This window comes from Apium graveolens, chromosome 10, assembly GCF_009905375.1.
Source record: "Apium graveolens cultivar Ventura chromosome 10, ASM990537v1, whole genome shotgun sequence".
NCBI classification, from domain to species: Eukaryota; Viridiplantae; Streptophyta; class Magnoliopsida; order Apiales; family Apiaceae; genus Apium; species Apium graveolens.
This window is the reverse complement of record NC_133656.1, coordinates 164,006,982-164,079,070: the sequence shown is the minus strand read 5'-3', so window position 1 is coordinate 164,079,070 and position 72,089 is coordinate 164,006,982. Positions and strand designations below refer to the sequence as shown.

General features: G+C 37.0%; 4 protein-coding genes and 1 non-coding gene across 5 annotated transcripts; 4 read left to right on the top strand and 1 right to left on the bottom strand.

Moving 5' to 3' along the window:
- Positions 1–7,820: 7,820 nt before the first annotated feature.
- Positions 7,821–9,347, top strand: LOC141691259 (uncharacterized). Its single transcript, XM_074495996.1, has one exon. It carries the CDS (start codon positions 7,821–7,823, stop codon positions 9,345–9,347), a length of 1,527 nt encoding a protein of 508 aa, XP_074352097.1.
- A 3,270-nt stretch (positions 9,348–12,617) lies between these two features.
- LOC141691258 (uncharacterized) lies at positions 12,618–13,022 on the top strand. The gene has a single exon (XM_074495995.1). The coding sequence runs from the start codon at positions 12,618–12,620 to the stop codon at positions 13,020–13,022; it is 405 nt and encodes a 134-aa protein (XP_074352096.1).
- Positions 13,023–23,541: 10,519 nt separating this feature from the next.
- On the top strand, positions 23,542–23,648 carry LOC141694234 (small nucleolar RNA R71). Its single transcript, XR_012563556.1, has one exon. It is a non-coding gene; the product is annotated as a small nucleolar RNA R71 (small nucleolar RNA).
- A 31,101-nt stretch (positions 23,649–54,749) lies between these two features.
- LOC141688853 (16 kDa phloem protein 1-like) lies at positions 54,750–57,671 on the top strand. Its single transcript, XM_074492977.1, has 5 exons — positions 54,750–55,048; positions 55,606–55,674; positions 56,461–56,599; positions 57,145–57,280; positions 57,402–57,671. Exons 1-5 carry the CDS (start codon positions 54,979–54,981, stop codon positions 57,456–57,458), a joined length of 471 nt encoding a protein of 156 aa, XP_074349078.1. The 5' UTR covers positions 54,750–54,978; the 3' UTR covers positions 57,459–57,671.
- A 1,242-nt stretch (positions 57,672–58,913) lies between these two features.
- Positions 58,914–64,533, bottom strand: LOC141688791 (ribosome production factor 2 homolog). Its single transcript, XM_074492905.1, has 7 exons — positions 64,411–64,533; positions 61,386–61,464; positions 61,063–61,266; positions 59,884–60,129; positions 59,557–59,799; positions 59,378–59,443; positions 58,914–59,253 (listed from the first exon to the last, which is right to left on the bottom strand). Exons 2-7 carry the CDS (start codon positions 61,452–61,454, stop codon positions 59,134–59,136), a joined length of 948 nt encoding a protein of 315 aa, XP_074349006.1. The 5' UTR covers positions 61,455–61,464; positions 64,411–64,533; the 3' UTR covers positions 58,914–59,133.
- Between the last annotated feature and the right edge of the window lie 7,556 nt (positions 64,534–72,089).

The window sequence follows — 72,089 nt, the reverse complement described above, 5'->3', positions numbered from 1 at the left end:
CTAAAATATATCAATCAGATATCTTTTCTTCCAAGTATTCTATTTTTAAGAATTCTTTCTCCCTGCATATCTCTTCTTGCGTTTGTCTTGATCTTCTTTCCTTTCAATCAGCCGCCTTCCTTATCTTAAAGTCTTCTTAAGTCCTGATATTATCTCCTGATAAATATCTCATGAACCTTAAGTTCTGATAACTTAAGTTATGACTTCAGTATAAGTGTTGATTTCCAGTTAAGTACTGATTTGTCCTGTTTAAGTAAGATCTGAAAACTAAACACAAATCATATTAGACATGACATTATCAAATATATCTAACATAATCTATCAATATCTCTTTTGATGATAAGAAGATTACTGGACTTGAAGATTTCGATGATCATGATCAGCTGAGATTTGAGAATGAAGATTTAAATTCTGATTCTGAAAATTTCGATCCTGTAAGTTCCGATGGATTAAGTTCTGATGTCGTTGAAACTGTGGTAACAACTCCAAAGGAAAATGCACATGTCCAGGGGGAGCAAGCTGAAGATCCTACGACATCTCAGGACTCTCGAGAAGCATCAGAACCTATCACTGGCTCTTCAAGTTCTGATTCTTCTAGTTCTGATGAGCCAAAGTCTGGTAATTCTGGAAGCTCTGATTCTTCAACTCCTGAAAAATCAAATTCAAATTCTGAAGTCTCAGAGAGCATAACTGCAAGGGGAGCATCAGAAGATGCTGATGGAGACAACATGGATCATGGGGGAGGATTCAGTCACAGAGATCAACTTCCATCTGCAAGGAAGTGGACTAAAGCACATACACATGATTTAATCATTGGAGATCCTGAAGCATATGTCAAAACTAGAACTGCAACTTCAAATGAATGTCTCTATCATTCTTTTCTATCTCGGACTGAACCAAAAAAAGTGGAAGAGGCTCTTCAAGATGTTGATTAGGTGCAAGCAATGCAGGAAGAGTTAAATGAATTTGAAAGAAATAAAGTCTGGACCCTAGTGCCAGGACCAAAGAACAGATCAATTGTTGGTACAAAATGGGTGTTCAGAAACAAAACTGACAGTGATGGCATAATTACAGGGAATAAAGTAAGACTGGTTGCTAAAGGCTACTCTCAACAAGAGGGTATTGATTATGATGAAACATTTGCACCAGTTGCTAGATTAGAAGCCATAAGGATCTTTTTGGCTTATGCTGCTCACAAGAAGTTTAAAGTCTTTTAAATGGATGTGAAAAGTGTTTTTCTCAATAGAGAATTGGAAGAAGAGGTATATGTTGAACAACCTCTAGGCTTTATAGATCCTAAATTTCCCAATCATGTCTACAGGCTTGACAAAGCACTTTATGGCCTTAAGCAAGCTTCAAGAGCATGGTATGAGACTTTAGCTCAATTCCTTCTGGAAAGTGTATTTCACAGAGACACAATTGACAAGACTTTATTCTACATCAACCATGGAAAGGACTTACTTTTGGTATAAATATATGTTGATGATATCATATTTGGTTCTACTAATTCCAAACTGTGTGAGAAGTTTGCAAAGCTAATACAGTCAAGATATCAAATGAGTATGATGGGAGAACTCAGCTATTTTTTGGGCCTTCAAGTCAAGCAAACTGAAGAAGGCACTTTTAACTGTCAATCCAAGTATACCAGAAATTTACTGAAGAAATTTGGAATGCAAGATTGTTCAACTGCATCCACTCCCAATGGCCACTGCAACCAAGTTAGATAAGGATAGTAAATCAGTAGATATCACTAACTACAGATGTATGATTGGCTCATTACTCTATCTAACTGCAAGTAGACCTGATATCATGTATGCTACCTGTCTTTGTGCAAGATTTCAGGCTGATCCAAGAGAACCACACTTATTAGATGTGAAAAGAATTTTCAAGTACCTTAAGGGTACAACTGATCTAGGATTGTGGTATCCTAGGGAATCAGATTAAGCTAATTGGTTACTCAGATGCAGATTTTGCAGGATGCAAAATAGACAGGAAAAGCACTAATGGAAGCTGCCAATTTCTTGGAGGCAGATTGGTTTCTTGGTTTAACAAGAAATAGAAGTCAATTTCCACATCAACTGCAGAAGCAGAATATATTGCTGCAGGAAGCTGTTGTGCACAGATTCTTTGGATGAAGAATCAGTTACTGGATTATGGGTTAGAATTTTCTAAAATCCCTATTTATTGTGATAATCAAAGTGCTATTGCTATGACAGGTAATCCAGTTCAACACTCAATGACAAAGCACATCAGCATTAGGTACCATTTCATAGGGGAACATGTGGATGAAGGTACAGTGGAATTGCATTTTGTTCCAACAGATCAACAGCTAGCAGATATCTTCACAAAATCACTATATGAAGCTACTTTTATAAGATTGGTAAATGAACTTGGAATGGTCTCAGGTTCTTTCTCTAAATCTGCTTAGTTTTTATTCTCATGCATTAGACTTTATGATCAGTGTTTACAGATTGTATTATCAATATGTAATCTGTGCTTAATTTGAAAATTCATTAAATACTGATTGTTACCTGATATGGATTTATATACTCTGATAAGTGTTTTGAATGTTCTGTGACTATTCAATCAAATGAGGATAACTGTGCTAGATGCTGACCTAGTAGTCTTTAACATACTAGAAATCCCATGTTTGAATTAGTTGTTTATGTGGAAACTCATTAACACAAGCAGATTCTGATATTGAGCTTAGTCAAGTTTACTTTTTGTATCTTATAACTAAGTCACAAACTAGATTCTTGTTTTTTATCTGTCAAATTCTGATGTCAGTAAATCTTAAGAATGAACTAAGTGCTGATAAGCCTCACTTATCAAAAGAAAAGAAAAGAAAAGAAAAGAATAAAAGTCAGGTACTCCTTTGAGATCTAGAGCAAAAATGTGTAAGGGAAGACCCAAGTGCATTGCTGGTATTAAGTAATATGCATTAGAAAAACAAAAAAATTTCTTGGTGACTTTTCACACTCTATGATTACTGGAGAAATACTCTGATAACAGCATAAATTCTGATAAGCAGTCGTGACTCACTTACACTGAGAAGCCACTGTAAAAAGGAATTTTAAAAGATGCATAAAATGTGCACAAACAGTTGAGGTGGACTCTTGCACAAATTTGTTCTAAGTAGACATCATGACTGATGACAGATTTTAAGCATTTTTCTGAGTTATGCAGATGTACTGAAGTTGATCAGACTTAATCTTTATCTGATATTTTGCTGAATGCACACACTTTCACTCCATATGAATGATGAAAATTACTGTGGTGATTAAGTTGTTTTTGACAAACAGCTAAGTGTCATTTGCATAAATTCTGAGGACAAGTTCTGATGGAAGTTCTGATGATTAAACTCTGAAGAAAACAAGTCAGTATTTGTATGAAGAATCACAGAAAAAGATATTCATTTTTTAAGTACAGAAGCCATGTTCTGATGACTGTTAAAATCTGATATAAGTTAAGTTCTGATATTAAATCTTGATGGAGTCTTTGATGCTTATGTGGCATTTTTCTTTACTTGACTTATATGTGGCAAAATCTGAAGCAGTCATATTTAAATCAGAATAAATTTGGGTGAAATAAGAACAGTCATAATCATTATGGGTTAGTGGTTAACGTGTATGTCCTGAAAAATTGCATGTGCACGGTAATTATTGCTTATTTTACGTGCCCATTAACTCCTGCTCTAACCGCTCATTGACTGTTCACACAGTGTCAGGTGTAAAGTCTATATCATGCTTCAAAAATATAACTGTTGAGTGGAGAGAGTATATATATAGGAGTTAACAGATTTTCTAATCTTTTACTTACTTTTCTATTTTTCATCTCTCTTATTCTCTCTCTCTCTAATATTCTCTGAAGCATTTTCTTTCAGGACTTTTAACAAACACTTTGCAAACACTCTCTTTCTCACTTAATTTCTTACAGAGATGGCACCAAAAGACATAATTTTCAATGGAGCTAGGTTTGTTCCTAACAACTACTCCGCCATTCTTAGCAAGGCTGAAGCTCCATCGAAATTTCACTTTATTCAGGATTTTCTCGCTAATTCTGATATTGGGTATGCTTTAAACCAACCTGAAGTAATCTCTGGAACCCAAGTGCTGGAGTTTTGGAGAAGTGGAGTATATGATAATGGTGGTGCTCAAGGGTCCCCAAGTATTATCTTTTCATCATGGGAGGATGAGCATATCGTGACATTGGCCACGGTTCGAAAAGTACTGCATCTGCTTGAAAACTGCGTTTACTCTACTGTTGAGGAGCCAGTTCTTCAAAATATGATGGCCAGTCTGGGGTATGAAAAGACATTGGCTAAGCTGGATCAATTGAAGATACCTTACATAAGGAGGGAATGTAGTTTCTTCTTTGACTGCATTACCAAGGCTTTTGCAAACAAATGTTCTAACTTCGATGCAATCCCCATATTCAGTCAACAAATCGGGTATGCTCTCATTTATCAAACTGATTTTGATTATGCAAGTGCTGTTTTAGGCTTTATTGGGGACAGGATGACAAAATATAGGAATACTGTATATTTTGCTAGATTCTGTCAGCTTATTTATAGTACTTGTTGTTCTGATAAGCCCCAATTAGCTAGTAAATCACTTTCACCATTTAGACTAGCTAAAAGAGCTTTTAATGAATTATTATCTACTAATAATAAGAAGGCTATGTTAAGACCCCTCCGAATTCCGTTATCTGTCAAACAAGCCTTAATAATCTATGATCCAGTTAAATACACTGCACTATATCCTGATGTCCAACCATCAGAACCTCAACCATTAGCACCTACCACCTCTACACAAACACCTCAGACTTCTCAACCATCAGCACAAACAACCAGACCTTCATCTTCCAAACCTTCTAAGAGGACAAAGTCTGTTCCTCAACCTCCATAAAAGAGAAGGAAGATGATTCTCAGAGATGAGTCTGAGAGTGAAGAGGAAACAATTGAAGCACGGGTTCATGCATATGAACCTGTGATAATTGAAGCTGAGAATGTTACTTCTCAGAAAGAAACAGCAGCTCAAAGTTCTGATACTTTGAAAAGGAAATCTGTAAATTCTGATGCTGCTGAAGCAACTCCTTCATTGGCAAGAAGATTGTAGAAAATGAAGGCAAGGAGGTATTTGGCTAAGGCTATATCAGAAGATACTGAAGAAGCTGAGGAAGGGGATCAGGAATCTCTGATCTCACAAGAACTAATTATCATTGAAGCCCTTCCAGCTCAAGCCAAAGACACTGCTAATGACACAGTTGTTACCCCTCCTGTCACTCATATTAAAGCTACAGATGATGCTAAAGAACAAATTATTAATTCTGAAATAGATATTCATAATTTGAATGTACCTGAAGTTCTTTATCTGGAAGCTCCATCTACATCAAAGACACAACTCTGGAGATAAATTCTACTGATCAGGAATTAGATGATGTTATTCCTGAATCTCCAGTTGCTTCACACACTGTTGAGCTATCAGAACAGAATAAGTCTTCCTCAAGTTCTGATGACAGTGTTTCTGTTGAGACACCAGTACCTACTCTGGGCAAGGAAGAATTGGTGAAGAAATTTGTTGAAAAGGAAGCACCTATTCCTTGGGAGGATACTCACAGAGGTGTTGAGTGGACCAAGAAGTGGAATGAATCAGATTTTATTCCATGTTCTAAAATTGTGACAGAGCATATTGCAAAAGCTGATGAGTTGCTCACAAATGTTGATTTCAAGATACAACTCAAGATCACAGCTCTGTCTACAAAATATCTTCAAGGTCTACATACTTCTACTCATGAAAAGATTGATACACTCAGGGAACAAGCTGATAAGTTCAATATACAGATTAAGCTTGACAAGATCAGGTATATCGACCTATTTCTGAAAAAGTTGCAGCCATTGAGAAAACTCAAGAGAAGCAACATGCCCAAATTGCTGAGGTTCTGGCTAATCAAGCTTCTCAGAAAACTCAATTGGATGAAATCCAATCTTCAGTTGAACTTTTTCTTTCTCTCTTACTTCCTGATGATGCCAAAAAGGGGGAGAAGGTAGTTAAGTCCAAATGCTCATCTACTGAACTGAAGAAAAAGGATGATAAAGGTGATGACCAGGGAAACTCTGAAAAGAGCAGAGGTCAAAGAAAAGTTCAAGGAAAATCTTCTATTTAGAACAAGTCAAGAATTGATGCTGTGAATGCTCAAAGACTGAAGTTAAGTGGTGATAAACAAAGTCTGATGTCAAGTTCAGATATTCTGATTCAGTCAGGATCTGAAGACTCTCAGAGGTTTTTGCGAACTCTGAAATTAAAGAGGAAGCAGACTACTATTTATTATAAAGATCCTAAAATACAGACACTTGATGAGGAGATAGCAAGAAGATTATTTCTGAAACACAATCCAGGAATGGATTTAGAAACTCTCAAGGAGGAAGAAGCTAGATTTGCTGCCGAGAAGACAAATCCTAAGTCTAAAGCTTCTGATGCAAAGAAACCTTCAAGGCCTAAGGAAAAAGGCATTATGATCAAGGAAAAGTCAAATTCTGAAACTTCAAAGTTCAAGACTAGATCACAAACTGAGAGTAATCCCAAAGACAAAGGGAAACGAAAAATTTATGAACCAACCAAGTCACTGGACTTGAAAATTTCTTAATTTGATCGTGTATATATATTGGTTTATATCTCTATGGAGAGTAGATTTTAGTTTGAGAATGTTGAATTATTACGCAGTTACAAAAGTGCAGAACTATCTAATACCGAACATGTGGAACATGACAGCTGTTCACCGTTTTTACATAAACCTCTTCTCCACAGATCAGGATTTTATACATTTTATGGAAATACTTTTTTGCTTATTTCTACTTTTATCAAATTCGATATTTAACTGTACAAGTTGTTTGTGGGGTTCAAGTCTCAGATGACACGAATGAGTTACCACACTACTTATAGAAATTAATGGCATAGGTGTGCTTACATGTTTAGACATTTTTTTAATGTTTGATCATAAGTTACCACCCTTATATGGCTAACGCTGAATTTGAAGAAAATCAGGGAATTCACTTTCTGCTGATGCTTGTGATTAGAACAGAGATGGTTAGTGTTGGGCCTCATAACAGGGAAAGAAGTAAAGATATAGATAGGACTAGAAGATAAGAGTTTCTAAATAAATAGCCCAATAAGGGCCAATTTGTAAGGTAAAAGGCCCAATTAGGGATCCCTATAAATAGAGCATATTTGTCATACTTGTAAGGGGTTGGAAAAATAGTATCAATAAAAGAGTGTTGTTCCTCATTTAAATATGATTCAATATTAGGATCATCATTCGGCGCTAGAAGGCGCTCTGAAATTTGATACTCCAACATGATAATTGAGGAAGAAGATCCAGAGAAATGCGGAAACACGGCAGAAATTCAAATTGTCCAAAAATCAGAGCAAATCAATCCAGCAGGAAAAGAAAATGAATCATCGACCCTCAGGCCAAGAAGGCTGTTTCCGGTGGAGGATAATCCCCCACCTGAAGGTTCTCAGATGCAGAAACCACCTGTTAAGCATAAAAGGAGGATCATTAAAGACACCCGTTCCCGTGTTTTAACAGAGAAAGGAAAGCAAGTCCTCTCCAGTGATGCTAGGTTGCATTTGCAGAAATTGACACGGAAAAAACTTTTACGGGAGCAGGAAATAGAGGGCACGGAAGGTTCAGATGAAGAGCTTAAGTTGTTAGAAGCTGAAACTAAAAGACTAGAAGCAAAGTTAGAGAAAATAAAAGAAATCCATCGTTTATAACAGGAGTTGAAGCAGACATCAATTAAAGAAGGGGGTGATGAAGAGATGGGATATGTAGAGCTGTCAGAGGACGATGAATATTACTACTATGATGAGGAGGAAGTATCCACAGAATCTATATATTCCAGGCCTCGACGCCCAAGGACACTTTCCTCAGGCGGTACCCCACAAGGATTGATGTCGACAGACTCGATATCACAAGAGGAGTTTCTTAAGATGCAGGAAGATATGGCTCAACTTCGTGACCTAGTTAAAACGCAATCGAGATTTGAAGCCCCGGTGGAAAGCCCCTTATCTCGAAGCATCGAAAAAGCTAAGATACACAGGACTTTAAAAACCCCGGCGCTCGACCAATTCGATGGATCAACAGACCCATCAGGCTTTCTCAATACTTTCGACGGTCGAATGGCATTCTACGGACACTCAGAAGTCGCCCGTTGCCAATTCTTCTCCGCATGTCTACAGGGAACAGCCTTACGTTGGTATAACAATCTCCCGTCTAGGTCAATCGACTCCTGGACTACGTTAAAAACAAAATTTCAGACGAGGTTTTCAAGCAACTACAAAGGGGGAAAGATCACAGCATCTTTGATTACGATGTGTCAAAGACCTAGCGAATCCTTGAGAAGCTATTTAGGACACTTTCGTCAAGCTATATCTGAAATAACAGACCTGGAGGAACCTTTGGCAGTAAACTATTTAGCAGCAGGCATTGATGGAAGCAGACATGGCATTCTGCTAGAAGAGCTCATAGAAAAACATCCTCAACATCTCCACGCAGCTTTCCAGATTGTCGAGCATCGGATGATACTCCAAGAAGTGGTGGGAAGCATAAGATCTCCTCGACGCTCTAGCTACAAGTATGACAGGACAAGAACTCATAGCCCTCGGACTCCGAGGTCTCGAAGATATGACTCCAAATCTCCTCGACGTTCATCGCCGAGAAGGGATACTGGAAAAGAGAAATATCAAAGCCTGAGAGGTCGAGAATACCCGCGACAGCCCGTATCAGATAGAAGATGGCAGCCCCATGACAAAAAAGACAAAGAGTTTACTAAGCTTACAGTCGACAAAGCAACAATCTTGGCAATTCTAAAGACAGAACCTGACTTTCGACCCCCGAGGCCGATGAAGCCGGGTCGTCCTCCAAGCCCTCGGTATTGCGACTACCACGAAGATACGGGACACACCACAGAACAATGCTATCAGTTAAGCAATCTCATCGAGTCCAAAATCAGAAGAGGCCATTTCGTCCATTACATCGAAGGACAGGTCCAAAATCAACAAAGACAAGACGACATAATAGTCGATGTGATCTTCGGCGGTTACGCCGCTGGAGGTATGTCAAATAATTCTCGTAAGTCCTATGCCCGAGAGGTGTGTAGTGTTAACCCTTCATATCTCAAGAGATGTAAGCCATCCCCATCTCTTGTCATATCCTTCTCAGATGAAGATTACTCTCCAAATATCATAAGAGGACATCAAGATGCGCTGGTTATTACAGTAAAAATTGGCACCAATACAGTAAAAAAAATCCTTGTCGATAATGGCAGTTCTGTCGACATTCTGTAAAATCACGCCTTGGTGCAAATGGATACAGGGGAACGGAAATTAGAAAATACCCATTCGCCTCTCTATGGCTTCACGGGTAATGAGGTAAAGGTTGTTGGAACAATTGATCTCCCGGTTCTTTTCGGCACAATGCCTTGTCAAGTATGGAAGATAGTTAAATTTCATGTAATTAGTGCAAACTCAAGTCACAATGCCATTCTAGGCTGAACGACCATTTCGGCACTGGAAGCCATCACGTCAATACCCCATTTGAAGATGAAATTTCCAACTGAGTTTGGAGTGGGGGAGATGTGCGGTGACCAAGCGGTCTCGAGACAATGTTACTTTACTACCGTGGTACCCAAAAAGCAAGATTGTGATTCTCAAACGGTCAACGAGGTTGTCCAGATAGACCCTGATAACATCTTCGATATCCCGAGGGAGCCCTCTTTCTCTCCCGTCGGTGAGACTGTCGAGGTGTCGATAATGGAAAATTCACCGGATAAAATAGTTAAAGTGGGAAAAGATCTAGACATCGAGACAAAAGATGAATTAACAAGGTTGCTTCAGGAATTTGCAGATATATTCACATGGTCGCCTTCCGACATGCCGGGAATTCCCGTCGAAGTAGCGAGACACTCTCTACATGTCGACCGCCTGAAAAACCCAGTCAAGCAAAAGAGGCGCACATTCTCAGAAGAAAAACGACGAGCTATCGAGGAGGAGCTCGATCGACTCTTACTTGCCCATTTCATCGAGCCGGTAAAATTCCCGACTTGGATTGCTAATGTCGTTCTTGTGAAAAAAAAGTAATAGGAAATGGCGAATGTGTGTTGATTATTCAGACCTTAACAGAGCATGTCTGGAGGATTATTATCCTTTGCCAAATATAGATCAACTTATTGATGCTACGGCGGGTCATGAATTATTATCTTTCATGGACGCGTTCTCGGGATATAATCAAATCAGGATGGATGATCAAGACTGGGAGCAAACAGCGTTTATCACACATCGCGGGGTCTTTGCATACCGAAACATGCCTTTCGGTTTAATCAATGTTGGTGCAACATTTCAGCGCATGATGGATGAAATATTTAAGAAGCAATTGGGACGGAACCTCGAGGTGTATGTTGATGATATGATAACCAAATCAAAATCCTCAAATAATCATTGCAGCGACCTTCGAGAGACTTTTGAGAACGTCAGGCGCAATAACATGAGGTTGAACCCGTTAAAGTGCTCTTTTGGCTTAACATCTGGGAAATTCCTAGGATTTCTTGTTTCCCAACGAGGGATTGAAGCCGACCCCTCACAGATAAAAGCCATATCTGAAATGAAAGACCCGTCGACCATCAAAGAGGTTCAACGTCTTACTGGTTGCATAGCAGTCCTTCGGCGCTTTATACCACAAGCCTCCAAAAAATGTAGTCCCTTCTTCAAGGTCATCAAAGAAGCATCAAGGAACAAAAAGTTGATATGGGACGATCAATGTAAAGAAAGCTTAGAAGCTATAAAAGCATTTTTGACAAGCCCCCAATTTTAACAAGAGCATTGCCTCGTGAGATTTTGAAAGTGTACATCTCGGCCTCCGATGGGTTAGTAGCCTCTGTGTTGGTCAAAGATGTCGAGGGGCGAGAAGCCCCAGTCTACTACGTCAGTCACACGCTAAAAGACACCGAAACTCGTTATCCACATGTGGAAAAATTAGTTTATGCTCTCGTGGTAGCAAGCAGAAAGCTCCGTCACTATTTTCAAGGCCATCTGATAAAGATCATGACTGACCAGCCCCTGAAACGTATCTTGCACAAGCCCGACATGATAGGGTGTCTCTCCGCTTGGAAGGTCGATCTCAGCCAATTCCACATCGAGTGTCTACCACGGAATGCAGTAAAGTCTCAAGTCTTATCAGACTTTATTGTAGAATGCAAATTTGACAGTCCTGTACTCGAAGAAACATTATTTCCACAAAAGGCCTGGGTTCTTTACATCGACGGATCATCAACATTATCGTCAGGGGGTGCAGGGGTCATTTTAATCAGTCCAGAGGGATTCAAAATACAATAGGCCTTAAAATTCTCATTTCCAGTAACAAACAATGTTGCTGAGTATGAGGCTTTGTTAGCAGGTCTTCGCCTAGAAATTAAGCTAGAGGTAAAGATATTAGAAATATTTGGGGATTCACAGCTTGTAGCAAAACAGTTACAGGGAGAGTTCAAAGCGCACGACGCTCGAATGTCAACATATTTGAAACTGGCCATGTCTTTGTTGGAGAAAGTCCAGTCATGGACAATTAAAAATATTTGCAGGGAAGATAACCAGTGGGCCGACGCACTGTCTAAATTGGCCTCATCCGTTGTGACAACATCTGAGGCAATTTATGCCGAGGAAAGAAAGGTTCCTTCCATTGACTTAAGCCCTCTATTCCCCGACATACTGAAGATCAATGAGATATCTTCTATGGCAGATTGGCACCAACCTTTTTTGGAATATATCTTGCAGAACAAGCTGCCACAAGATAAGAATGAAGCTAGATCTATATCATACAAGGCAAAAAATTATTGTGTGCTAGAAAACAAGCTATACCGTCAGGGACTTGTAGAGCCTCTACTTCGATGCTTAGGTCCAGAAGATGCTAACCTATCGATGGTGGAAGTCCACACCGGCATCTGTGGGGATCATTTAGGAGGCAAGAACCTATCCTTTAAGATAGTGAGGCAAGGTCTTTTTGGCCTACAATGCGAAGTGACTGTGAAAATTTTGTGCGAAGGTGTAAGTCATGTCAGCTTTACGGGACTGTTTCACATCAACCCTTGGTAGAAATGATTCCAGTCATCAACCCATGCCCTTTCTTTCAGTGGGGTATAGATATCGTGGGCCCTTTCCCGAAGTCTAAGAATCAAGCCCAATACATTGTTGTGGTTGTTGATTACGCAACAAAATAGGTCGAAGCCCGACCTTTGGCTAAGATTCGCGAGAAGGAGATGGTAGAATTTTTTATGGCATACATTGTGTTTAGGTTTGGAGTGTCGAGAATCGTTGTGACTGACAACGGAACTCAATTCGTGGGAGATAAGTTTACAAAAACACTTTCCCAGCTCAAGATAAAACACATCAAGTCATCGGTAGCTTACCCCCAGGCTAACGGACAGGTTGAAGTTTCTAATCGGATCATCTTACAGGGTCTCAAGAAAAGGGTTGACGAACTACCAAGACCATGGGTCGATAAATTACCGAATGTTCTCTGGTCTTATAGAATGACACCTAGGAGTTCAATAGTTATCCCCTTTTAAAATGACCTTTGGTTTGGGAGCAGTCTCGCCTGTCGAAATCTCCCTTAATTCCCCAAGGGTCGAATGCTTTGACGTTGAAGCGTCGCGAGAAGGAATTCAACTCCACAATGTCCTTATAGAAGAAGTCAGAGACGAAGCGTCAAGAAGAGTTCTCCAACAACAAGCTCGCACAGCAGCCTACTTTAATAAGAAAGTGAAGGTCAAAAAGTTCTTGGTTGGGGACTTAGTCCTTCGAGAGTCGGCAGCCTCCCAACCGGCTATAACAGGTAAATTCAAGGCTCCGTGGGAAGGACCATATCAGGTGACAGAAGTCGTTGTACCGGGGACCTATCGTCTTTCGACCCTCGACGGAACTCCTCTCAAGAATGCTTGGAATTCCATTCACTTGAAGAAATTTTATCAGTAGTTAAATTGATTGGAATGTATGAATCAAAACTATCTTTAATTATGAAAAATTAGTCTTAACGAAAAGGGGTTGATATGAGATCCCCGTTAAGACAATCACATTAAATTATCAGTGCAATTTGTTACTCTTAGACATCTTATAATTCATAAACATATATTTTTGTTACATTAATTAACTTATCCCATCAAATCAGGGCTCTCTAGAAAATACTTGTATAAAGGCAAAAAATTAAGCAGTTCCCGAAAGGAATCTAGTCCCACGAGATTCGAAAAACCTTACTAACGTAACAGGATTCGATGCACCAGAAAGCAATAGTGTATCGAGACTTGAGAAAACACCAATCAAGAATATCCCAAGAGTTATCTACTCGAAAAATATTTTTAGGAGATTAAGGTCCTTAAGATGTGCAAATCCGAAAATCAAAATGTTACATTAACTTCAAATCAAATAACAATATAAAGAAAGAGGGGAAAAGAAGGCTTAACAAGGGTATTAACCCTATAACACTTACACAAAAGGCGTGGATTAACGAAGATCAAAACAAAGTATAGTAAACACTACACCAACATAGAATAAAAAATCACGAAATCAAGGGAGACGAATATGAGAGATAATGTGTTATGCAAAACTTAAATATTGAAATATAAAAAAAAACAATAAATGTACTTGGTCAAATTAAAATATCATCCAAACATTACATCAGATAACGAGACATTCCTCGTCTTCAAGGGTTGAGATCTGCTTCCTTACGCTCTTGGGCGTAATCCCAAATGTAATCCTCGAAGCCATGGCCATTAACATCAAAGCCGACTTTCTTCATCCTAGTAAGGCAACGCCCATACCCTTCACCAAGGGCACCAGTTATATCCTCAACACCCTTCTCCACCTCCAGCTTCAAGTTCAAGTTATCTGTCCCTAGAGTCTCACTCTTCTCACGAAGGTCCGTGACCTCGGTCTCCAAAGCCTCGCGTTTCTTAGTCTCCTCAGAAAGCGAGACTTCAACACTTTTCAATCGAGAGCCGACACCCTCCGACTCCTTTTTCAGGCTATCGTTGGCCAACTCTAATTCGCTTATCTGTGTATAACAAAACCAATAATTTAAACACATGTGTGAAACTGAGAACACTGAATAAAGTGAAAGGGAGCTTTAATGGACCTTGGACCGGAAACTTGAATTTGCCTTTGATATCTCGGTAATTCGACCCCTGGCTTCAGCCAAATCATTCTCAAGCTTTTTCTTCTCATCTCTCAAGATGTCCCTTTCCTCTTCAATCCTCGAAGGTGAACTTTTACCTTCATCATCCCTATATTCCTCAAGAAGATGAATTACATCGGATAAAAACTGTCAAAACACGAAAATGAAAGGTATTATGTCGGGTATAGTAAAGAAGGAAACTCATAAATATAGAACATAAAACGTAAATAAAATGAACATCTAGGAAAAGTCATGTATACCCTGCCAGCCCTCCCCAAGCATCGATCAACGAGTTCCGACCGGGACCGCTTAGCATAAGTGCTAGAGTCCTGAGGAAGATTGAAGACATGAAAAGCCCGAAGGGGAGCCGGAGCAGTCGACCCACTAACCCATCTCTCTGTAGGCCGAATCTCAACCCAATGTATGACTACTTCTCAATGTTAAGATAATAACACTTAAAATTGTTGATTAAATATTAACTATAATTAACTACTTAATTAACCACTTAACTAACACTTCAATTTATCAATAATAAAACACTCATGAGATCACAACTTCATTATTACTTCCTTTTATAGCCATAGTTATTACCTGTAGCATGTGACAGTGATGATATTAATCGAATAACACGAAACTGATAAAAGCCAACTTTCATTATACTAATACCATTCTACCAAGCATCCACAATTAAGATAGAAGTTGAATAGTCATCAATTATGTTGAGTTCCTATATGTCTACAGAAATTGACAACACAACGATTTAAGCACAAGTTATTCCTTTTTGATTACATAGGGCAAATAAAACTGTTAGAGTTACCCACTAATCATGCACAACGTACATGAACCTATGCTAGCATGGCAAGTTCTAAATCTCAAGATCCACCGTCGCTTCACAAGAGATTAACACCCTATCTTATATGTTCGCGACGCACATAAGACGAATACGCACAACCAATACTAGATATCATGCAATCATCACACACTAAAGTATTAAACAATTAACTAAAGAATTCCATAATAAATCCGTTGCAACCCCATGATCACGATTAGCCCATAATAGAACTTATCGCCATCATGGGTTCATATGAAATCATGATAAACAAACACAAGAAAATAACAACTAAACTAATTATATTAAAACAGAGTACGTCACAAGAGTAAATAAGTCAAAGCAAGAAAACTAGCATCCAACGTTACAACAAAACAAGAATCACAAGAATATATGCTTCCTCTTCGTTGCTGTGTGCTAAATCGGTCTTCTTCCTTATCTCCTTCGCTTGCAAAACACAATCTAAAACATAATCTCCTCTTAATACTCTGTGAAAAACGTCTCAAATCTACCTATATAATAGTCCCATAAAACTCAGATTACATAGAAGTTGGAAGCCAAACAGAAGTAGAAGTCTAAAATAATATATCTTTTTCCCCGACCCTGCGCGGCCGCTCAGCATTTCTGCGCGGGCGCGCAAGGCTGCTGCGCGGCCGCTCAGCATTGCTGCGCGGGCGCGCAGGACCCTACTGGAAAATTTCCAGGTTTGCTCCGTTTCTTCGCCGTAATCTGCCCGTTCTTTTCCTCTCGCAATGGTGAACACACGCCAAGGCTTATTCTTGATGATTCCTTCTCCGAAATGCAACTAATACCCTGAAATGCATGAACACTAGAAAAACGCATCAAATACACAAAATACTTGATTTCAAGACACCAATTTAAGCCATTTTAAGACGTTCTAAGTGGTATAAAATGCCACTTATCACACCCCCAAACTTAAATCGATGCTTGTCCTCAAGCGTCACAGACTCAAAAACAAATAAAAATATGCATGAATGCAATCTATATGAAAATGCAACGATCCCCCTTACTACAATTAACCAACCAAATTGTCACGTCTCAACGAATGCAGTTAGACACTAAAGATCAATAAACTCATGCAAACGGACATACAGCCAGAAACGTGGTGTGTGCAAATGCTTAACAGATATGCTTTGGAACTAGACCAATTACTATGACTAGACTATCCTCAAGGCAATCCTACGATTATACAAAGAATAAAAATTCTAGGCGCAAAGTGATATACAACACTACAAGAACTCTGGAGCTTACTATGGAATCGTGCTTTTTATTTACAACTCAAATGCTTATTTGACCGTGCAATGAGTGAGGTCCACAAAAGACTTATATAATGGTATCCATGTAACGAGCGTTAGGTTAGCGGATCCCAGACTCTAAAAGCCTTAGGTCACTAGGCACAAAGTCCCCTAAGAACTTAATAACTCGAATACCAAAGAGCCCACTCTTGATCAATTTTGCAAAATTTTTTTTTTTTTAATAACTCTGAGCAAGTGCGTTTCGCTTCATCTTGCTCAACCCTAGACTACTCGCATAACATGCGAGCCGGCTACTAGCCATTTGACGCCTAGCCACAACTAGCAACAAATTCCATTTTTACTCCATTTTTTTTTCTTTTTCATGCCTTTACCACTAAGAACCTATTATCAAATTCTAAGCATAATAAATAGATTATCTTCGAAAATAATCAGATCATAACAACAATCTAGTCCTTAAGCATTCTCTAAGACTTAGTGACAATACAAGTGCTTCTAGCATGCATATCAACCTACACAACTTAATATCACTTTAATGCTATCACTACACTCGCATCAATATCACAATTCAGTCGATAAATCATTGCAAAAGGGATCATGGTATATGCATGAGCTATATGATATGACAAACAAATAAAGCTATATATAAAAAAAAACTATATGGCAAAAATTATGCAACTATATGAACTAACTATCATGAATATGCAGCTATATGACACACACAAAATATTCCTTAACTACCACCCCCAAACTTAAAATCTTCACTGTCCCCAGTGAAGGTAGTAGAAAGGAACACAGGGTATACCTACTCGGAGTCATCATCATCATCACCCTCAGTGGGTGGAGTATCAGGCGGTGGGTATGCAGAGTCCTCACCAAAAACTGGCCACTGGATATCAGCTCCAAGGCCTCGAAAAGCAGTCCCTAACGCAAGGGTGAGCTCCTGAGCAAACCTGCTCTGCGTCTCATACATGGCATCCATCCGCCGTGAAAGCCTCCTATACTGGGCATCACCCATCCCAGCACCCTCCTGAGCTCTCGAAGAACTAGCCTCACCACGCCCTGGCCTGGTCATAGTAGCACCTCGTGCTGGACGCCCTCCTGGAAGATGATAACCCAGCCCATGCTCCTCAGGCTCACCACCGGTCCACTCCTGTATCCCATTCAGAGTGCCAGAATCTATCGGAGCTGCTGGCAACTGCAACTGCTCATGAGCCGGCCAGTTCACTCCTACTGCACGGCATAGCTTTGTAACCGTGGATGCATAAGGGATGTTCATATGTTTTGCTCCCCTCAAAAACTTCAGAATTCCTTGGTAGATAAACTCACCAAGGTCCACATAGTATTCCTCATTCAGAATTCCCCACAACAACTGTGCTCTCTCAACTGTGACCTCGTGTACATGTGAAGAAGGCAAAATATTAGCACATATAAATGCATTCCATGCACGGGCATACCTGTTCATGGCGATCGCCGGAAAGTGACGATACTCATTATTGGCTGGACTGCGGTTCCAAACTGTGCCCGGTCGACAGAGAGTCGCACAAATCAAATCCAAGTCAAAGTCCTCAGCAATCTTTTCATTCCAGTTCTACTCCTCGGGCTTCCTCTCTCGCTGTCCAATCACACGGCGAATCGCCGCAGGATGATAATCAACCGTCAGCCCACGAACTACAGAAAACCCATTCTTTTCAGCCTTCGCGTTCGCGTAGAACTCGCGAACAACACTCATCGGTACTGCTTCGGGTGACTCACAAAAAGCTATCCACCCCTTCTCTGCAATCATGGGCAACAACTCACCATCCCTCCCTGATGGTAAAAACCCCCTCTCCTTCAGAATCGGCTTCCCCAACAGCCTAGTGTACTCCTCCTCCGCGGCTCTGTCAGTTAACCGAGGCCTTGCAGCAGTACCCCTTGATGAATCAGCAGTAGGAACTGTGCTGCTGCTGTCAATAGTGCGTGCTCTCTTGGGTGCCATTGATTTGTGAATAAAAGTGTGTAAGAACTGATTTTTGATGTTTATGTGAGGGTTTAAGTGTAGGAAGCTTGTGGGAGATATGTGGGATAGGTGTATGTATATATAGGGTGTGGAGTAGGTTAAATTAGATTAGGAGTGGGGTTGAGGGATAACATCATGGGGTAATGGGAAAAGAATTCGTGGGTTTATGGGCTGTGATGGGTTTTTTGTGTGTTTTTGTTTTTTTTTTTTTTTTTTTTTGAACTGTAAAAAAAATTTCTGGAACTCGACCCCTGCGCGGCCGCTCAGCATTTCTGCGCGGGCGCGCAACAAGCTGCGTGGCCGCTCAGCATAGCTGCGCGGGCGCGCAGAGGGTCTCTGGAAAAAAAAATTTCCAGCCCCTGTTTTCTGATTTTTTTGTGTTTTTGGATAGGTTATTAACTTCTAAGGGTTCCTGTAACAACAATTCATGGGTTGCCTCCCACGCAGCGCTTCTTTTTCGTCATTAGCTTGACATTCCGTACCTTTCTCACGTAGTCAACAACATGGCACTAACCACCTCTCGGTTTGCCATGTCCCCATAGTAGTGCTTCAACCGCTGACCGTTAACCTTGAATGCTTGGTCCGAATCATTCTCAAAAATTTCCACCGCTCCATGTGGAAACACAGTTTTGACAATAAAAGGTCCAGACCACCTTGATTTCAACTTCCCAGGAAAAAGTCGGAGCCGAGAGTTGAATAACAGAACTTGTTGCCCTGACACAAATAACTTAGGATGTAGCTTCCTATCGTGCCACCTCTTCACCTTTTCCTTATACATTTTGTTATTCTCGTACGCTTGAAGTCGAAATTCATCAAGTTCATTAAGCTGAAGCATTCTTTTCTTACCAGCTGCATCTAAATCCAGGTTCAATTTCTTCAATGCCCAGTAGGCCTTATGCTCAAGCTCCGCTGGTAGATGACATCCCTTACCGTAGACCAACTGAAACGGTGACATCCCAAGTGGAGTTTTGTATGCTGTTCTGTAAGCCCAAACAGCTTCATCGAGCTTTAAAGACCAATCCTTCCTTGACGGACAAACAACCTTCTCTAGAATGCGCTTTATCTCTCTGTTAGACACTTCCGCTTGACCATTTGTTTGCGGATGATAGGCAGTAGCTACTCGATGATTCACATTATAACGCTGCATCATAGAAGTGAACTTACGGTTGCAAAAATGCGATCCTTCATCACTTATGATTACCCGAGGTGTTCCAAACCTTGTGAAAATTTGCTTATGAAGAAAATTTAGCACTGCCTTTGCATCATTTGTCGGTAAAGCTTTAACTTCGACCCATTTTGAGACATAATCGACTGCCAGCAAGATGTACTGATTATTGCAAGATGAGATAAAAGGCCCCATGAAATCGATTCCCCATACATCAAAGACCTCGACTTCAAGCATCACATTTAATGGCATCTCATCCTTCCTTGACAAATTTCCCACTCTTTGGCAACGATCGCACCTTAAAACAAACTGATGAGCATCCTTGAACAAGGTAGGCCAGAAAAAACCTGCTTGCAGAATACGAGCTGCCGTCTTCTCACCTCCATAGTGTCCATCATAAACCGTGGAATGGCAGTCTCGTAATATCCCCTCCGTCTCACAGAACGGGATACATCTCCTGATGATCTGGTCAGCTCCCTGTCTAAACAAATATGGTTCATCCCACATATACCACTTCACCTCATGCAGAAACTTCTTCTTTTGCGCGGATGTCAAATCAGGAGGCATTATATTGCTGACAAGATAGTTTACAATATCTGCAAACCATGGTTCTTCCTCCTGAATTACAAACAACTGCTCATCCGGAAAAGATTCATTGATTAACGTTCTATCTTGTGAAGTAGAATCGGGATTCTCCAACCTAGAGAGATGGTCAACTACTTAATTCTCAGTACCTTTTCTATCTTTGATCTCTAACTCAAATTCTTGAAGTAATAGCACCCAACGAATGAGTCTCGGCTTCGAATCCTTCTTAGAAACCAGATAGCGAATAGCTGTATGATCAGTGAATACTGTCACTTTCGTACCAAGCAGATAAGAACGAAATTTCTCAAAGCCAAAGACTATAGCCAAAAGCTCCTTCTCAGTAGTGGTGTAGTTCAATTGGGCCCCATTTAAAGTCTTACTCGCATAGTAGACCACATGGAAGAGATTTTTCTTGCGTTGTCCCAGAACTGCACCTACCGCATAGCCACTCGTATCACACATCATCTCAAACGGTTCTGTCCAATCTGGTGCTGTAATAACTGGTGCCATGATCAAACTCTCCTTGAGAGTTTCGAATGCTTCCAAACATTCATCATCAAATTTAAAAGGCACATCTTTCTCAAGTAAATTGCACAACGGCTTAGATATCTTTGAAAAGTCCTTGATGAATCGCCGATAAAAACCTGCATGACCGAGAAAACTACGGATTCCTTTCACCGAATTAGGTGGGGGAAGATTTTCAATGACTCCCACCTTGGCCTTGTTTACCTCCAGACCTTTGCTAGAGACCTTATGCCCAAGGATAATGCCTTCACGCACCATAAAATGACATTTCTCCCAATTAAGCACCAAATTAGTTTCCACGCATCTTTTGAGTACGGCACGCAGATTATTCAAGCATTCATCATATGAGTGTCCAAAGACGGAGAAGTCATCCATGAACACTTCGACGTTATTTCCAATCATGTCAGAGAATATAGCCATCATACATCTCTGAAAGGTGGCCGGGGCGCCACATAACCCAAACGAAACTCTACGAAAAGCAAATGTGCCAAAAGTACAAGTGAAGATAGTCTTTTCCTGATCCTCTGGTGCAATACAAATCTGATTATACCCGGAATAACCATCTAGAAGACAAAAATACTCATGTCCCGCCAATCTGTCAAGCATTTGATCAATGAATGGGAGAGGGAAGTGATCCTTCCTTGTGGCTTTGTTCAATTTTCTATAATCCATGCATACTCTCCATCCTGTAACTGTTCGAGTAGGGATGAGCTCATTCTTTTCATTTGCGACCACAGTGATACCTCCTTTCTTAGGAACACATTGTACAGGGCTCACCCACGAGCTGTCAGAAATAGGATAAATGATGCCTGCATCTAGCCATTTCAGAATTTCTTTCTTCACCACCTCCTTCATGATGGGATTCAGTCTTCGTTGTTGTTCCACAGTTGGCTTACTACCTTCCTCTAACAGAATTTTATGCATACAATATGAAGGACTTATCCCCTTGATATCTGCTATGGTCCATCCTATAGCCGATTTGAATTCTCTCAAAATCCTTAAGAGCTTGTCTTCCTCACTACCTGAAAGGTCAGCTGAAATAATAACAGGTAACGTAGATGAATCACCTAAAAAAGCATACCTCAAGTGTTCAGGTAATGGTTTGAGCTCCAAGGTAGGTGCTTCATCTATTGATGATTTGAGCTTCCCTTCAGCGTTCTTGAGGTCAGAAGTACCAAGAGATTCAAATGGTATATCCAGCTTTCGCTTTCAGGGCGAAGCGTTCAGATATTGTAATTGCTCGTTGCTATCTTCATCATCACTGTCAAATTCCCCCACTAAGGCCTTTTCCAATGCATCAGACATTAGCATGTGATCGAGTTCCGACGTAACCGCAGAATCAATCACATCCACTTTTAAGCACTCCTCATCTTCTGTAGGGAATTTCATTGCCTTGAATACGTTGAAGGTCACATCCTGATCTTGGACCCGCATAGTAAGTTCCCCTTTTTGCACATCTATCAAGGTACGGCCAGTAGCCAAGAAAGGCCTCCCCAAGATTATGGGAATCTTCTTATCTTCCTCAAAATCCAGAATAACAAAATCTGCAGGAAAGAAGAGCTTATCCACCTTGACAAGTACATCCTCAACTATGCCCCTTGGGTAAGTAATGGAACGGTCAGCCAATTGTAGCGACATGTATGTGGGTTTTGGATCAGGCAGATCCAGCTTTTTAAAGATCGACAAGGGCATCAGATTAATGCTTGCTCCCAAATAACAAAGGCACTTGTCAAAAGTTAGATTGCCAATGGTGCAAGGAATGGTGAAGCTTCCTGGATCTTTCAGTTTTGGTGGTAACTTTTGCTGCAGAACAGCGCTGCATTCTTCCGTGAGAGCAACGGTTTCAAGGTCATCCAGTTTCACCTTCCTTGAGAGAATAGTCTTCATAAACTTCGCATAACTAGACATTTGTTCCAGAGCCTCAGCGAAAGGTATATTGATGTGAAGTTTCTTGAACACCTCCAGAAACTTCCCGAACTGTCTATCCAGCTTTTGTTGCTGCAATCTCTTAGGAAAAGGTGGTGGAGGATAGAGCTGTTTCTCCCCTGTATTAGCCTCAGGCAGAGTGTGTTCAACAATAGTCTTCCTTGGTTCCGCCGCTTTCTCCTTTTGCTTAGATTCTTCATCCCTAACTTCAGCTTCGACTTCTTTTGCCTTTTCAGCATCAGCTACTTTTCCAGACCTTAAGGTAATAGCCTTGACTTGCTCTTTGGCTTCCTTCCTGCCTGGTACTTCCGTGTCACTGGGAAGAGTGCCAGGTTGACGATTGAGCACTGCATTGGCTAATTGACCGATTTGATTTTCCAAGGTCTTGATAGAAACCGCCTGACTCTTGCACAACAGCTTAAGTTCCTCAAAATCAGCACTAGTAGGTGCAGCTGCACTTCCCTATTGAGGATATGATTGCCTTGTAGCATACTGCTGTGGTTGCTGGAATCCAGGTGGGTTAAACTGTTTACTTACTCCTTGCTGATATGGTGGCTGAATAGCATTCTGATTATTCCCCCAGCTGAAATTTGGATGATTTCTGTTGTTAGGATGATAGGTCACTGGCACAGGCTGCTGTTGTCGCTGATAATTATTCACATACTGAACAGATTCGTTGACAAGAGAACACTGATCCGTAGCATGAGAACCTGCACAAAGCTCACAAACCATAGCTATTTGATTAACTCCATACGTAGCCAGAGAATCAACCTTCATTGATAGCGCTTGGAGCTGGGCTGCAATAGCGGTGGCTGCATCAACTTCCAGAATACCTGCTACCTTGCCTGACGTCATCCTCTGAGTTGGGTTTTGATGCTCATTTGCAGCCATCGTCTCGATAAGATTATACGCCTCAGTATAGCTTTTAGCCCATAAGGCGCCTCCAGCTGCTGCATCGAGTATGGGCCGAGATTGGGCCCCCAAACCATTATAAAAACCAGTGATTACCATCCAATCCGGCATTCTATGATGTGGACATTTTCTCAACATTTCCTTGTAGCGTTCCCAAGCCTCGCACATAGATTCTGTAGGTTGCTGCGCAAATTGAGTAAGAGCACTCCTCATAGCAGCAGTCTTTGCCATTGGATAAAACTTCACCAGAAACTTTTGCGCAAGATCTTGCCACGTAGTGATTGACCCAGCTGGTTCAGAATGTAACCAGTCTTTAGCCTTATCCCTCAGTGAGAATGGGAAAAGCCTCAACTTGATAGCCTCATCAGTCACGCCATTATACTTAAAAGTGCTGCAGATCTCGACAAAATTCCTTATGTGCATGTTGGGGTCTTCAGTTGCCGTTCCTCCAAAAGAAACAGAATTCTGCACCATCTGAATAGTGCCCGGCTTGATTTCAAAGGTGTTAGCTTGAATAGCCGGATGAAGGATGCTTGACTGAATGTCATCAATTTTTGGCCGAGAAAAATCCATAAGAGCTGGATCAGCTTGAACAATACGATCTCCCATGTTTACTGGTTCTTTCTGCTCAGTTCCTGAATCTGAATCCTCAAAATCTAACTTCTCCGGTGTATCAAGAACTTCGTCTTTCTCCTTAGCTGTATCTAAGGTCCTCTTGCGAGCACGAGAACGAGTTTGCATAAACGTTTGCTAAAGTACCTGAAACACAACCGAAAAGAGTAATTAACTACTACGTCCTAATCACTGAGTCCTAATGACCAATGATGGTAAGTACATAAACTAAACAAATATGCCGAGTCCCCGGCAGCGGCGCCAAAAACTTGTTAGGGCGAAATCACGCACTAATATTCATGCAAGTATACGCGTTCGCAAGTAATATAGAATACTTTCTAGTTCGTTCCCTCAGAGACTCAGACTAAGTTATTGTCTAATTTAACTCACTCACCAATGTATGACTACTTCTCAATGTTAAGATAATAACACTTAAAATTGTTGATTAAATATTAACTATAATTAACTACTTAATTAACCACTTAACTAACACTTCAATTTATCAATAATAAAACACTCATGAGATCACAACTTCATTATTACTTCCTTCTATAGCCATAGTTATTACCTTTAGCATGTGACAGTGATGATATTAATCGAATAACACGAAACTGATAAAAGCCAACTTTCATTGTACTAATACCATTCTACCAAGCATCCACAATTAAGATAGAAGTTGAATAGTCATCAATTATGTTGAGTTCCTATATGTCTACAGAAATTGACAACACAACGATTTAAGCACAAGTTATTCCTTTTTGATTACATAGGGCAAATAAAACTGTTAGAGTTACCCACTAATCATGCACAACGTACATGAACCTATGCTAGCATGGCAAGTTCTAAATCTCAAGATCCACCGTCGCTTCACAAGAGATTAACACCCTATCTTATATGTTCGCGACGCACATAAGACGAATACGCATAACCAATACTAGATATCATGCAATCATCACACACTAAAGTATTAAACAATTAACTAAAGAATTCCATAATAAATCCGTTGCAACCCCATGATCACGATTAGCCCATAATAGAACTTATCTCCATCATGGGTTCATATAAAATCATGATAAACAAACACAAGAAAATAACAACTAAACTAATTATATTAAAACAGAGTACGTCACAAGAGTAAATAAATCAAAGCAAGAAAACTAGCATCCAACGTTACAACAAAACAAGAATCACAAGAATATATGCTTCCTCTTCGTTGTTGTGTGCTAAATCGGTCTTCTTCCTTATCTCCTTCGCTTCTTGCAAAACACAATCTAAAACATAATCTCCTCTTAATACTCTGTGAAAAACGTCTCAAATCTACCTATATAATAGTCCCATAAAACTCAGATTACATAGAAGTTGGAAGCCAAACAGAAGTAGAAGTCTAAAATAATATATCTTTTTCCCCGACCCTGCGCGGCCGCTCAGCATTTCTGCGCGGGCGCGCAAGGCTGCTGCGCGGCCGCTCAGCATTGCTACGCGGGCGTGCAGGACCCTACTGGAAAATTTCCAGGTTTGCTCCGTTTCTTCGCCGTAATCTGCCCGTTTTTTTCCTCTCGCAATGGTGAACACACGCCAAGGCTTATTCTTGATGATTCCTTCTCCGAAATGCAACTAATACCCTGAAATGCATAAACACTAGAAAAACGCATCAAATACACAAAATACTTGATTTCAAGACACCAATTTAAGCCATTTTAAGACGTTCTAAGTGGTATAAAATGCCACTTATCAATGCCCGGCTTCCTCACATGTAACACGCTCAGAGCCTCCAATAACTTTATTTCCAGCTTCATCTAAAAGCTCGATGGAAATAGTTTTTGACGAGGTATTCTCTTCAACCCTCGGAGCGTCGACAGCCCCAGCCTTCGATTTCTTCACCAACATCATCATCGCTTTCTCCATTTCCACCAGCACTCCGCTTTCTAAAAGCTTTTTCAGCGAACTCCCAGCAACTAAAAAAAAACCAACAACACATAAAAAGTTACATCAACAAAATTGTATATGTAGATATGAAACAAGTAAAAAAAAGAACGAAAAAGAAAGAGGATGACTTTGAAAGAAAAATTATAAAGGTCTTACGGTTATGCTCTTCAAGGAACTTAAAATCCTTCAAATCATTATGTGTAAAAATGGGTCTTGATCCCTGAAACCCATCAAGATACTCAGCGTCATATTTATCGAGACCATTTAGATACACGACCGTGTCACCTTCCGACAGGGCCTTACAAACTCTAACTCCTTACCCCCGATATAAACCCACTTGGGATGATACCCCGAATTAGAAGATTTAACACTAACAATCATGGGACGCTTACTCTGGGTATCGAAGTAAACCTGACCGTTATGATATCGAATACAAAATATTGAAAAAAATAGTTTTACTGAAGGAATCCTATCTTTCTCACTACACAAAGTGATAAAACCAGTAATCTAAGCTACAGAGTTAGGCGACAACTGAGCAACCCCACACCCAATAGCCTCGTACATCGCTAAGTGGAAGGGGTGCATCGGAAGTCGAAGACCATATTCAAACATAATTAAAGGGATACCGTGCATACCAAATTCGGGCATCACCCACATACGCTCGTCAGGGGTCGGAACACGTAACTTGTACCCATTCTTTAAATCAACCCAAGACTCTAATTTCGCCATATTTAACCGATGATTAGAAAAGTGACTTATATAGTCAAGACTACTACCCCGAGGAAACTCAAAGCGACCAATTTCCAAACTCTCACGAAGAACTCTCTCTCTGAACTCTAAGGTACGAGGACTGAGTGGCGGGATACCTTAGACGCTACCTCGACGCCAGAGAAAAGTTCGGCTTCGTTCATAAAGTCAAAAGATTTACACGAGTTTAAGTTAGGAATTTCTAGATTATCTAAATTTATAACAGATTCTTCATCTCCTTCGTCTAGAGGATGTTTCTCAGGATTTTGAAAAGGATTAGAAGAGGAAGAATCGGGATCAGCCATGGATTCGAAAGAATACAGTCAAGAACACACTAAGACAATCAAGATTTGGAGATGAAGAATGCAATTTAGAAATCTGAACAGCTACGTTAAAAATCTAAGTAAAATAAAACAGTTAAGATCAGAGAAAACTTACAAAGGAGGTGGCAAAGCCCGGAGAGAGGATTGGTCCCTTTAAAATAAGCACTGTAGCATCCGCTTGATAAAGAGAAGGAAGATGAAAAGTTTTCTCATATTTAAATCATCGCATTCCTTCCTCACCCACATGCATAATTATGCAGGAATAGTAAAAAAATATATAAAATAATATATATATATATATATTAAGCTAAAATTTTAACTTTATTCCTTTTTATTTACTTCTTATTTTTTGCAGGTCATAAATAGGTGCTGCAACAGCAAATCTAAAGATATTGTAACAATATTCGCGGGGGACAATTGTTGGGCCTCATAATTGGGAAAGAAGTAAAGATATTAGACAGGACTAGAAGATAAGAGTTTCTAGATAAATAGCCCAATAAGGGCCCATTTGTAAGGAAAAAGGCCCAATTAGGGATCCCTATAAATTGAGCATATTTGCCCTACTTGTAAGGGGTTGGAAAAATAGTATCAATAAAATAGTTTTGTTCCTCATTTACAGAAGCTCATCAATTTCCAACTCAATTTCCAATTTTAAATGCTGAGATACCATCTACATCAACCACACCAGCTCTGGAGATAAATTCTGATGTTCAGAATTTAAATGAAACTGTTCCTGAATCTCCAATTGCTTCACACACTGTTGTGTTGTCAGAACATAATGAGTATTCCTCAAGTTCTGAAGATAGTGATTCTGCTGAGACTCCAGTTCCTATACTAGGAAAGGAAGAATTGGTGAAGAAATTTGTTGAAAAGGAAGCACCTATTCCTTGGGAGGATACTCACAGAGGTGTGGAGTGGACCAAGAAGTGGAATGACACTGATTTCATTCCAAGTTCTAACATTCTGACAGAGCATATTGCTAAAGCTGATGAGTTGCTCACAAATGCTGATTTAAAGACACAACTCAAAATCACTGCTCTATCTACCAAACATCTTCAAGGTCTACATTCTTCTACTCTTGAGAAGGTTGATACACTAAAGGAACATGCTGATAAGCTAGATCTACAGCTTAAGCTTGACAAGAACAGATATATCAGACCTACTCTTGAGAAAATTGAAGCCATTGAGAAGATTCAAGAGAAGCAACAGGCCCAAATTGATGAGGTCCTGGCTTACCAAGTTTCTCAGAAAGCTCAATTGGAAGAAATCCAATCTTCAGTTGAACTTCTTCTTTATCTCTTGCTTCCTGATGATGCCAAAAAGGGGGAGAAGGTAGTTAAGTCGAAATGCTCACCTACTGAAATAGTGAAGAAAAAGGATGATAAATGTAACACCCCCAAATCCGGGGTCGGGGATCCGGGTTGTCACGAGTTCCATTTCCCTTAATAATACTTAATCTTAATAATCAACCAACTACTGCGTATTGTGACCCCACAATATACACACACACCACAAGTTATAGTCTCAGAGATGAATATCCAAAAATAACACAAGTTATTTTATTCCACAATTATAAGCCATTACACCTCAAAAGGGTTTCTGAATAAATTTACATATTCCTTGCCATTATTACAATTCATGATATACATAAGTCTGGTACATCAATAGTTGAAAATCTAGCCTATTGGTAGTTCCTACCTCAGCTACGGCGGCATCAACGCCTACAGGAAACTGCGGAACGTTTCCTATCCGCTCGCGAATTGGGAGCTTGATCCTGTTCATCTTGTCTCTCTGTTGTTGTGTGATGAAAGAAGAAAGCAAGTGTGAGCAACAAGCCCACCGAAATAATATGTATAATAATTAACAATATATGAGCATTCTCATAGTACTCATGAAAGTCTTGGTCAAGAAGAAATGAACCAAGTTTGATCTCTTAATGCGACCAAGTCGCAAAATATTTAGTATATATATATATATACTTTTCAAAATCTTGAAATCCTCTTCCATGTATAATATACACAGAGTTCCAGTTTATAACTGTATAAAAATATTGTTGCAAGGTGATCTCATATATCTAACCTTGTCTCAACGTTTTTCTGAAAATCTTTGTCATGCATAAGATAATCATTAACTAGATATAATTTGAAAAGGTAAAGTTACGAGATACTCCAATATACTTATATCTTTTCCAAATACTACTTGAACTACCACCGTTCAAGTTATAATCAGTTTCAAAACTTCATCACATAGATTAGACTACAAGATAAGACTTGAATAGATCCAATCTTTGAAATATCATTTGAAAGAAATGAAGTTACGAGATACTTCATTAAGTCCCGATATATATATCCATTTATATCTCTCATACATTTCCCGAAAACCTTTGTCATGTAAAGTATGAACAGAGTTGCAATATCCAATGAATTTGGAAAGAAAAGAATTTTGGCATAAACCCAATATTTTGTTGATCAGGCAAAGATACCAATAAGTAACCTTTTCTACTAGTAGATGGATGAATCCCCCACCGGTCATCACCCTGGCCTCATTAGGACCTTGTGTTGGACCGCCATCCGGCCTCTTACGCGTTGATGGGCTGCCACCCAGCCACTTACACTTTGATAGACCGTACCCCGGCATGTCGCTTATGCCGACTCAATTAGATGGACTTACTTCCCGAACGTTGGGTAAGTAATCAATTCATTTATCAAAACAGCAACCTCGTTGCGAATATAAAATACACCACAGAGCCGGATCCCTCAATTTTTAAGCGAGTATTTAAATCCCCTTCGAAAGGAAGATCTTAAATTTGAAAACGAGTTTTGGGATCTGCTCTAACTTTTAAAATCATTTTGAAGACTCGAAAACATTTTTAAAAATGTTTGGAGTAATGCTGATTTAATGAAATAAATCAGTCCCGATATGTTGGAGGATATCTGAATATTATTATTTAAATAATATTCCCATAAGGATAATCCTTATAAAAATAATTGAAGTAGAAGTTTTAAGACTCATACTTGAAACGAATAATAAATAACCAAAGATATACTTATACGAAAGTACGATCTTTATTTGAATAATCAAAAATAAGTTTGATTATCGAAACATTATTCTTTAATAAAATAAAGAATATTATTTAATAAAATAAGTGGAGTCATAAGTTCTCGAATGAATATTCAAAATAATATTCATTAAATAAAATAAGGTTATCGAATAAACCTTATTCGATTAATAGTTTTGAAAACTATATCTATATATATATATAAATATATATATATATAATATACTCGGGAACATCGACTCCCGGTTTAGAAAAATTTTCACCTTTGGGTCCCCTATACTAAGGGTATACGCAACTACTGCTTATCTCTAGCATAGGTATTATGTAGTTCATAAGCATTTGAATCAACAATTAGATATCAAGATTACGAAACAGGCATGCATATATACCATTAAGAAACTGGACTTTAACCAATTGAACCCTAACGTTTGCTTATGGTCATTTCTACGCTTAACAAATCACATAAGTCGTTCGAGTACCCTCGGCTCCACCATTTTTAATAAATTAACCGTTACGAATTTTAAGGCGATGCTTTCACGAATACCCTACCAACTGCCTAGTCCACTTTACATAATTGTTTCATACTCCAATTAGTCATTTAAGGACCTTAACCAAGGTTTCAAAGTAAGGTGAGGGGTAATGGTTCGTTCGCGAAACGACGTTACTTAAAACGGTCGTTTCTCCTAAACCATACATCGGATTCAAGCGAACCACATATCAAAATGAAGCTCGTAACATGAACTATCTAAACATGGCAAAGTGTAGAATCTTTCAGTGAGTTCACGGGTCCTAAAGTTAAGAACAGAACAGTTAAGGAAAATCGGGCATTATGACGTTTATGTTTACGCGATTTCCAATTTAATTAACACTCTAAATTATCATCAATTCACTCACAACCACCAATACAACAATATTCAACCATCATACTACAAACTCAGTCCCCAACTCCAAGTTTTACCAATTTATCCAACCAATCAAAGATCCAATATTCAAAACCAATACAAATCCACCAAAACTACTTATAATCAAAGATCAAGCCTTAATACTAACAATGCTTCAATAAAACTTAATGGAATCATAAAATCAAAGCTAGGGTTTGAAGTTGATACCTTCCTTGGTAGGTGTTAAGTTTATAGGAAGCCTTAGGGAGCCTTAATCTAACCTCCTACAAACTTGATCTTTCCAAAGAAATCAAGAACACAAAGTTAGGTTTTGAAGTTTCTAAAAGTCCGATTTAAAGAACTGTAAAAATGAGGATCTTACCTTGCTTATTTGGATAATACTTGTGAACAAGAGTTGTAGGTCATCTCAATACCTTTCCAACGAGCTATAGAACACAACATTTGAGTGAGCAAGGGAAGAAAAAGTGAAGTAAAAATGTTTCTAGTTTGATTAAATGATTTGTGTGGTGTTTAGCTTGGTTACTTCCTTTTGTTGTTAATTAGATTGTTACCATGGTAAAAATTGTGTGGCTCACAATCAACCAACCAATCCCTCCATTTGTCATGCTTATGTCACCATGCCTATGTCACCATGCCTATGTCATCTTTCTCATGTCATCCTCTTACACTTGTCTTCTTCTTGTTGGTGTGATGACATCATCATTTACTAACATCTTTGATTAACCCCTTATTACTTGGCTAATGACCGCTTATCTGTTATACGGTTCGCTTAACTTTCGTTCTCGTTTATCATTTGAGGGATCATACCTGGGATCTTATTACTTAGGTTCCCCTAAACCTTTCTCAATATTTTATATTCATTTTATGATCCTCTCTAAAAATCCTTGAATTTAAATCCTTTTATCATGTTACCTTATACTCAATTCTTTCGGTATCTGGTGGATTTTCGGGAAAAAATCAAAGTGTTCGGATTTGGATTCTGACGATCTTTACATACACTTATATACCATATAGAGTACTAAAAAGACCTCAGAATATCAATAAAAGAACTGCTACATTGTGTGGCATGAAAAGTTTTCTTATTCAGTATAATCAGCAAAATCACTGTTCATAAGATTTATAAAAAGTCCAAAAATTTTGGGGTTATTACAATAAAAGTGATGACCAGGGAAATTCTGATAAGAGTAGAGGTCAAGGAAAAGTTCAAGAAAAATCTTCTACACAGAACAAGTGAAGTTCTGATGTTGTGAATGCTAAAAGACTGAAGTCAAATTCTAATAAACAAAGTCCGATGTCAAGTTCTGATATTCTAATTCAGTCAGGATCTAAAGACTCTCAGAAGTTTTTACAAACTCTGAAGCTAAAGGGGAAGCAGACTACTGTTTATTACAAAAATCCTAAAATCCAGACACTTGATGAGGAGATAGCAAGAAGATTATTTCTGAAACAAAATCGAGGAATGGATTTGGAAACTCTCAATGAGGAAGAAGCTAGATTTGCTTCTGGGAAGACAAATCTTAAGTCTAAAGCTTCTGATGCAAAGAAACCTCCAAGGCCTAAGGAAAAAGGTATTGTGATCAGGGAAAAGTCAAATTCTGAGACTTCAAAGTCCAAGACTAGATCACAAACTGAGATTGATCCTAAATCAAAAGGAAAAGAAAAGGTTGGTGAACCTTTAAATATTGAGAAAAGGATAAGTTCTTCCATTCCATTCTATCAAACTAAAATGCATGTTGATGATTTGATAGAAGATGAAACTGTTCAAATTCTGAAGAAAAGAAATATAATTGAAGAATCTAAAACAACCTCTGACACTGCTCAAGTTGTTCAGAATGAAGAACAACAAGCTACATAAGAAACAACAAATTCTGATCAAGTTAATTTGGAAAAGATGACAATTGCTGATAAGAAGAAGTTGTTATGGAAGAAAGTTACTCCAGTTGAACCAAAATCCAATCTCTTGATGAATTAACTTGCAACATTTGGATTGAGATCCAAGCAACCTAGAGATAAAGCTGGATTAGGTTTTGATGAAGAGAAAATACAAATAGGAGTAAAAGTTACTCTAAGAGATCCTTTCATGTTGACAGACAAACCATATGAACAAATCAAACAAAAGCACCTTGATAAGGTGTTGTCTGCTCAAATCGTTATAGATGCTCATGATAAGGAAAATCTAAAGGAGAAATTGATTTTATTTCTCTATGATGGATTAACTTACAGACTAGCTGATATTAATATGCTAAAGAAGTCTGTCAGAGAACTTCAAAATATTCACTATCTTCTGGAAGTAAAATCTGATGTTACAAGAAGATGGTCAGAATACATTTTAAAGGCTATAACAGATCTATTCAGAATCTCTGGTACAAAGACTTCTCAGTATATACCAATGATTACTGAAGATGATGGAAGAGAAATTCCTATGCTGAAGAATTCTGCTAAGGTGGAAGTTATTCTGAAAGGAAAATTCTTATGTTATAATGGAAACTCTTCACATCCTAGAGTTATCAGACTTGGTGATGGACTTGAAAGAACATCAATTCAAGCTCTCAGAACTGCCATTTATCAGATTGGGGATTGTAAAGATGAAGAACTGATGCAGGTCAAAGCACCATTAGTTGAAAATCTGAGAAAAGCTAAAGAAAAGTTGGTAAGAGATTTTGTTAAGAATCATAATGGATTCAGATTGATCCAGTAAAGTTGGTAAAGCTATAAGGACTGTAAGTTGTAGTTAATAGTCTTATTAAACTCTTATTGCATTTGAACTTAAATGTTTTTGACATCATCAAATCTATTAACTTGTATATTTTGCACAATTTACAAGTTGGGGGAGATTGTTAGATATATTTGAAATGTCATGTCTAATATGTTTGATGTTTAGTTTTCAGATCTTAACAAACAGGAAATATCAGTACTTACTGGAATCAGTACTTAGATTATCAGAAGATAATATCAGAAGAGGGATATCAGAAATTAAGTACTGGAGGACTAACGGTTAAGGAAGGAAGCTGATTTACAGGAAAGAAGATCGGGACTAATACAAAAAGAAGATATACATGGAAAGAGTTAGAGGACTTAAAGAATTGTATAAGATATCTGATTGATATATTTAGGAGACAGAATTATATTCCATATCAATTAGAAGTTATCTTGTAATTGTGTACTATATAAACACAGACATAGGTTTACACTATATGTGTTATCATTATCGAGAAGATCATACATTGTAACCTAGCAGCTCTCGTGATATTTGTTCATCACTGAGAGAGAACAGTTCCATTGTAACAGAGTTTATTATATCGAATATAAATGTTTACTGTTACTTGTGTTCAAAATCAATTTGATTGTATTCTACACTGTATTCAACCCCCTTCTACAGTGTTGTGTGACCTAACAGTGCATTAACCTTTGTGTTTCTCAGTTTCTTATTATTCATACTCACATCTGCAGAAGTAGCTCTAATACTCTGGTATCATAGCCTGGTCAATCTGTGGATGCCAAAGTATATTCCAAGAATGGCGACTGATAAAGGCAAAGAAGGAATAGTTATACTGAATTACCCTATGTTGACAAAAGGTAATTACACTGCTTGGGCGATGAAGATGCGTGTTTACATGCAAGCTTATGATGTGTGGGAGGCAATAGAGCCTAAATATCCCAAAGTCGGTGTCGAGGACAGACAGGACAAAATGGCATTAGCAACAATCTACCAAGCCATACCCGAGGAGACGTTGTTGTCCCTTGCAGAGAAAAAGACCGCAAAGGAAGCATGGGAAGGCATAAGAATTCTGTACCAAGGTGCAGAGCGAGTGAGGACAGCCAATATCTAGACACTAAAAATCGAGTTCGAAGCCTTAAACATGAAAGAAAATGAGTCACTCGATGATTTTTGTATGAAAATGAACAGCCTGATAACTAAAATCAGAGCATTAGGTTAGGAGATTGCTGAAAGTTATGTGGTTAAAAAGTTTCTCTGAGCAGTACCCTCTAAGTTTTTACAAATTTTTTCGACTATTGAACAATTTGGAGATCTAGAGAAGATGACAATTGAAGAAACCATGGGTTCACTTAAGATACATGAGAAAAGACTGTGTGGATAATCTGAATATAATAGAGGCCAACTATTATTAACTGAAGAGGAATGGGTAAGAAAGGACAAGAAAGAAGGAAAGTTATTACTTACCAGAGAAGAGTGGATGAGATGAAGTAACAGGGGAAATACTGGTTCAAGCCAAAGATTTCAAAGTGATAATCGTGCTAGAGATAATAGTAGGCGTGGTGGATGTGATAGAACAAGGGTCAGATGCTTCAATTGTAGTGGATACGGACACTATGTCGTGGAGTGTAGAATACCGCGCAGAGATAAAGAACTGAAGGAAGAAGTTAACTTTACCAAAATGCAGGATGATGAACCAGCCTAACTCTTATTAGAAAAGGGAGAACAAGCAATGCTCCTGAATGAAGAAAAAATAGTCCCAAAGATGAATAAAAACAAAGCAGAAAATGACACTGAATCAAATGTATGGTATCTAGATAACGGGGCAAGTAACCACATGACGGGACAAAGAACCAAATTCAAGGAACTAAACGAAAGTGTGACTTGACAGGTAAAATTCGGAGATGGATCAACAGTGCAAATAAAAGGGAAAGGCTTGATTGTGTTGAATTGCAAGGATGGTGGTGAACGAATCTTAAGCGAGGTATATTACATCCCTAATCTATATAATAACATTATTAGCCTTGGACAACTTGCAAAAATGGTTATAGGGTCATACTTAACGTAGATTATTTGTGGGTATATGAAAGTCAAGGAAAATTGCTTATGAAGGTAAAAAATCAATGAATAGATTATATAAAATTCTTATTGAAAGTAACAAACAAAGTTGTATGTTATCAAAATACGACAATCCTTCTTGGTTGTGGCACTCTCGATTTGGCCATATCAACTTCAAGGCCATGTCTCTTATGTCCAAGACTCAGATGGTGAGGGGTATGCCACAAATCATTCCACCCAAGGAAGTCTGCACCGATTGTTTGATGTCTAAGCAAACACGAAGACCTTTTCCATCTCACACTGTCTACAGTGCAAAACGAACACTTGATCTTATGCATGGTGACCTATGAGGACCGATTTCTCCAACTACAACTGGTGGTAATAAATAATTTTTTCTACTGGTGGATGATTTTAGTAGAATGATGTGGACCTATCTATTGAAAAGCAAAGATGAGGCTCTCGATGCTTTAAAAAATTTCGTATGCAGGTTGAAAATGGCCCAGAAAAAAGGATTAAAGTACTCAGAACTAACAGAAGTGGAGAGTTCAATTCTAAAGCATATCAGGCTTATTGTGAAGAAGTTGGAATTGTGCGGCATTTCACGGCTCCCTACTCCCCTCAACAAAATAGGGTAGTAGAAAGACGTAATTGCACTATTGTTGAAATGGCACGTAGTCTTCTGAAGTAAATGGAACTACCATTAACTTTCTGGGGCGAAGCTATTCGTCATGCTACATACCTCCTCAACAGGCTACCAACACGAGCACTTTCAGGAGTTACACCCCACGAGGCATGGTCTGGAGAAAAGCCTCATGTAGGTCACATTCGTGTATTTGGTTGCACAGCACACACAAAGATCTTAAAGGGCCATGTTTCAAAACTTGAAGACAGAAGTAAAAGCATGGTGTACTTAGGCAAAGAACCCGGTACAAAATCCTTTAGATTATATGATCCAGATACGGAAATGATACACGTTAGCAGAGATGTGGTGTTTGAGGAATCGAAACCCTGGTCATGGAACTCTGATATAGAACCACAGGGGGAACAACTGCAGACTTTCTCAGTATTACAATAATCTGCACAATAAGAGAATGAGGATGTTGTGGAACATGAATCTGTTACACCAAGCGTTTCCAATGTAAGTAGTGATACAGACCAGGACCTGGAGTCCCCCTACTCGACAGGTTCAACATCTGAGAACCGAAATTCAGATTCAGATTCGAGCAGTGAATTTCACGAGTACAGGAGACTAAGTGATATCTACAACAACACTGAAAAAATTGAACTCGAGGACGACGAGTTATATTTAATGGGCATTGAGGAACCATCAAACTACTCTCAGGCTATCAAGGAAAACAATTGGAGGAAGGCCATAGAAAAGGAAATGCAAGCCATCGGGGAGAATAAAACTTGGACCCTGACAACTTTACCTCCAGGACATAAAGTTGTTGGCTTGAAGTGGATATACAAGATCAAGAAAGGGCCAACCGGATAAATTATAAAATATATAAGGCACGTATTATGGCAAAAGGTTATGTACAATGATAGGGAATTGACTTTGAAGAAGTAATTGCTCCGGTCACTCGTCTTGAGACTGTTAGACTGTTACTAGCTCTTTCAGCCATGAACGGATGGCAAGTTCGCCATCTCGATATCAAAAAAGCTTTCTTAAACGGAGAAATTCTTGAAGAGGTATATGTTACTCAACCGGAGGGTTTTGTTAAAGCAGACCAGGAGCATAAAGTTTATAATTTACTCAAGGCCTTGTATGGTTTAAAACAAGCACCGCGTGCTTGGTACGCCAAGCTCAATAAATGTCTCGAAGAATTTGGTTTTAAAAAATGTCCATACGAGCAAACTGTGTTTATAAAATATGAGAACAATGAAGTAATAATCATTGGCGTGTACGTTGACGACATACTGATAACAGGCACAAATCTTGAAGGCATAGAAGATTTCAAATGAAAGATGAACAGCAAGTTTCAAATGAATGATCTAGGTAAACTTTCGCACTACCTTGGAATCGAAGTAGAACAAGGAAAAGATCGTATAGAGATTAAACAAATGGGATATACAAGGAAAATTCTTGAAAAGGCTGGGATGTCAGATTGTAACCCCACAGGATTTCCTATGGACCCAAAGGAAACTCTCAGTAAGATGAAGATGGAAAGCAAGTTGCTTCAACTTTGTTCAAAAGTTTGGTTGGGGGCTAAGATATCTGGTACACACTCGCCCGGACATTGCATTTTCGGTTGGAATTGTGAGCAGATATATGGAAAGACCCACAGTTTTACACCTAAATGCTGCAAAATGAATACTCAGATATATAAAGGGGACAATCAACTTTGGATTAGTCTACTCGAAGAATGGTGAAAATTCTCTATTATCAGGATACTCGGACAGTGACCTGGATGGAAATTTGGACGACCGTAAAAGTACTGGAGGAATGGTTTTCTATCTCAATGAGAATCTTATAACCTGGGTTTCACAGAAGCAAAAGTGCGTTGCTCTGTCGTCATGTGAGGCAGAGTTCATGGCTGCCACTGTTGCGGCTTGTCCAGCAATTTGGTTAAGGAATTTGCTGAAACAAATAACTGGAAAGTATGATGGTCCAGTGGTGCTATTTATAGATAACAAATCGGCCATTGATCTTGTTAAAATCCGGTATTTCACGGACGTAGTAAGCACATCGACATCCTTTATCATTTCATTCGTGAATGCCTGGAGAAAGGTGAAATAAGTATCAAGTATATGTGTTCTGAAAATCAGAAAGCATATATCATGACCACTTACAATTACAAAATTTGAAGTTATGAGGAAGCTACTTGGTGTTAAGAGCCTGAACAAACAAGTTTAGATTACGGGGGATAATGTTGGGATGGTTAATCTAAACTTATTCACTTTCCTTCCTGTAGATATCTGATTGCCTTTAATTGTTGCTTGGCTAGGGTGTCTGATTATTCTTAGTTATGGAGTGATTGTAGGAGGATAAAATAGTAGTCGAATATCTTTAGGACTTTTGTGATTTGATTTCCTATTTTGTAGGCATCACACTAGACGTGATTTTCCAATTTTTCTATATATGTAATAGTCTCTTATATCAATAAAACACAGCAGTAGTTGAACGTGCATTAACCTTTGTGTTTCTCAGTTTCTTGTTATTCATACTCACATCTGCAAAAGTAGCTCTAATATTCTCTTCCTTCATTCATCGGTGCCAATTTATATGTTCAAATAATATTTTAAATTGCAGGAACAAAAACCCTCGACTTTATGAAACATCAATCTTCTATCGTTGGCCAAACTCACTCTATCTTGTATTTTTTTTCTTTTGGAATGGTATGTTAAGTGATATGTTTTTAAGAAATGACACTTTGGAAAGTAACTCATTTTATAGAGTATTTAAGTATGTTACTATGTTAGCTCATCGATACTGATGGTGATTGATGAAACGATCTTGACACTAAATATTCAACTAAGTCAAAAGAGACAAAGTTTATCCATTAAAAAATTGCATGAAATAGAAGATATCAATGAATCAGCTAAACTATAGGTCATAACTATTATTAAACTAGCATCTATAATCGTGTATATATTTTTTTTCAGATGTCATTTTTTTTATAAATAACTAGGTTTTCTTTTATGCTATTATAAAGTGAAAATAATTTGTTAGTTAAAATTTTAGGAATATTTATTAATATCGTATTATATTATATCACAAAAAATGGAATTATGTGGATTTTGGAAACAATATTTCTTGGAATGCAGCTATACGCATGTATTCTACCATAAAAATCGCTTGTGATTTTTTATGCAGCTGTACAGGATAGTAGAACTCAGTTCAATTTGTTCCAAGTCTTATAAAACTACAATGGAAAATTGTGGCGCCCTTGAAAAATGAACTGTGAGAAAGTGATTATAAAGAATAGCCCGAAAAGATTCTAGGAATTCGTTGCTGCTACAACTGCAAATTTAGAATTGCTTTTCCCCATCAATCAAGAGGTTTATCTTTCAATTGTGCATTGTTTTAGTTTCTGGGAAGACAGAGCAAAAAAAAGTAGACATTGAAGAAGCACAACTATGAAGCCATGATTGAGGTTCTAACTTTTTCCATGGCTATATCCCTGAACAGTAGTTAAGACCATAATGTGTCCACCAACATAAATGAGTGTGCACATTATAAATTATGATCGAGTACTTGTTGTAGAGATAATGGAAGGGCTGTTAGAGTTCAGACGTATTATCATCATGAACCATTTATGTTTTACTTATAGTAAGGACTTGGATGACATCGATAATGACCAAACAACCTTTGATATGATTTTAGAAAACTTAACTTTTTACCCTCGAAATATCAACAGAAGTTCTCACAGAGTCAATTAGACTGCGAAGATTCTGGGTAATGCAGTGATAAGAAAGATGTTTTTTTTGTAAAAGTAGCATTGATTGTTTTGATTCTCAAGTTGTTTATTATCAAATTCTCGTGAACCATATCACTTTATCAGCAGCTGCAAGTAGTGCTCATGATTCAGTAGGTACTAAACAAGTTCAATATTTGTTAGGGCCAACGCTGAATATGAAGGAAAGGAATAACAGAAAAGTGCTCCTTATTGTTTGCTCTACAGTTTTGACTGTACATAAGACATAGCTCTCTCATGCTAACATAATAATGATATAAACTTGTCATTAATGTATTCTTCTAAGTTTCTAAACAGACTCGTCAAATTAAAAAAAAATTGTGAAAGTTATAATTTATTAATTGTATGCAGATTTTCATAATTCTATTTTCTTAAAAAATTGATCAAATAGAAGTAATGTAAATGAAGAAAAAACATAAATGAGTGTGTATGTTAATCGTGCACCGGCACCAACACTGGTGTATTCTAATACTAAAACAAAGACTAGTAATGTATATCAGTGTTTGATTTGGCTAAAGTGCGGAATGAAAGTATTGAAGAAATCAAACAAAAAGTAATCAAATACAAGTATTTAAAAACTTTCTGGTGGATTGAATTTATCCACCAGAGATATATATTAATTTGAGAACTTTGTGATGCAATATATTTGCACACAGCTGCTTATAAGTTTAACTTCCAATAACAGAGAAATTCTTTTCAGATATAGCTTTATTTATTTCTCTGGTAATTGCTTACTAACTTGGATATCGTTCTACTTGCTACACTTATTTTATATATCACCAAGTTACATGATAAAAAGACAAATAAATAAGATAAAAATGTTTCTAGTTTAATTTCATGCTCCTTCATTTCTCAATCCAGCATATTTAAATATCTCCAGTCAAGCATAAAAATGGAAATGCTTCTTTGTTCTCTAAAACCTTATAATAGGCTGCCACATTCCTTTTGCATACAATCAATGCATGTGCCTGCCAAGTCACTATCAACTGCTCTTTTGAATTTGTTCATTCGTTGGAATTCTGTGGGATCCTCCATTGAAACATTAGTTGATTATATGTTGAAGCCTTGTGGAACATCCGTTGAGGCTGCCTTCATGGCAGTTGACTCCATTTCATTTATACAAGATTACAAGACATCTAATATTTACAATTGACCAACCTATCTTGCATATCAATCTGGTAGTCAACATGACTTAAAACATTCTACAACATCTAGTTCTCTAAGGCATTACAATATGCAGAAATGTGCTACTAAACTTATTAATGTGTAAGCTACCCTTTCAACGGATGTTAAAACTGATCATCCGTTGAAGGCTACAAAATCACTGAATTAAATCTACTAAGTGTTTTATTTAACTTATCATCAAATACACAACATATTCCTAACAATCTTCCCCAATTTATGTCTACTGGAATTATAGACATAAATTAAGAGAAACTTGATGATAACAAAACACTCTATGAATATAGTCTGAATTATAGTAGATAAAATTGAAAAGTGCTAAAAATATTGACAAACATACAGAGGAAGGTTTGTAGAGAGTCTCACAAGCCATTTTTAAGGTGCTCCTCTAGACTGAGCAGATTTCGATTATCTCATTGACTGTCAAAACTTCTTACCCAACTTCTCATTATTTTCTTCAATCTTGTGTTGAAGTTGCATGTAGGATTCAGATTCATCCTTATTCGTCTGATCTAGCTTTTCTTGCATCTCCATGAGAGATTCATTGCTTGAAATCTTTAGCTGATCCTCCAATCTGAAGAATCTTCTGATGCATTTTTCATCTTTGAACTCCATTATCCAGTATGGCCTCAAATGCACTCTATCTCCAATGAAGGTAATTGTTAATACTCTTGGGAGTGCATTTGGATTTCTTCTGCTGTTCATTATCTCCTCAATTTTGTTCAATACCATTTTCTTGGCAACAATGTTCAGTCCAAAATTCTTCTTTATTAAGGAGAAAATCTTCACCAAAACAGAATAGCCTTCATTGAGAATTCTGTGAAGTGGCCAAGTCATCTCTCTTCCACCCTTGTACCTGAAGACTAATATTTCTGGAAGATCTTTTAAGTATCAATAACTCTAACTTCTTCAAGCTCGTCCAGATAAAGATTTAAGTCTGAGAATTATTTGATGTCATAAATGAAGAGTTGATCTCCCTTATTGACAGTTGGTTTGGGTTTGGACAATGATTTTGATTGAAGTCTGACAAGCTTGACCTTCTTGATTACTCTTTTCTTTCTCTTCTTTGCCTTGGATTGGATTAGAATGTTTAGATCAGGAAGAGGCAGGCTATCCCAATCTATAGGTTCATCCTTGGGAATTATGGTTTCACCATGGAAGTTCTTGTCAGTATAGACCTTGAATTCACCTTGTTCCATTGTGGGCATGGTTGTTTGACTTGAGGTAGTAGATTGGGTTGGCATATACTCATCCTTATCTTCATCAAAATCCAGCATCCTCTTTGGTTTGAGCTTGTATCTCATTTTCTCAATTTGCTTTGGTTCTGCTTGCTTTGCTTCAATATGAGTCTCAACTGTCACAGTGGGCACAACAGGGTCTGTGGTTGCAGGCTTCTTAGCTTGATTCTTGGCATCTAAAGCAACTTGCCTTTTTTGTTATTTGAGCCTCACATTTTCTTTTTTCTTAGCCTCTGCAAACTGTGGATGTCCAGCAACCACACAGATTAAATTTCCATTCCTGTAGATTTTAACAATTATTTTCTTTAGCACTGAATCTCTGGGATCTTTGAAGAAAGCAATAGACCTTCCAAGCAGCTTCTTCTTATCAGGCTTGGGAGTTTTATATGTCAGGTCCAATGGATTTTTGTCTGAGTTCATTGGATAATTTCTCTTATGTTGAAAAATCACATTATTCTTTGGAGATTTGATTGTTGAGAGTTGATCCATTTCCATGTTCCCTAAGCTCATGTCATTGGCTGAAATTGATCTTAATTGAGAGAAATGAGAGAAGACTTTGTCTTGTTTCTCAATTGGACCAAATTTCCTCTTGATGTTCTTATCAAGCTTCTCCCATTTTTCATTCAACTGCTATTCAGCTGCTGCTATGTTGATTAAATCATTGTTGTCAAGAATTGGTGGCTTTGTGAAGGCAATTGCTGGAAGTATCACCTTGCTGACATTTATGTTGAGCACTTTCTCCCCCTCACTAGCTGATTCCCCTTGGCTAACTTGAATGATAAAGTATTTCTCCCCCTTTTTGTTAACATCAAGTTGAGTAGAGTTTGAGGTTTGTGCAGCCACCAACTGTTGTAGCACACTTGTTTGAGTTTCCTGATTTGTGAGTAGCTTGGCCATGGATTTCTCTACATCTTTCGGTCTTGAATCCATGGCCTTAACCTTCCTGTTCAAACCAGTTTCCTTCCTTAGCTCTTGAGCTATTTCTGTTATTGTGGGGATAGGGAGCCTAGCATCCAACCTTGCTACAAAGTATTATTTTACTTTAGAAATTTCTTACTTTAGAGCATCCACATCTTGACTTTGATTGAGAGCATGTATCTTGTGTAGTTGAAGAGATTCTAGTTGAGCTTTAAGTAAACTTTTGGTACTGGCACTTGTGGATGTTTGAATTGCTATTTGGGTGTCATGAATAAGCTTAAAAAGTGTGGATTGGAGATGTGAGTAAGAGCATTCTTTTTGCAGCATCCATGATGGAATATTTGTATCTCCCCCTATGTTCATGCCTTCTTCTTCATCATCCTCACCATCATCCCCAAATGAGTCATCAACATATTCAAAATCATCACCAGATGTGCAGGGCATGACATTTATTGCATCATTGGTCCTTTGCATTGAGGCAGTTGTGTGCACCAAGTTGAGAATTCTCTCAATAGCCACTTGTCCTATTCAGCCAAAACTTGATAAGCTGGGACAGGGTGAGTAAATGCCTCATTTTCATAAGAAATAGAGTCTAAAACAGCTTGATAATCTTGCTGAAATAGCTGTTTATTTTCATCCTCATTGACATCCTTTAACTCACTAACAATGGGCTCTTCCCATTCTTTTGTACATATTTTTCTCTCATGATCTCTCTTTTCTTGCATCAAGGGCTCCCCTTGGCTTCCCACCTTCACCTTCACCTACTAAGGTGGGACTCCACTCACTCACTTTTGCCAAGCTGGAAGAAATAGCTTGCATAGATTCACTATTTTCCTCTTTTTTTGCCTGAGAGCAACTCAGCCTCTCACTTTGTTCACTCCTTTTCCCCAATACTATGAGTGATTGTACAACTACTAAATCATCTGCACTTGTAACAATAGTTGAGATTCCAAGTGGTGCGGTGATAGTCAACGGATGAGAAACATCCGTCGAAGTAGTAATTGAAAGTTTCAACTGATGACTGTTGTTAAGCACATCCGTCAAGATATAATCACTAGTCAACGGATGAACAATATCCATCGAGATAGTATAAATGACAGAGTTTGGAGTGGAAACTAATGTAAAATATGTGGTGATTAATTTGAGATTTGATACTGATTTCTCAGTAGAATAAGAAAGAAATGGCAAGTTAGCCAACAAATCATCTAAAAGATGATGCTCACTTGCTATAGTTTTGGGCTTCTCCATTAGAGTTAATGTTGGAGAATCAGGAATTGATGTGTGAATCATATCCACATCCAGAGAATTTATGGGTGAGTTTTGTGTGAGAGGTGCTTCTATGATTAAAGATTTTGGTTGTGACTCCACATTTACAGGAGTCGCATCAACCTAACTTTGAGAAGGTGTTGTAGCTGAGTCTTTGACTGCAGCTTGCACAGTGTGTGCACCCTGTGTATCCCCAAGTATTTTAGATTTCTTCTTTCTAGTGTAAGTTTGGGGTGAGTCTTTGTCCCTAACTCTTTTGGCATGTGCTCTTGGTTGAGAGCTTGTTTCAATAGTAACATCCTTTTGAGAGGATGAAACTAGTTTGAGAAGATGAAACTAGTAATGAGCTTAAATCCTTATTAAGCACCACAGTTTATTGGGAAACTGCAGTGTGGCTAGGTTGGGTTACACACACCTCTCCATCCTTATTCATAGGGTTTCTTTTATGTTCACCCTGTCCCTCACCAGGCTCACTTCCCTTCACACTCCCCTCTTGGTTTTATGTGGATTTTACAACTAGCTTCTTTTGAGAGAAACTAGAGGGGGTTTCCTTTGACTTGGATCTTGAAATTCTGGACTTTGTGGCTTAGGTAGGCGCATGTTTGGTCACTGCAACAGATGTCATAGCCACAGTTGTAGACAAAGAAATTTATGGTAAAGAAGTAGTAGGGACAGAATTGTTTACATCACTTACCTGAGGCTGCTCCATGATTGGCATATAGATTAAGGGAACCTCCTTATGGTGATTGGCCCTGTTAAGATCAGCAATAACCCTTCTCTCTTGGACCCAAAAATCTAGCTTGTTTGTTGGGTTCTGAATTGAGAGATTCTTAGAAATAAAATTAGCTATCATCATAAGGAATCTAGCATAATAGATGTTCTTAGACCTCTTCTTTATATCCCCTAATTTACTCCCTATTTTATACATTATAGAGGTGCTGAAATTGAAATACTTAAAACTAAGAAGCATATAAAGCATGTTAATAAGTGAATAAGTTACAGCATCAAAATTGCTAACTTTACCAAAGAACACCTTAATAAAAGAGTCACATAGAAAGATCCATTCTTTCCTAAAGCCTAGTCTCCTAACTTCACCTAACTTGGTGACAGTAAGAGCATAACCCATAGAAACAAGCATGTTACTCACATCAATGTCTGTGTGTGGGGTAAGAGTGTTATTTTCAGGCAATTTAAAGCATTTTTCAGTGACATCACAGTTAATACAATGTTCCTTATCTTTGAGAGTGAATGTAATAGTTTTTTCCTTGGAGTTGAACACAGCCGTAGTCCAAATCTCCTCAACAACCTCACAGTAGATGATTGGAGACTCAAACTTAGCATAACTCAGTTTGCAGCTTTGAATGAAGTCCATCATTTTATGATAGTCTTAGGATACAGGAATTTGCTTATTCACCAAACCTGCGAAGTTGTTCTTTTCATAGACATACCTAGTTTGAGACATGATGTTGACTACAGGTGCCATTGCTGTGATTGAGAGTAGTTAGAGAAAGATGGTTTTTGCTTTGGAGACGAAGAGAGATTAGAAAAATTGCTTGAGAGAGATAAAAGTAAAGATGTAAAATGAAATAGGCATTTATACTCTCTTAGAAATAAACTGTCAAACGTTAAAAAGTAAAATAAAGTAACCAAACAAATTAGCCCAAAATAGTCATTTACAAATAAAGAAAACTGTCTAAATTCTAATGATTATCCATCGAAATATACTTACAGGCTGTAAGTAAATTCAACGGATGATGCTTATAATTAACGGATAAGATTAAAAGCAATTCGACGGATAAGAATATAGTACCTAGAGTAATAATTGATACTTCAACAGATAATAGAATTCAACATATATTCATTTTCAACGGAAAATGAACATCCGTCGAGATATAAATTCTGACTTGGTCAAAATTTCATCTTTTGACGGGAAATATCAAATTTTATTCTGGCTGCATAACAAACTGCTTAGATATCAGAATAAATTAAGAGTAATTAAGCATACCTAACTCACTTATCAACCTAGTACAGGTGAATTCATCAAGTGGCTTGGTAAAGATGTCTGCAAGTTGCTTCTCACTTGGAATAAGATGAAGTTCCACAATACCATTCATAACATGCTCTCTAATAAAGTGGTACTTGATGTGAATGTGCTTGGTCCTTGAATGGTGTACTGGATTTTTAGTAATTGCAATAGCACTTGTGTTAACACAGGAAATAGGAATCTTATTAACATGTAGACCATAGTCCAACAGTTAATTTTTCATCCATAAAATATGTGCACAACAACTACCAGCAGCAATATATTCAGACTCGACTGTAGAAGTAGAAACTGAATTTTGCTTTTTACTGAACCAGGACACAAGCTTGTTCCCTAGAAATTGATAGGTTCATGTTGTACTTTTTCTATCTATTTTACAACCTGCATAATCTGCATCTGAATAACCAGTTAGATCAAAACCAGAATCTCTAGGGTACCAAATACCAAATTTTGGTGTTCCCTTGAGATATCTGAAAATTCTCTTAATAGCTACTAAGTGAGATTCTCTAGGATCAGCCTGAAATCTAGTACAAAGACAAGTAGCAAACATTATGTCTGGCCTACTAGCTGTTAAGTACAGAAGTGAGCCAACCATACCCCTATAGCTTGAAATATCCACAGACTTTTCAGTAGTGTTTAATTCAAGCTTAGTTGTAGTGGTCATGGGAGTTTTTGCAGATGAGCAATCCATTAGATCAAACTTCTTTAAAAGATCATGAATGTATTTACTTTGCATCAATTTGGAAAATTTTACGAAGCTTCTCATCTATAGAGCCAAAAATTATTTCATCTACATATATTTGAACAAGTGTACTAGAGCCATTAATATTTCTATAGAATAAAGTTTTATCAACAGTACCTCGTGTGAAATAATTTTCTAAGAGAAACTTTGACAAAGTGTCATACCAGGCTCTAGGTGTTTGCTTAGCCCATAAAGTGCTTTCAAAAGATAGTATACATAATTTGGAAAATTGGGATCTTCAAAACCAGGAGGCTGACTGACATAGACTTCCTCCTCCAAATTTCCATTTAGAAAAGCACTTTTGACATCCATTTGATAGACCTTGAAATTGGCATGGGCTCCATAGGCTAGAAAAATTCTGATGGCTTCTAATCTTGCAACAGGAGCAAATGTCTCATCAAAATCTATTCCTTCTTGTAGACAATAGCCTTTAGCAACCAATCTAGCTTTGTTCCTGACTACTATGCCATTTTCATCCATCTTGTTTCTGATTACCCACTTTGTGTCAATAGGATTCTTTCCTTTAGGCTTGGGTACCAGCTTCCAAACTTTATTTCTTTCAAATTAGTTTAGCTCATCTTACTTAGCTAAAACCCAATCAGGATCCAACAGAGCTTCTTCTACCCTTTTAGGTTCTTCCTGTGATAGAAATCTACTGTAAAGACATTCTTCTTGAGTTGTTTTTCTTGTTTGCACTCTTGAAGATGCATCACCAATAATTAATTCAAATGGGTGATCTCTTGTCCATTTTCACTGTTGTGCTAGATTAGCTCTAGATGAAAAGGCCTCATAATTGTCTTGATGAGTGAATGAGTTCTGATTGGAAGAAACTCCTCCTGAGTTTGTGGATCTATGACTTGAAGTTGGGTAATTTATGATTGTGATATGTATTGGCTTTCAAATCCTATTGATGGATCAACGGATGTTGTTCTTTGTCTTTCGACGGATGATGCAGATTGTCGTTCAACGGATGATGCACTAGGTCTTTCGACGGACGTTGAATTATGTGATTCACTAGTTGTGGACTATTCTGCATTGTCCTTAGATATTGGTTCTTGATCACTTTCGTCATCACTATCATCACAAATCATCTCAAAATTATCAAATTTGAGGCTTTCATGTAAATCTCCATCTTGTAGTCCTTCAATCTTTTTATCATCAAACACAACATGCACATATTCCATAAAAATGTTGGTTCTGAGATTGTAGACTCTGTATGCTTTTCCAACTGCATATCCAACAAAAATGCCTTCATCTGCTTTGGCATCAAACTTTCCATGCTGGTCAATTTGATTCCTTAAGATATAGCATTTACAGCCAAAGACATGAAGAAAGTTTAATGTTGGCTTCCTGTTCTTGAACAATTGGTAGGGTGTCATGCATTTTGCTTGATTAACCAAAGAAATATTTTGATTGTAGCATGCAAGTATTTATAGCTTATGCCCAAAAATATGTTGGTAACTTTGATTCTTTTAGCATTGTTCTTGCAGCTTCAATAAGAGATCTATTCTTCCTTTCCACCACACCATTTTGTTGTGGGGTTCTTGTTGCTGAAAACTCATGCATCATCTTTGGATTTTAGAAAATATGTCCCAGAAAACTTTGAGAAATCATCCACAATTACTAGGCAGTATCTTTTCTTTGAGATGGACAATATATTGACTGGTCCAAATAAATCCATGTACAGTAGTTGCAAAGGTTCTTCAATTGTTGAATCAAGCTTCTTCCTGAATGATGCCTTGATCTGCTTTGTTTTCTGACAGGCATCACAAAATCCATCCTTTGAGAATTCCACTTGAGGAATACCTCTCACCAAATATTTCCTGACTAGCTCATTCATAGTCTTGAAGTTAAGGTGGGATAGCTTCTTATGCCATAGCCAACTTTCATCTTGACTTGCCTTGCTAAAGAGACAAGTGACAGATTCTGCATTGGATGAGTTGAAATCAGCTAGATACACATTTCCTTTTCTCACACCAGTGAAAACCACTTTGTTGCTTTTCTTGTTGATCATAAAAAAGGCTTCAGAATTAAATATTACTGAGTTGCCCTTGTCACAAATCTGGCTGATACTCAAAAGATTGTGCTTGAGTCCATCCACTAGAGCAACTTCCTCAATGATGACATTGTCTTTAGAAATCAATCCATATCCCAAAGTATAACCCTTGTTGTCATCTCCAAAAGTGATACTTGGGCCAGCTGTCTCCTTCAACTTAGTGAGCAGGGTAGAATCTCCGGTCATGTGCCTTGAGCACCTACTATCCAAATACCAAAGATTCTTTCTATTTTCCTGCACACAACAAAATCAAATCAAGTTAATTTTGGTACCCAAGTTTTCTTGGGTCCTGTTTTGTTAGCCTTTTTCTTGGGTTTCTTAGGTTTGTCCTCATTTGACTTAGGTATTTGAGATTCATCCTTAGTCAATTGAGTAGAACCCTTAAAACCATTCATCATTGCAGAATTATCATGCACAGGCTGGTTAACATGGAAAGGCATATTCTGTGCAAACATGTTATTCCAGTAAGGTATGTTGAATGGCATTTGTGACATAATAAATGCAGTATAATAAGAATTTTGTGCAAATGGCATATTTGCAAACTGTGCATTCAAATTATGTGCAGGCATAACATTCACAGGCATTGTAGGCATACTAGGAAATGAAGGAGGTGCGGATATGGGAGCAGGCATAGCAAGTTTGCAATTAACAGATAAATGATTAACACTACCACATCTCACACAGATTTTTCTAGGAGCATATTTATCAGGTGTGTAGTTGTTATGCTTGTTAATTCCTACTTTCCCAATCCTATTGTTTTTCCTTTTAGATTCTGCTTTAACCTCAATTTTCTCCAATATGTCATTCAATTGCTTGATTGACAAATGACCTACATTGATTCTCTTGTTCTTTTTCACTTGACTTGTTTCTCCTGGAACAAAGTTCTTGGAAACTGATCCATATTTCTCATTTAACTTTGCTAGCTGGGATTTGCTAATTGGCTTTCTTTCACTCAACGGATATGGTTCCTTGTCTTTCAACGGATAATTCTTTTGATTATTCGACGGATAACATTCATCATCTGTCGAATCCACATCCGTTGAAAGTCCTTCTTCCAAGGTGGAATTCAGTTTCTCTTTGCTCTTTTTCCATGCCTTGATTACTTAATGTTCTCGTTCAAGCTACTTTCTTAAAATCTCCTTTTTCTTTGGGGATTAAGTTAGTTCTTCTTTAGCAGTCTTGCACCCTATCTTCAATTTCTCAAACTCGACAAATTGAGTTTCTAACACATTGTTTCTTTCACTTAAAAACATATTATTCTCTTTAATTTTAGTGTTTTCTTTAGTGAGAGATTTGAGTGTAACACGCAGATGATATAACTCAGTAGATATGTCATTTATGGCATCATTACACTCAGTTTTAGATAAATGTGCTAGATTAGTAGTGATTACTATGATTACTTGAAGAACTAACTTCTGCTTCATCTGATTTGGCCATCAGGGCTAGATTGACATAGCTTGTATCCTCATCTTCATCCAATCCATCAGCAGCCCAGTTACTTTCTTGAGTTAGAAAGGCTTTTTCCTTTTGTTTGAGCAAATTAAAGTACTTATTTTTGTAATCCACCGGCTCAAACTTCTTTCTGGCAGAATCAGGCTTTCTGCATTCACTTGAAAAATGACCACTCAAGCCGCACTTATAACATTTGAATTTTGAATTGTCAACCATGTTTCTGTTTGGCTTGGTTGCTCCAAAATTCTTCTTGAATTTGAGCTTGGCAAACCTTCTGGATAGAAAAGCTAGGTGTTCATCTAAGTCAACCATATCATCTTGACTAAGATGATCTTCAAGTTCAGCTACTAGCCTTTTTCCCTTGCCTTCATAAACTCTAGGGTTTGGTGCAGAATCCACAGCTTCAACCTTTATCTCTTTCTCTTTCTCTTGCTCAGCAACCAATGCAATGGACCCTCCTTTTTTTCTTCCTTTCTCTAGCTTCTCATCTTGCTCTATTTCAAGCTCATAGGTCTTTAGAATCCCATACAGTCTATCCAAGGTGAATTCCTTGTAATCTTGGAAATTTTTTAATGAGACTGTCATAGGCTTCCATTCCTTTGGCAGAGATCTAAGGAATTTGAGGTTTGACTCTTCCATGCAACTTTAGAGCATTTAGTAGTTTTTGAAATCTACTAAATATGTCAGTGAGTGACTCTCTTTCTTTACTATGAAAATGCTCATATTGTTGAATCAGGAGTTGCATTTTATTTTCCCTTACCTGTCAGTTCCATCACATATAACTTGAATAGTATCCCAGACATGTTTAGCAGTTTTGCAGTTTATGATGTTGTCAAACATGTCATCATCAACATCATTAAGCAGAATATTCACGGCCTTCTTATCCTTATGAACTTGTTCAATATCTGCATCAGGCCATTCTGCTCTAGGCTTTGGGATGGATGGCTCATTTCCTGTAGCAGCTCTCATAGGAACATGAGGACCTTTCTCAATGCAGTCCACATATTCTTCATCTTGAGAAAGAAGATGCAGGTGCATTTTCACCTTCCGGTGGTGATAATTGTCTTTGTCCAGAAATGGAATCTTCACTCCAACATCTTTTACGTTCATCTTGTTAGTTGTTGTGATGTTTAAACTCTTTGTACTTCAAGAGTTTGCTCTGATACCAATTGTTATTCCCAAACAATCTAACAAAAAATTACAGAAGGGGGGTTGAATATAATTCTGGCTACTTTTTCAATTTTAAGAATTGTTCTACGATTAATGTATATCAGTGTTTGATTTGACCAAAGTGCGGAATGAAAGTATTGAAGAAATCAAACAAAAAGTAATCAAATACAAGTATTTAAAAACTTTCTGGTGGATTGAATTTATCCACCAGAGATATATATTAATTTGAAAACTTTGTGATGCAATGTATTTACACACAGCTGCTTACAAGTTTAACTTCCAAGAACAGAGAAATTCTTTTCAGATATAGCTTTATCTATTTCTCTGGTAATTGCTTACTAACTTGGATACCGTTCTACTTGCTACACTTGGTTTATATATCACCAAGTTACATAATAAAAAGACAAACAAATAAGATAAAAATATTTCTAGTCTAATTTCATGCTCCTTCATTTCTCAATTAAGCATCTTTGAATATCCACAGTCAAGCATGAAGATGGAAATGCTTCTTTGTTCTCTAAAACCTGATAAAAGGCTGCCACATTCCTTTTGCATACAATCAACGCATGTGACTGTTAAGTCACTATCAACTGCTCTTTTGAATTTGTTCATCCGTTGGAACTCTGTGGGATCATCTGTTGAAGCATTAGTTGATTATCCGTTGAAGCCTTGTGGAACATCCGTTGAGGCTGCCTTCATGGCAGTTGACTCCATTTCATTTATACAAGATTAAAAGGTATCTAATATTTACAATTGACCAACTTATCTTGCATATCAATCTGGTAGTCAACATGACTTAAAACATTCTATCTAGTTCTCTAAGGCATTACAATATGCAGAAATGTGCTACTAAACTTATTAATGTATAAGCTACCCTTTCAACGGATGTTAAAAATGATCATCTGTTGAAGGCTACAAAATCACTGAACAAATCTACTAAGTATTTTGTTTAACTTATCATCAAGTACACAATATATTCCTAATAATAATTTTAGTTTATTTGATTTAAATTTAATATGTTATTAATTTATGAATGTTAATGATATTTTAGATGTTAAATAATGAAATTAATATATTTTTAGCTAATTTAGTCTATAGTTTTAATATTTTTTTAAGTGTAGTAAAAGAAATATTTTTGATTTAATTAATTTATTAGATATAATATAAATAGTTATTCAAGTTCAAATATAAAATTTAAGAATAAAGAAATTAAAATTTGAATTATGCTATTGGAGTCATCAGAAATTTGGATCAAATTCAATGTTTAGATCAAAAGTGTTGGAGATGTTTGAGATGGCCTTATAACCTTTTCCCTCCCCCAAACTTTAGTTATCTATAGGGCTGCACAAAGGCCAAAAACCGGACCGAAGACCGGATTTTTTCAGAATTAAGGACCGAAGACCGGACCAGCTTTATCCGGTTTTGAGACCGGACCGGACCGGAAAACCCCGGATTGGACCGGGACCGGACCGGTTTGGACCGGGACCGGACCGGTTTGGACCGGGACCGGACCGGTTTGGACCGGTTTAATTAATATTTATATAAAAAAATGATTTATATAATTTTATTTTAATTTTTTTTCAAATTTGTATACATTAAAAATTTTGTTACTTGATACGTCAATAAAAATTTAAAAGTAAGTACATATTTTATTATTTTAAAAGTAAATATAAAATCTTAAGAGCATGGATATCAATATTTTATTACATGAATTACGAAATTTAGTAATTTAAAATGTAGTATCGATCTATTTTATTATATGAATTAATTATCTATTAATTTGGATTAATAAAATATGATATGGGTGAATATTTAATATATATGATCTTATAAGACATGAATTAAAGGGAAAATAATTATATATATATGAATTCAGGCTCATTCAGGTCTGCACCGGATTTTTTCAGGTCTTGTACCGGACCGGACCGAACCGGACCGAAGACTGAATTTTTTCAATTATAATGACCGGGGACCAGATCGGGTAGGTCCGGTCCGGTCCGGGTTTTGGACCGGTAGACCCAGTCCGGTCCGGGTTACAGGTCCGGAACGGAATTCTGTGCAACCCTAGTTATCTATATTAATTCCCACCTACCACTAATTATTATTTTAAATAACTCATTCTTTTCTATAAAAAAAATTAGTCTCCTCTCATTAATTATTAAAAACCACTAATTATTTTTCTTCCTCCTTTTATAGTTCCTGTGATATGTACGGTTTTAATTAAATTTATTTTCTATAAATAAATATATTTATATAATATTTTAAATTTTAATATTATACCTAATTAATTCAGATTTTATTTTGGACATATCCATTCATATCCACTGGCTTATGGGACGTGGAAGATGGAACCACATTCTGACCCAAGTAAAAATAATGGAAGTTGGTGATAGTTGACTGGAGTTGGAGTCTCTTTTGGTTCCTACTACTTCTTTAATGGAATATAAAATGAACATGATGCATCGGTCATGAGCCCATTTGAAGTATTCTACGACTAGTTGACTACTCATTTTGATGACTGCCAAAATAAAAGTCTACGAAATGATCCCGTGCAGAAATTGTATTGGCAGTCTGCATTTGACAGACATCGATGCATATAAACCACCCGTTAAGTAATAAGTTCCCGTGATAAATTATACAGAATATTCATTACAACTTACTACCAGAATATTAGTATTCATTTAAGAGAGAGAGAGAGAGAGAGAGAGAGATCAGGGAGAGATGAAGACTGTAGGAATTATGGAGGTGACACTGGTGAATGCCCGAGGTCTCAAGTGTACCGAGTTCTTTAGTAAGTATATACACACAAATATTTATGTACACATCACATATTCTCCTTTTCTATTTCTAACTTTTTCATATGCGTTTTTATGTTGTTTTTTTACATTTTGCAAGTGTTTTGACCTTTATATATTGTTTACATAAATTTTGAAACAAGAATTGCATGTTATTTAATATTAAGCTGCTAATTATGCGCCAAAACTAGGATTAAACAAATTCAAATTTTAATGGAGAACTTAAGAAATAAGAACTCTGATTCTGAACCATTGGATAATACAAGGGAATCATGTAATTATGGGTAAATCTTGTTTGAAGCCTTCGTTTTTGGCTAGCGCGAATTTTTATTCTTACAGGATGGATTTTAGGGATCTATACTATACTTGTTGGAAAGTTTGTTATCTTTGTTTTTTCTGGAAAATGGATCAAATCTTTCTCGGACTCGAAATTATTTTCAACTTTTTTCATTTCTTTACCTTAAGCGAACATGTTCTTCTCCTCTGATATACATAAGCTTTAGCCGTAACTTGTGATAACATCAATTTCTAACTATGAGCTACTTCCGTGAAGGTGGGGGAATCGACCCTTATGTAATATTGCAATACAGAACTCAAGAACGCAAGAGCAGTGTGGCTAGAGGTATGTTTTAACAGCACAAGTACAAGGGGTAGAGATGCTTATTGTACAGGTTTTAGTGTCGCAAACAATCATATCATCATGGACCATGCATACACATCGCTCGCTTAACATTGGTCTCATTCGTTCTCTTTTAGTCTTTTTTTGGGTAAGACCAGGAGAAAATACAATTAACTTTCAATCATCAACATTAAATCGTCTGGTTCGAAAAGCTGTGTTATAAAAAAAATATGATTGTTAACAACTTCTGATCATGAACTCAGGGCAGTGTATAGGCGATTGGGAGCCTGCGACATATGAAAGTAAATGGACCCAAAATTTGAGAGCTCTAAATTCTTGAATGGGATGAAATACTGTTGAATGAAGAAACTTAAAAACTCAATTTTCTGAAAGAAAATGTTGAAGTGGGAGAGAAAAATTACAAACATAATATTTATAAGATTGGGACCTTCGGCAGTGGCATGGCCCTGAGGCCCTACCTACCTAAGACCAATGCCTTGCTTCTGAGAAATTACAAAATAATATTTGCAGGATGTATGAAGTTTACTGGTTTACAGTCTGATTATGACAAGCAGGCATCCTAATTTCCCACATAAAATCTTAGAATATTAAAGCTATTACTCCTATTAACTAGAGTAGAATTTTACAATATTCCAGTTTCTATTGAGGGCTCTTTTCATTTATTCATCAAATTTTCCATATACCAAGGAGATCAAATTAATAAGAAATGTATTGTGTGTGTGTGTGCGCGCGTGAAATTGCTTTTATTAATTATGACTCCTGAAACAGGGCAGGGAAGTAAGCCAGTGTGGGATGAAAAGTTCAATTTCAGGGTGGAGTATCCAGGAGCAAATGACCAATACAAGCTCATCCTTAATGTTATGGACAAGGATACCTTCACTGCTGATGATCATCTCGGCCAGGCCACGTAAGATCTAATAGACATCTGGATAGCTTATAGTATTAAAGCTATGCAATTGACCATTTTTATGGCTCCTTGCATTGTATAGCATGTAGTGAAGTTTCATTCTGCAAAAATAGATACCGTTCAGAAACTTTACATCATCGGATACTCATAAGACTCATAACAGTAACATGAGCATACTAATTACCACATATAATTGACATGCATATAAACCCCTGTACTTAAAAATTCCAGAAGAGCTGATCACGTAACTTAGTTTCGCAACAAATTCTTGGATAGCTAAAAATTTTAATATAATCAAGATTCTTGAACACTGACGACATCAACGAACTTTTGGTGCTTTGAAATCCAGTTCTAAAAATTTAAGTGAGAAAACGTAATGATATGTAGCTGATACACAGATTAGGTCATTATCCTAATAATTTAAGGTTTTAGCAGAGTGGATCCCCTAATGCCCACCTCAAAACAAATGATAATCAAGAACTTCATCTTTTTTGTTTGCCTACATTCTTCTTTTTGTTGAACCAAACATTATTGTTGTTTTGTAGGATATACCTGAAAGACCTTTTGGCATTGGGAGTAGAGAATGGAACAGCTCAATTACATCCTCAGAAGTATAGTGTTGTAGACAACAATCAAAATTACAGTGGAGAGATTCAAGTAGGAATCACCTTCACTTCAAAGGTAAACTTTCAGGTTGAATACGTGTTCTAAGAATTTCAAATTATTGCAGACTATGCGGTAAAAATAACCAGATTGATGGCAGAAAACATAAATATATTGACTTATTTGTTACATATTTTAGGTGCAAGAGGGAGCTGGTGGAGAAGAATATGGAGGCTGGAGGCAAAGTGAGATCTGAGCTCTCTACCAGCAATTTACAGTGCTTGATTTGTGTTTGTGTGTGTTAGTTGTTCTCAAGTGTAGGAAAATCATAAAAAGATATTCTTTTGTTGTTTATCCTAGCTCTGTGGTTAATTTGACTGATTTGTGAGTGAATTCAAGAGAGCTAGATTTTAATTTAGTAGAAAATTTGTTTCTTAATGCTTAATATATATATTTTCTTCTGATTGTATGGAGAGAGGGATATTACTAACAAAGAGTCCAAATGGTTATTTCAAATTCAAATTGATGTTATGATGTATGCTGCATTGCTGCTACAACTTCTGAATAAATGTCAGGAACCTTCTGCAAATATACATGTCATTAGTCACAAAATTTACAATACAGCTTCACTAATGGCTTTCCTAGACAATTTATTGTACTGCAACCTGACATATCGACATGTATCAACATGAATTGTTTTTCTTACCCTTGTCTTTCAAAAGTAAATAAAATGTTGTGTCACAGTTCGAAGCTCCTGGCTTAGTCAAACCTAATAGGCTTAAATTGGACACCGCACCGCACCCTGACAATCATTTGTGTCTAAAGGAATGTGAGAGGATCTTCTTAATGGTTGATGAATGTGTTTAGCATGAAATGCCCAGCCACTTAAGACGAAGAGGTAGCTCTAACAAGCAGCTTGGCACCAGAAAAGTGATTTCTGCTCATTGGGTTCAGGGTTGTAGTACATGTACATGGAGATATGAGTAAGCCAATAAATACACACAGATGGTAGATGGATCTTTTCTATAACAAAGAGGAGGCCTCCTTGCATATAAATCTTCAATCTTGGAGTATTCAGCTTTGGCATGTCTTGTTTCTTTCTTGTGGGAGTTTTCTTAGTCGAGTAGTAAGCATATTTTCAACTTTATTTTCTCTGTCATGTAGTACTTTTCTAAAAATATCGTTGCCCATTTATAAGTAAACTACTAGTAATATGATAATACAGTATGATGAAATTTTTGTAGCTAAAATTTTTAATTTTTCACCACCTATGGAATGGATCATAATTCATAAGATCCATCCTTCTCCTTTTATCTTAATATTGACATTATTTGTACTCACACCGATCGATTAATATTGTTCAATTATTGACAGTTAATATATGATAATGTTCTATAGTTTCTTTTGCATGGGTGTGTTGTAAGGTAATAACTTTGTCATACAATCTTTCAAGCTCTGCAGTCTCTTGTGACAAATTTTCATTGTTGTAATATGAAGTAGAAATTTCTTCTTCTCATCCTCACTGACTTGTACCAATAATACTAGTTTTTCGGGCTCTCAGCCCACCACCCCTCTTTTTGTAGAAATTCATTCTTGTACATGGGCAATGCAACAAGCCCCCCTACATATTTGTTGTCTTCTGTGCATAGAACATGAAGAACTTCACCAACTTAACCCATAAATTTTAGGAGATTGTAGGAGAACGCACAAGTACTTGAATCACATTTCATTATATTTCAGCATAGTCCAAAATCTCTAGCTACGAAAACTAAAAGGGATGACAATACTGAGTTAGCAAAACGATCTATCTCTGTGTAACTAAAGTGTGCATCCAGAAACAAAAATTGAAAAAAAAATGGATACACAACAGCTTGTTTTTCAAGATAACAATAAGGTGAAATTTTACGATATTGTCACAGTCTCACATAGAATTAAGAATCTTGTTGCTTGGACTTCTTATCGACGTGTGTTTTCTCCTCACCTCTCATCTTAGCTTCACGGCGCTCCCTTTTTAATCCCTTGGATTTGTTAGGCAATGGCACACTTCCAACCTGTACACACAAATATTGGAGATTATAAAAAAGGAGAGAATTTGGAGACGTGCTTCATGATGGATCAATATCATCATCCTATTTGCGAATGACTCTCCATTAAAGAGATTGTTATCTCACTCACCTGTTGATCCGGAATATAAACTTTTCCAATTTTGCCTTCAATTACGTCACGACTAACATTTTTCTCCTGATTCAGAAACAGAAACAAAAAAATTATGTAAAAAACAAGGCACCGGGCGACTTGGAGATGAAAATAAAAAAGTGAGCATTTATACAAAAAGCTAAATATTGAGGTCAAACCTTTCTTATTTTCAATTCGGGAGCAGTTTTCATAGATTGCTTCCTTAAGCTTTCATCAGCAAGACGATGTCTTCTAATAACCAAATCCATGGATGGACCAACTTCTACCAACTCCATCCTTGGCACTATGGTACCAGACTTTTTCATGCGCAGTGCACAAAGAGTGAAAAATACCTTACTTGAAGACACAGCTGTACACACAAAAACACGGTCTAGGCCAGCAAGGTTCAGATTTGTCACAACCTACAATCACATACGTGAGATAATGTCACCTACAGCACAAATGTGAAAGCAAGAAATAAATATTATCAGCCAAAAGAAGAACACCTGTCCATGGAACAAATCAAGCAAAACTTCCTTGATATGCTTTAGTTCTTCAACGTTTTCAAATCCTTCCCCAATAAAAGCAAAGAAAGGTTTTGATCCAATGAGAGGAGCGAATTTCTTATCGTATGAGAATGAATGCATGCTTTTGAAATTTTCAACCCCAACTTCAACAAGATCATATATGTGATGGTCATAAGTGCGGCCTATAACAAGGTTGTCAGGCCGTTTTTTTGAGTGAGAACCAAACTGCAGAAACCAGGAACAAGATATTTGATAGATATCTCAGTTATTACTCTATAGTAATAGGGTATGCGACAGGATAAAATATTATTCATAACAAATATAATCATACATAAATTATTCAAATACAGCCGGTCCTTTCACAAGCTCAAAGGTCTGCTTGGAAGTAAGAAACATTTTAAATTTTAAACACTATTATGCGACACATAGATATGCACTAGACCGGGATAATTTGACCATGTTGACTATTATATAGGAACACTTGTGATATTAGATTGAGTAATTTTTCCTCAAATAAAACACACTTTTCCTTCTATGGGAGTTTTTTCACCTATCTACCAAATTTACCTAGCCTCGGTGTTTCTTTTTTCAATATTTGCCAAAATATCAAGAATATTCAAAAATATTCAATTCACCGCTATATTAATATAGTCTCTATTGTATCTCTAACTAAAAACCTTCAATATTTAAGAACTTGTCTTATTTTATACTAATACCAATTATTACGAGTTAATTAATCTAATATATGAAATCTGCCATCGACTGCACAATTTTTCAACTTCCCTATTCCCTACAAAGGTAATCTATTTGATTTGAACAATAACTGGACAAGCAAGATCAATCGAATGTACACTATCAACAAGCATTCTGTCCAACCCGTGTGATCATGTCATATGCAACTGGTTTTTGGTGAGTAAAGTTTCCAAGGCACCATAGCAAGTAGTCTTTTTCTCAAATTATCAAAAAGTAAATCATGAAAATTGAAATCTGAATTATGAACTATGAGACGATATGCTCAAGTGCTGATTTTAGACATAGGATCTCATTCATACACTCATGTATTTACATTCTTCTAGGCTATTAAAAGCTTAAAAAGTTGTATTAAATGTAATAAAACACTATAAAATAAGTAAATCAATCTCTTATGTTTGGGCTTACCACAAAGAGGCTGCAATCAGTTTTAAGTGAGTAAAACTCCAGAGAAGTTTCACCGCCACTCTCAAATGGTCTAATATTGTCATTTCTCTTGGTATATTTAACAGCATTATCCTTTTTCAGATGATAAATCTCAGTCAACACTGAATTTATTACATTGCTAGTTTTTGTGCCGTGAAGTATTAGAGCTTTCTTTCCGGTTTCAACCTGCAACAATTATTTTAAGGTTTATTACCAATTTCACGAGGCACTTGTAATTATATATTATCGTACAACGATGCATTTCGAAAAAATACACAAAGAGAGAGTTAGTACTCAGTACTCACAAGTTTGGGAGCTATTTTTTTTAGCTCTCTTCTGGCTCTTCCAGTCTTGGGGGTTTTTATATGCAACATGATTGGTTAGCTGCAAAAAGAAACACAATACAGTAAGAGGAGAAGAAATTGTTTCTTAGCAAAATTTAATTTTTACTATAAAAGGAATGCTCAACACTAGTGATTTCACAAAAAGAAGTATAGCAGCCTTGCATGCCGTCTATATTCCCTAATAATGATTGAGGTGAAGTACTGAAGTATAGAAAGAAAAAGAGCAAATAGGGAGGCTGCTCCACATACTTCCATTAGCCAACACAAACCTTGCACCATCTGTTCCCCGAGTATAAGAGACAACAGATTGCCATACCCACTTTAGTAAAGAAAATGACTCTCCCATTAATCAATTTGTATAAAGCGTAAATTCAAAAAAAAATGTCGGGGTAAATTCAAAAAATTTAAAATATTATAAATATATAGCTCTCAAACTTAGCTACTCAACAGAAAGAAATTAACAAATTTAAACAACTCATTGAACTGTATATAAATAAAAATGAGTATTTTTTAACATGTCAAAAAGCCCAAACAGATATCCAATGTAATGAAATTTATTACCAGTCAGTGAACCACAAGGACCTCAAAGCCTACAACACAGCTCATGATAAGTCATGCTCTATAAGGCTGAAACAAAAGACAACTGCACAAGAAACAAACGCCATACCCAGCCTAGACTCCCATGACAACCTAACTCTGCTCCTTCAAGTAATCTTACAATTCTGCTCCCAGACTAATATACAACCACAACTTATCAAACTCCGACCATAAACTCTGCGCAAGTCTAATCATTCAACTAAATAAAACGCATACCCTTTGCCCGGAAAACAACTTCTGGTAAAGAACCCTATTCAATACATTAGACAAACATGAAAGTACTAGTTTTAATTAGAGTTGTTCGCGAACCGAGCCGTTCGCGAACAAGCTCGAGCTCGGCTCGTTAAGGGCTCGGTTAGCTCGAGCCCGAACACAAAAATGTGTTCGTTAAGAAAACGAGCTCGAGCCGAGCTTTTGGTAGCTCGAGCTCAGTTCGGCTCGAAAAAAATTCAATTTTTTTTATATATTTGATTATTATGTTTTTTTCCCAGATTTTTTATAAATAAATTTTAATTTATTGAACCATATGAATGTCAAAATATATATTTTAGTAATTTGAAAAAAAAAATCAGATAGTAAAAATTAATTTTTCATTTTGATAATTTAATAATTAACAAGTGATTTGACTACTACTTGTAACTAATATTTATTTCCTGATTGGTGTTTTGATTTTTTTTAAAATATTTATAAATGATTCAACCGTACGAATGTCAATATCTATATACTTAAGTGATATAATACAAAATTTAGAAAAAATGAATATATTTGGTTTGCTATTTTAAGTTAACCAATAGTTTGACCATTACTTCTATTTGGTCCCACATTGATATTTCGATTTTTTTTTAAATATTTATGAATAATCCAACCATACAGATGTTAAGATCTATATATTTTAGTGGTATGATAAAAAAATTTAGAAAAAAATAAATTTATTTTATTTGTTATTTTGATAATCAACCAATGGTTTAAACAGTACTTGTAACTAGTGTTTAGTCTCATATTAATATTTCAATATTTTTAAAAATAATTATGAATGATCCAACCGTACGGATGTTAAGATATATATATTTTAGTGATAGGACAAAAAATTTTAGAAAAAAATAAATGTATCTGGTTTGTTATTTTAACAGTCAACTGGTGTTTTGACCTATACTTATAACTAGTGTTTAGTCTCGTATTAATGTTTTTATTTTTTAAAAATATTTATGAATGATCAAACCGTACGGATGTTAAGATCTATATATTTTAGTGATATGATACAAATTTTAGAAAAAAATAAATTTATTTTGTTTATTATTTTGATAATCAACCAATGGTTTGAAAGTACCTATAACTAGTGTTTAGACTCATATTAATATTTCAATTTTTTTAAAAATATTTATGAATGATCCAACCGTACGGATTTTAAGATCAATATATTTCAGTGATATGACAAAAAATTTAGAAAAAAATAAAAGTATTTGGTTTGTTATTTTAACAGTCAACCGGTTTTTTGACTAGAATTTTTTACTTCGGCTCAGCTCGTTTTGAAGGAGAAAGCGTGTTCGGCTCGATTCGACTCGGCTCGGTTTTGTTCGATAAAAGCTCGTGTTCGGCTCGTTCGTTAACGAGCTTGAGCTCGAACACGGTTTTTTGTTCGTTAAGAAAGCTCGGCTCGGCTCGTCACAAAAAAACTAAAGCTCGGCTCGGTTCGATCAAAACTTGGCTCGGCTCAGCTCGTGAATAGCTCTAGTTTTATTTAACAAATATCCAATAAAAACCAAAAAAGTAGTAGGAGTACTCGTTTTTCCGGGCACCCAAATTTAAATTCCTATATACTAAAACAAAAATGGTGTTCTATTACTTAACGAGAATTTTGACAAAAATCAACTAGCGTAATCACACTCATTAGCTTAATCACCAAACTAATAAAACGAATTAATATAGCAACCACAATTGCTAAATAAGATTAAATCATAAAAAAATCAAGAATTCAACTTTTATAAACAAAATCGAAAACCGGGAAACAAAACCACCTAAAAACCAAAAAAAATAATAATGCTTGTATTCTCCGGACCCAAATTTAAATTCCTGCATACTAAAAGAAAAATGGTGTTCTAATCACACTCATGACTTAACCACCAACCTAAAACAATGAATAAGTATAGCAACCACTATTGCTAAATAAGCTCAAATCATAAAAGAATTAATCAAGAATTTAACTTTAATAAATCAAATCAAAAACCCGGAAACAAAAAACACCTAAAAACTTGCAATGAATACACAAAGGCATGAAAAAAGTTACAGAAACAAGAATTTGAGCTACAACCCACCAAAGAAACAAATATAAACAGATAAAATAAACAAAATTACAAACATATATGAAATAAAATGGAAGAATTAGTAATACCCGAGAGGAAAGTTGATGCTCTTTCACTTTGTTTCCGAAGCGCCCAACTTTTGTTTTTAGGTATACCTTTGATGTACTCTAAACCTCTCAGGGTTTAGCGCTCTCTCTTTTGGGCCTATCTTCTTGGGCCTGTTATTGGACATTCGTTCGGCCCAATTTTGGAAAAATAAAAAAAATAGTCGGTTTTGTTTTGTTTTTCTCTACGCCAAATATTCAAGAAAGAATGCCCAAAATACACTACTTTACAGCTCCCAAAATGCTTACCGGCGGTACGTTCCTCCCAAAATACCCACCGATTGTGCATTCAGGACATGCATATTCAAGTTTTTAAAAAATAACGCATTTCAAGAATGCGCATTTACTGAAAGACAAAAGTGAATACGCATTCCTGTAATGCGTATCCTTTGTTATTTTTTTAAAAAAGTGAATACGCATGTTTAGAATGCGTGTTCAACGGGTATTTTGGGCGGACACTCCCGCCTATTGGTATTTTGGGCATTTGCCCCCCAAATGGTTGGTATTTTGGTTTTTCAGCCTAATGCATCAAGTTCAATTCTAATTGATATAAATAGTTTATTATTTATTTTGAAGGTTAAATGATGTTTAACGAAACTTTGATTATGATATTATAAAAAGTAATACTACATAAATATTAGAAATACTAAAATGAATATTATATATTATTATTGTTGTTGTAAAAAATAAATATATGAAACTATTGATATATATTTATGTAAAAATAAATTAAACAGTGTTAAAAGAATGAGAAGTGAGGAGGAGGACGAGAATTGTTGGGGGATCATATTATATGTAATTTATTAATTATTAATTTATAGTTAATAATTCAATGAAAATTTTAATAGAATCTATATTATTATATTAAAATTGAAACATTAAAAATTTGGTTGTTGGTCCTTATTCACTCAATTCAGAGCCGTCAGATCAAACCGATGAGAACCGTTAGATATAATCTTAAAAATTATTATATAAAGTGTATAAAGTTCGAATCCTACCAGTAATATATTAAAATTATAAGTCCGCAAGGTTGGCTCAGTTGGTTAAAAAGATGATAACTATCCTCTTGGTCATACGTTCGAATACACGGGAGGAGAATTTATGATTATGCCTCCTAAGTCAGAGCACGTCGCTTAAATGCGGTTTATCTTGGTTCACGTGGTTTGTAGGCTATTGCGTGAGCCCGTGGGATTTACCCGGTGCGCACCCGAAGGGTAGCGGCTGCGGGTTCACTACGATAAATAATATATATATATATATATATAATTAAAATATATAATGATAAAAATAACCATAGTGCATCTTGGTATATAAGGTTCGAATCTCAACAACAATATATTAAAACTATATTTTATAACATATAATGATAAAAACAACTGTGCATCGCACGGGTTATATACGAGTATAGTATTACGTACGGAGTAAAATTCTATGCAGACTACCTTTTGGTTGAAAATCTTGGAAACCACTTATGTTCTGCAAGTAAAATCTTGCATAAAAACATTCCAAAATATATTATTTTATGCATCATGTTCTGCAAAATATTATTAATTTTATTCAAAATCTTGAATATTATATATACTGCATAAAGAACATTACAAAATATTTATGTCTACAAAATATTTATGTCTACAAAATATGTTTAGTTTGCATAACATAAACATTGCATTAATTAAACTTAAAAGATCTTCAATAATTTTAATGAATTGGTGATATGCGTACAACATATTTCACAAAATAATATATTTTATAGTGTGTTGATAGCAGAACATGGGTGATCGAAAATGAAATTTTATATTTTTTCATTATTATTTTTTTAATAAATTTTTCAAAAATATATGAAAGTACCTTAAAAAATTCAAAATTATAAAAAGTATATTTTCAAATTGCCCAATATCCCTTTAAAGGAAAATTTTGGGAAATTTCTGGTTCCGCCCGAGTGTACATGACTACATGAAGTACGGTTTATAAAAGCAACTCTAATGGTGGGTGTCAAAACCACGTGGCATGACATGACTTGACACTCTATTGGAGTGGGATGTCATTGGGGTGCTAAGTGAGTTGGCATGGGGTGCCAAAAGTCTGCATCCCATAAAATAGGATCCCAACTTGCTTTATGGTCCCCTTTTCGGTCCCAATAATAAATAAATAATTTTATCTCTAATATATTTATATTTTACATTTATTTTGTTAAGTTTGTGAATTTGGCATCTAGAGGTGCCAATCATTAGAGTGTTTTGTAAAAAAAGAGTGTCAAAATTAACGTGAAAGAGGGAGAAAATTAAAAATAATATTTTTGATTACGTGGCATAGTTAGCACTCCTTCAAGGGTACCAACCATTAGAGATGCTCTATTTCAAATCCGGAAGTAATATTATTACACGAAGCAACTGAAGAAAACCGGGTTTCTACGAGTTTCTCCTAACAAGTATGCAAGTTCTCCTGCATACTTCCTATCTCTTTCTTCCTTTTCAGCCTTTGCCCTTGCATTTCTCTCATCCCTTTCTCTTACTCATACACAAAATATAGCTTTCCAGGCCCTTGTGACTGTACCCTTATCCTTCATCAAACTGATCACTCTTTTAAATTCTATGGTTGAAAGTGTGTCATTATATTACTGTCAAGTAAAGTGAAAGAACCATCATCATAATAAATTCTGATTTCTGTATAGGATACAACCCAGATTCTGACTATTTCTTCAGCTAGCTGTTGAAAGTACTCTTCATCTGTGAGGCACCAATTTAGTGGCAGAAAGTCAGATTGGTTCTAAAAATTCCAGAGAGATCTCTCAGTAACTTGCAGTTTCTTTATTTTTCTCCCAACAGATTTGAAGTGAATCTTGGTTGGTGGTTTAAATGAAGGTACGTTTGAGTTTTTCTTTAGGCTAGTTTGCTGGTAGTGATTGGGATTTTGAGAAGGGAGTTTGTAATTGGCTTGTATAAAAATTTTGGCTTTGAGGTGAAAGATGGTTGAGTATTTGAGTTAAAAGGCTTAGTGGGCTGAATCTGATTGATTTGGATTTGTAGGGTTTGTTTCTGTGATTCTGAGCCATCTTGCCGTTTCTTCCTTCTCATTTCTTCTCATCTTGCTTCCTGTCATTTCTGCTAGTTGCTCTTGAAGGTTGACTTGGATTTAAGTCAGAAGGTTTTTGCTCATCATGCTTCTGCTCATCATCATCCTTGTCATCTTTTGAGTTGTTGATTTTTAGATTTGGCAACATGGTATCAACATTATGCAGATAACTTTCTAGAATCCTTATCATCTCATCATCCTCAACCTTCTTGTTCCTTTTGTACTTTAGATCAGACTGAAGAGTCATGATCGGCCTCATGTTTGATTCGACACAGTTTCCGGGAACTATGAGCGGTTTACATTGTTTGGTTGTTAGACAGATGTAGGCAACCCCTTTGTTTTGGATAAAGATAGACTTCAGGAAAAGCTGTTATTTGTGCATTTTTTAGCTCTTTCAGCAGTTAGGTGCCCTCTACATTAACTGAATTTACTCTGTCAATCATTATATCCAGCTCAGATGCTCTTAAGGTTTTGAGATTTGGAAGAGACACATGGAGATATCTGTCCACACCACCATCATTGATATTTACGACAATCCTTTTCTCCAAATAATTATCGAATTTCACAACCACTGCCCTAATGAAGTTGATGTTCTTGGTCAATGCTCTTTTGTAGGTGATGTAATTATTTTGAAAAGACATTCTTAGGACTGCAAGAATTTCACTGAATTCTTGATCTTGATTTGGTCCTTCTACAGCCTTGTTGAGTCTGTCTTTTCCCACATCTTTGAATGATTGAGCTTGTGAAGAACTTTGGCCATGCTGAATTGATGTGATAGGCTCCTTAGATTTACCAGCATCCTTGGATTGTTGAATCCTAACTTCTATCTCCCCCTTAGGCTTGTTGACAGGCATGATTAGGGGAGTTGGTATTGCTGGCCTTACATCTTCAGGCAAGGAGGTCAATGGTATATTAAGCTCTCAAAGCCACAATATTCTGTATTTGGAGATGTTTGTGAGAGTCCATCAGGGTTTTGATATATGTTTGTTGACTTTGCACCAAGGATGTGAGAGCATGTACTTGTGCACTTAGTGAGTCATTGGAAGTTTGGAGAGAAGACACATGTTATTGAAGTTATTGAATTTGCAGGTTAGATGAGGATTGAGATGTGGAGGAAGTAGGACCCCAAAAGTATCATTTACAGCCTTTTTAATTTCTTCCATAAGCAAGGATGAAGGAGTGTATCTGCTAGAGTGCATCTGATCCAACTTCAGTCTTTTGTCATTGGAGTGAGTGATATGGTCCTAGACTTGGTTGTGCAAAGCTACAAATGAGGTTCTAATATTCTCGACACTTGAGTCCACTCCACTTAGATCATATCTTGCCATTTGATCAGGAAAGATTTTGAATTTATTTTTTATCTCTGTTTGTGAATAAATGATTTGGTCCATCTTTTCTCTAACCATCTTCATGATTTTATCCTGATGCCCAGTCAAAGTAATTTGAAGTGCTTTTCCAAAGTTGTGAAAAGTTTTGATTTGAGCTTTATATACTTCATTTACTGCATCATAAATTTCTTAAGGAGATAAGGATCTGGCATTGCTCCCCAAAATGGTTAGGTATTCCTCCCTGAACTGAGCTAATTCAGCATCCATTTCAATTGAAAATTCCTTGTCCATCCATGCATCACAATTTGCATCCTGACCAGCTTCATTAACAATCTTGGCTTGTTGAGCTTCAACATCTGTCTGGTAGGAAAGCATGATGGTCTGGTAGTCGTGGTTTGACATGTTGGATGTGAGAAGCTGATGTGATATTTGTGTAAGGCCATCAAGTTGATCAAACATTAAATCATCAATAGTGGAGGGTTGAGCTGTTGTTTCTTGTAACCATTTGGAAATGAGATGAGGTTTTGTGGTTGAGAGGTGGAAGGTTGATTGGTTGGGTGTGAAGGTGATAGGATAACAGAACCACATGCGATAGGAGTCACAGTTTGACTCACAGTTTGCACTGTGGTTATGACAAGGTGTTGTTCTCCACTTGTGGTGGGAACCTCCACTTGAATTGGAGGGGATTTGGTTGGGTTACTCTCATATGCACCAGTCTCAAACCTTTCTACTTCTTGCAAAGCACTGTCACATAAATGTGATGTTCTTGCCTCTCCCATAGCAGGGTCATTGGCAATTTAACTCCTAGCTTCAATTGTTAGTGCAATTTCAGCTGGGGTTTTGAGGGGAGTTATTCTTGTAACAAGAACCTCCAATGAATTGGAGAGGATTTAGATAGCTCCCCCTCAGGAGTACTACCCTCAAACCTAACAGCCTGTGAAGGCTGATTTACACATGAAGGTGCATTAGTAAGCACCATGGGGTCTTCAGTGAAAACTGATGAATCCCACATATTTGTGATGGTGTCATCAAGGTCTACCCCAGCTACTAGCCTCTCATCATATAAATTTGGTGTCTGGATGCTGGGCAAGGTTTCTTGAACCAAGTCACCTGAGTGGGATTGCACTTGAGAATTAGATTCAAGTGTTGTGTAGGAAGAAGAAATTTTAGAGATAATAGTTTGTTGATCAGAAGTGAGTGTTGGCAGCTCCCCCTGAATAAGTGAGGGAGCTTCAAAAGATGTGATCTCTTTGTGTGTGCCATCCTTATTTCTCATTTCATACACTTGATTATGTTCAATTGTAGGTGCAAACTCTGTACAAGGTGTATTTGGGCTAATGCTCTTTTCAATAGAGACATCTGGTTGAGAGGGTGCCTCTAGAATCTGTTTTTGCCCCTTATTTACAACTACATCCTTTTGAGAGGATGTAGAGGTGGCTAGAGGGGTCAACTCAGTTTGCCCTTTTTGTCTTCATCCAACTTTGTAGCTGTAAACATATGTGTAGATGCAGGTGAACAATCAACCATGCCAAACTTTTTCAATAGATCTTTGACATACTTAGTTTGGCTGATGAAGATTTCATCACTACTTTGACTGACTTGAAGTCCAAGAAAGTAACTCAATTCCCCCATCATACTCATTTCATATTCACTTTGCATAACCTTAGAAAATCTTTGACACCGCTTTTCATTTGTAGAACCAAAGATAATATCATCCACATAAATCTGAATTAGGATCATATCATCACCATACTTCTTGTAGAAGAGAGTCTAGTCTATTGTTCCTCTAATGAATCCATGTTTGATTAAAATTCTGACAGTGTGTCATACCAAGCTCTAGGTGCTTGTTTTAGTCCATAGAGAGCCTTGAGTAACTTGTATACAAAATTTGGAAATTCTGAATCTTCAAAACCCGGTGGTTGTTGCACATAAACTTCTCCTTCCAACTCACCATTAAGGAATACACTTTTTACGTCCATTTGATACACCTTGAAACTGGAGTGTGCAGCAAATGCAAGAAAGATCCTTATTGCTTCAATTCTTGCAACTGGAGCAAATGTCTCATCATAATCAATTCCTTCTTCCTTTGAGTAACCTTTTGCAACCAACCTTACTTTGTTTCTGGTAACAATTCCATTTTCATCCATTGTTTCCTGAACACCCACTTTGTTCTAATTATACTCATGTTTTTTGGTGCAGGAATCAATTTCCAAACTTTGTTCCTTTCAAACTGATTTAGCTCTTCTTGCATAGCAGATATCCAATCAGGATCAAGTAGAGCTTCTTCAGTTTTCTTTGACTCAACTTGTGAAAGAAAATATGCATGAATGCATTCATTTGCAGTTGCACTTCTAGTCCTCACTCCGGTATTGGGATCAGCAATAATTGCATCTGCATTGTGACTTCTATCCCATTTCCTTGTGTGAGTTTGCTGACTTGTGTTTCTTGCTTCTTCTTCATTATCGGTATGATTTCCATAGTTTTCTTCTCTTTCCCCCCTTGAGTTTGTGCTATCAAATTCAGGTGTTTGAGATGAGCTTCCATTCTCATGATTCACTTGATCAGTAGACTCTTCATCAATTATGTGGTTTGTGTTAATTCCAGTAACAAGGTTGAGATTTTCAAATTTTTGGGCTTCAACTTCATTTTCATCAAGGCATTCCAAGTCTGGGCACTTGTCATCATCAAAAGTAAAATCTGTGCATCCATAATTTTTTTATGTTCAATCTCATAGACTTTATATGCAGTTCTCTCCAAAAAATATCCCAGAAAAATTGTCTCAAAAACTTTAGAGTCAAATTTTTGTGTCCTTCAAAATATAGCACTTGCTTCCAAACACATGAAGATGCTTCACAGTAGGCTTCCTTTTAGACAAGATTGAGTAGGGTGATTTGCCAAGATTCTTGTTAATGAAATATCTGTTTTGAGTATAACATGCAGTGTTCACAGCTTCTTACCATAGTTGGTAGTTTCATCTTGTAGCATTGTTCTAGCAACCTCTACTAGTGTTCTGTTCTTTCTCTCAACTACCCCATTTTGCTGAGGTGTTTTAGCAGCTGAGAATTCTTGAACAATGCCCATATATTTGCAAGATTCAGTTAAGGTTGCATTCCTGAATTCTGTTTCATTATCACTCCTCAATCTTTTCACACAGTTATGATCTCCAGCCTGCTTTTCAATTTTCTTGATGTGTTCAATTATGATGTGTGGAGTTTTATCTTTAGAGTGCATAAATTCTGTATTGAGGAATGCGTTGACGACTGT

What these genes read in the sequence shown, in the direction of transcription:
- LOC141691259 (XM_074495996.1), top strand. Translation starts at nt 7,821, where the DNA reads ATGGGATATGTAGAGCTGTCAGAGGACGATGAATATTACTACTATGAT.
- LOC141691258 (XM_074495995.1), top strand. Translation starts at nt 12,618, where the DNA reads ATGACCTTTGGTTTGGGAGCAGTCTCGCCTGTCGAAATCTCCCTTAAT.
- LOC141688791 (XM_074492905.1), bottom strand. Translation starts at nt 61,454, where the DNA reads ATGTTGCATATAAAAACCCCCAAGACTGGAAGAGCCAGAAGAGAGCTA. An exon ending in AAAAAATAGCTCCCAAACTT is followed by an intron (nt 61,267 to 61,385) that starts GTGAGTACTGAG and finishes TAATTGTTGCAG; the next exon opens with GTTGAAACCGGAAAGAAAGC. An exon ending in TTTATATTCCGGATCAACAG is followed by an intron (nt 59,254 to 59,377) that starts GTGAGTGAGATA and finishes TTGTGTGTACAG; the next exon opens with GTTGGAAGTGTGCCATTGCC.
- LOC141688853 (XM_074492977.1), top strand. Translation starts at nt 54,979, where the DNA reads ATGAAGACTGTAGGAATTATGGAGGTGACACTGGTGAATGCCCGAGGT. An exon ending in CAAGTGTACCGAGTTCTTTA is followed by an intron (nt 55,049 to 55,605) that starts GTAAGTATATAC and finishes ACTTCCGTGAAG; the next exon opens with GTGGGGGAATCGACCCTTAT. An exon ending in GATCATCTCGGCCAGGCCAC is followed by an intron (nt 56,600 to 57,144) that starts GTAAGATCTAAT and finishes GTTGTTTTGTAG; the next exon opens with GATATACCTGAAAGACCTTT.